General features: G+C 41.6%; 1 long non-coding RNA gene across 1 annotated transcript in view; it reads left to right on the plus strand.

Annotated features, from left to right (window-relative positions):
* LOC143418602 (uncharacterized) overlaps positions 1–1,062 on the plus strand; it is a 7,323-nt gene extending 6,261 nt beyond the window's left edge. Inside the window, exon 3 of the long non-coding RNA XR_013098609.1 lies at positions 899–1,062. This is a non-coding gene — a long non-coding RNA (uncharacterized LOC143418602). The remainder of the gene's footprint in view (positions 1–898) is intronic.
* The last annotated feature ends 71,027 nt before the right edge of the window (positions 1,063–72,089 follow it).

Genomic DNA, 72,089 nt, shown 5'->3' on the forward strand with positions numbered 1-72,089 from the left:
CAACCCGGTCCACAGCTGGCCAGCATTCAAACATCCATCATCTCCCAAGACCAACAGGGGAGGTGGCACAAGGGGCTGCTGATTCTATTTCTGAGCTTAGGGTACATGCTGTCTCTGCATTTTTTAGGCCTTGGGACTAATCTAGGTGTCTTTTCATCGTCGGGGCGACAATGCAAGAAGGAGGGGTAGAATGTGGCAGGATGAATGTTATCCTTCGGTCCAACCCACTTTCAGCCTGGCCCATTAGGGGGCGCTGGTATAAATAGTGGCCATTTGAGTGTCTCTGCGTCACTTGCCTGTGATCTCCTTTTTGGTCACCTGACTTCCCCTCGGTGTGGTGGAGATCATTTGCGGGTTATTCTTCTGAAGCCTCCATCGCGGCTGGTCGTAGCTATAGAAGCCTCCTCTGAGCTATTCTGCTTACGTTCTGTGACCCGGCTTATTTGGAAGTGTGGGCCTTAGTTTTGCGCCAAGCTACGCGAACTGAAGTGCTGCTGTTTTGCCTTGCTGTGCTTTTACCGTCTGTTCCCGTTGTGAGAATTCTTTCCCTGCTGCTGTCAGCTTTTACAGTGGACGTCGGCGTGGACAACGGCCATATGCATGCCGGTTATCGGAGTCAGCTGGCGTGCATATTGATTGACTGTTAACTTATCGTCGTGTGGACGGCAAGTTGGAGCAGTACGGTGATTCCGTTTGCTCCAGATTTTAGAGTTTTATTCAGATTGTATGTTGTTTTATTGCTTTTTGATTTGTAGTTTGGATTTTCTGTTACACCACTGGTGGGAGGCCCTTTTTCTAGCTGTAGATCACCAGTGTGGTCCTGCAGTTGGGTTATCCCCCGGTGCTACACATTAGTTTGTTGTAATATATTAACATTTTCTTTGTTTCTTTTATTCAGATGCGGAGTGCCGACGTGGAGGAGACTAGGGTGCCTTGGTGGTGGGATCCCTTGAGTGTACACACCTGCCTTGTCTAGTTTATTAGTGTGAGTGTGTGATAGTGTGTTGCACTTGTGTTTTGGTGTGTTTTCTTTCTTTAGTTGTGTGTGGCATCCCTGCCCCTCCACTGATAAGCCTCAGCTCTGAATACCTTTTTAAGCATATTTGTATTTGAATATTCATGATTATGTTTTTATTCGGTGTTTTAAATAATTACCAATAAATTGTCAATTTGTTTATTATTGAACCTCGTCTCTGGATTGAGTATAGCGAACCTAAGTGCCTTTTTGGTGATTTAGTGTCATTTCCAGTATTCTCTGGGTGAAATTCCCAGGGTGGCGTTGTCGTTCTTTAAAACTGAAGAGTATTTACTTTATATCCCAACCTCGTCTCGCCACACTAGCAAGGTGCATCTGACAATGTGGCTTGTGAGTGTAGCATTGGGGTACAATGTAATAGTACTATCAGTGTTGGGAAGGTTACTTTTAAAATGTATTCCGTTACAGAATACAGAATACATGCCCCAAAATGTATTCTGTAACGTATTCCGTTACGTTACTCAATGACAGTAACGTATTCTGAATACTTTGGATTACTTAATATATTATCATGCTTTTTACAACAACGTGAATGTACTATTGCCGTGTGATTTATTACTATTACTGAAGGTCCGCGACTCCGAACTGTAGTAAAGGGACCTCTGACTAATACGGCGGGGTCCCTGTCGGCTCGTAGCCGAAAACTAGCTTTACTTTGTTGTGTGGGTCAACTTTTCTTGCGAGAGACAGAGAGAGGCGTTGAAAGGCTGCTCCAACGGAACTTATTGTTTTCGGAGGAAAACACGAACACGGTGTACAGTCGAGTCTTAATAGCTTACTTACAACTAGGCTCGTCAGGCACTCTTCTTGGCTGCAGTGGTTATTATTATATTTACATGCTTCCAGCTCCCGTTTTTCCTCGATGACAACTCGTACCTTTCCACTCCCCTTTTTCTCCCTCCTCGCGCTCACAGACCCACAACGTGTATGACAGTCCATTCTCCCTGCAACACGGACTACACTGCCCATGATGCTACATTCTTTAGAGCTTGTAGCATTCTGCCTGTTAGCTTAGCACAACAACAACAACAGCGAAAAGGCGCTCTCTCACCCAGGAAACACGCAGTCGCAGAGAGAGAGAGAGAGCGTCGCCCTGTAACCTTGGCAACCGTAACGCTGCCGCCTGGAACAACAGAACGTAGCTGTCAAACAAAACCCAAACGTCCTGACCCGCGACAATATGAAACAGGAAAGTACCACAGTGTAATCCATTTATTTCAACAAAGTAACTGTATTCTGAATACCACCTTTTTAAACGGTAACTGTAACGGAATACAGTTACTCATATTTTGTATTTTAAATACGTAACGGCGGTACATGTATTCCGTTACTCCCCAACACTGAGTACTATTCATGTGTGCTGGAAAAAACATCATGCTTGTAGAAAATGAAAGGATTTTATGGCCTCTACATCTTTTATTTATGAATCTGTTGCATGTTTTCATTACCAGTGTTGGTCAAGTTACTTGAAAGAAGTAATCGGTAACTAATTACTGATTACTTCCCCAAAAAAGTAATCCCGTTACTTTACTGATTACTTATTTTCAAAAGTAATTAATTACTTAGTTACTTAGTTACTTTTTAAAAACACGATTTACAACCTGAAGAGGTGATAAAGCCATAGATCTTTCAGCCCAATTCTACTTTTTCTACATAATCCATCATACAAAATGTAATCAAATGGAAAAGTCTCTTTTTTTTAACTTGTTTTATCAGTTTTAATCTTTTAACTTTATGCATCAAGCAAAAATTTAATTATATGCAACATTCTCTGACTTGAATAAATTGGTTTAACATTTAAACCTATTTTCTGCACATTCCAGCACATAAAATAAAATATTTTTTGTGTTTACACTCACTCTTTCAAATAGATGCAAGTAAAACACAGCAGAAAATAAATAAAGTCAAAGACTCAGCAGTCCTGTTGCTCATTTTCACCTGTAAAGCAGGAGCAGGGCAGGCGGAGGTTTACCCTGGTGCAGGTGTGCCGCAGCGGTCAGTTGAAGAATCCGCAAGTTTCTCTGTGAATTTCCCATTACGTCGTTGCGCACTCTGTGCTTGCTTGGAAGTTTAGGGGGGTTTTTTTGCTGTAAAAAGAAGTTTTCTTCCCACGCACGATGGACGCTAATGTTTTTGTCACTTTTTATGGAATCAAACTCAAAGTAAGGTCAGTACTTCCACGCTTTAAACGCTGCACGCTCATACTCTCTCCCACAATCGATATGTGATCCATTGTTGATCTGCACACAGCTGTTGTCACTAACGGCGCACTCGCTTCCGTCACTGTCATGAGACATTCTCGGTTTTAGTAACGCAGTAACGCAGCGTTCCTACGGGAAAGTAACGGTAATCTAATTACCGTTTTTGCAATAGTAATCCCTTACTTTACTCGTTACTTGAAAAAAGTAATCAGATTACAGTAACGTGTTACTGCCCATCTCTGTTCATTACACAGAAGGCAGTCACACTTTAATAGTATACTGGGTTGACGTTTCAAAATCCCCAAGGAAACGTGATGGCCTTAATGACACAGCCACAGTATACAGAGCAGTTTATGTCCTGTAGCACATAAGCATCTTTTTTTCACTTTTTTTAACTTGGAATCACATATCAGGCTTCAAAATTTTCAAAATGAGGAAGTGTAGTTCAAGACATAATTCACATCAACTAAAAACTCATATAATTAATATCAAAATGCAAGTTAAATATATATTCAGTGATGCTTGGCTTAAATTTGGACCATCTTGGTGAGGTATTCCTTTAACAAGCACAAACAAGTCTGCCACAGACTTGCCAGAAGTGAAAATAAACACAAGGATGCCCTTTGTACAACTTCTTGGATGCCCTTTGTTCTTCTTATGAAACATGACATTTTACATGTATTTTTATCTTTTAAAATGCATCTAATCATCCAAAAGCATTTACCTATAGATATTCAATTTTCTTTGTTTTTCAAGCCTTAATACAGAGGATAATGGCATGAAATGCATGCTTATCTTCAGAGAAGAAAAGAAAAAGTGTCAAATAGGAACACTGAGATGAGTCAAACATTCCTATCATCAGTTGCCATGGTGAGCAGAGACAGGAGCTTTCTTTTGCCTCAAAAGCAGCCCATTAAATAGCAGAAGAGAGTGCCCCTTTGGTTTTGCCCACACTCAGTTTTCAACCCTTTACACCGACATTTGCATTGTTGTTGGTTTTTGTTTTTTTTATCATCTTTAGGTCAGGTTAATGTGCAATCATTCTTACTGACACACAAATGAACATATTACATTCCAACCAGTGACAGCAGTTAGTTTTAAAGGCAGCCTATAAAATATAACTTGTATAAGCTTTTTGAAAGCTGCATAATTAGACATCATACTTTCGGCCACCACAAGACGTAGGAGCTGCAGAGACAGTTTTAATTCTTCATCAGATCTTCTGTTTTTACATAAGATTTCTGTTGACATTATTTTACAGTCAAATGTAGTTGCTTTTTCCTTTGTCACCTGAATGGGTTAAAACAACAACAACAACAAAGAACTGATTGTGACTTTTTTGCTGATTCCCATTTTCTATGTTTACTAAGGACTATAACTGATAGCATGTAATAAAAAAATTTTTTCCTTCAATGCAAAATATTGTTTTCATAATAAGTTATTAAACTTAAACTTATTAAACACAATTTCCCTCAAACTGTAGGCAAAAATTTGTCACTTATTCCTACAACTTTGTCCTTTGCTCATACCAAGGCTGCTGGCTTCTTAACTGGATCTGAGCTCTGATTAGCTTTGCTTTTAACCACTTTCCTTCATTAGCTTTCCTTGCATAAGGGTGATGCAAGCATAATATTAGGTTTGATGTTAAGAACATTTTTCATGGTGGTCCTCAACTTCTTTTCTCACAGTGAGAATCATCCCAAGTCACATGTTATAGTCCAACACAGATCATGAGACAAGGGTTACTCAGAGAAAATGTGAGGTTAGGGAAAATGGCAGTAACATTTTCATTTACATCAGCAGTGTCCCAACCTTTTAAAAATGGTAAATTAATTTCTTGAAAAACAAATTCTAATATATCAGTTATCTGATGTGAGGAGTGTGTGACTTTGTGACCCTACTGGTCTGAGTACTTATTAAATAAAGCAGAAATTAATGTAGGGGTTACGGCTGTACAAAAGTGACCCAGTAAACAATAGATAAGCTGGCAAACAAGATAATGTGTGCAATCAGTGAACAGTTTTTCCAGACATGTTCAGCTCAGTTGAATCATTTATAGTGATTTAAGATAAGACAGTGACCCGCGGCAGTCTATGTCCTGTAAGAAGAATTTCTTCTCTTTCGTTCTTTTTTGTGGATTGCTTTTGTCGACTTCAACAGTCAATCCATCCATTCATTATCTAACCTACTTATCTTGTTCAGGGTCAATGGGGGATCAACCCTATCCTAATATGGTGTTTGTAAGTAGTGGACAGACAGGGTCAACAGCAATGTTGTGCCATACACAATCACATTCACATCTACAGGACTTTAATAGCAGTTTTCCTGTCCTAAGCAAAAGTTTGAGCTTTAAGACAAAAACCTGAGGCCATGCCCAAAATCTGCCCTTGGTGAATTTTTTTAGGTCAGAGAATCCATAATTGTTTACCCACTGTGGAAGGCTAGTGTGCTAGTGTTCCTGTTACTCTCAGGGATGCTGGAAATTATTGCCACTTCTTTGAGGCGCTCCCAGACAAACCCTAATAAACAGTGATAGTGCGTGACAATCAATGAACGCAATGGGAGAAATCATATCTGAAAGGAAGTGCAATATCAACAAAATCACCCTTTGAAATAATTTGCCTTGTGGCATGTATTGTGAAATTTCATTTCTTGTTCAAGACGACAACTGGGATAAAAGAAATTCGTGTAATCAGTGCATTTGTATGATTATGTTTGTAGTGTGAACACAACAGTGGCACCATACAGGAGAAATTGTGTAGGTAGAGCAGTTCAGTGGTTTACAGATTCCTTAAAGTCTTGTTTTCTAAGCTTGGCTAAACCTGCTTATGTCTAAACTGGAGAAGGAAATCCATGCAGACTCAAATAGAACAAACAAGGTCCACATTGAAAAACTCAAGGCAGAATTCAGCAAAGGACGTGAGCGACTGTGCCACAGCAGAACTCCAAGGTTCGGATTAAAGAAAAAACTTTATTGATCACCTAAGTAAACAGTTCTTCCCCATTCTTCAGACCAGACAATGAGACTAATCAGATCGACCGAATACATCTGTGGTACCTCGCTGCTGTTCTGTCACTGAAAGGCTACAAGAAAATGGGAAGAGCAGGCCTCAACAGCAAAGAAGAGACATCACCACACAGACATGGGAAAAAAGGAAAAGAAAACAAAAATGCTCAAAGAAACATGTTCCTGACTGTGGCCCTGAAGTGAAGTATGGCATTTAGCCATAGGGAACAATATCTTTCTTGGCCTTCGTACATTCTCCAGACAACTTTATTCTCTCTCAGTGTATTGTTTTTCCAAGATCCACGAGGAACATCTAGCAGACTTTGTGAGACAATTTCTTCTGTAACCAGCATTTAAGCAATTCAGTAGAACAACTATGTCACATTAGTATTTATTCTATTGGATTTATTCAAATATAATTAAACTTCATTCTATAGAAATAATACAAGGATCATCATGGCTTTAAATATAACAGCGGTGCATTAGCGTGGTCGCCCCATGATCGGAAGGTCGGGGGTTCGAATCCACTGAACGGCTACCCAGGGGTACCCCTGAGCAAGGTACCATCCCTACACACCGCTCCCCGGGCGCCTTATTTGCAGCTGCCCACTGCTTCACTGAGTGAATGGGTTAAATCCAGACAGAGTAATTTCCCCACGGGGATCAATAAAGTATACATTATTATTATTACTATTATAAAGAATCTCAAAATATATCTATTGTAAGGACAAACATTCAATGAAAATGCAGCTGACGCTGGTAACTGTGCAGGGGCGGATCTAGCAAAATTTAGCCAGGGGGGCCGATAGGGCATTAACAGGGAAAAGGGGGCACAAAGACATACTTTTCTTTCTTATTCTCATTTAAAATGTCTAGCTTTTAATAAATAATTATCTGACACCCAAAGTTTTAATTTGATGCAAAATGAATAGAAGTCAATTACTGTATATAGTAACTATTAAGTCTAATATATCTACCCTAGTAAGCTATAGTACTTTTTCCTTTGGGAAGGTACCATCTGCGCAGTCTGCAATTTTGTTGAAGAAAGATGTTGAATCTATTTAATATTTTAATATATTGAAAAATAATTGATTTCTGTGCATTTTTTTTTCACACTGCATCAAATTAAGGTTGATTACGTCGATTAAGCATCATGAGGTGGAGCGTGAGGGGTGGTTCCCTATTTTTTATTTATTTATTTTTGTTGTTGCTGGGAGTTGGAACCCTATTAGTTAGGTTGCTTAATATTTACGCTAAGTACTCTTTAAAATACCAGAATAGGGAGGATGGTGTAGGTTTAAGTTTATTAGATTGATTAGTATTGCTGAACTATGAAATTTTTTTTTTTGCATACAGGTATAACAGAATAGCTTTAGTGTAGTTGTTGTTTTAAACTTGAGTATGAACTTATACAAAATGCAGCAAGATATTTAAAAAAACAGTTTTGTTGATTAAAACACATTATATCGGATTCATATCGGTATCGGCAGATATCCAAATTTATGATATCGGTATCGGTATCGGACATAAAAAAGTGGTATCGTGCCATCTCTAGTAAATATTAGCTGTGTCTCTTGTAAGCGTCCGTTCATAAACAAGTTAGTACTTTATCAATAGATTGAATTATTCTGTTTTACAGAAACCTGGTTGCAGATTGCAAGTCATGCAGATAACCCAATAGCTCAAAAACTAATTTATCCTATGCATAATAACCTTAGGAAACTGTTTTTCTGTCTGTAAAAGCTAATTAGCCTCTAATGATGGTATATTGGTGGAAAAGCTAAAATCTGTAATAAAGATGAAAATCATTAAGCACAGCTTTATGCTCAGTCATGCATTTTGTTAAGAACTGCAACACATTTTACAATTTATTATTTTATTCACCAAAGAGCCCCAATAAATGAGACAAATGTGAAAGGTACACAGTAAGAAATGGAAAGAGTCGACAGTAAGGTACAGTTTGACTTCAGGAACGTGAGTTATTTATGAAGTTATGTAAAACCAAAGGTGCAACCAGAGTCCTGACACAGCACTGCACAGCACAATCTGGATAAAGGATGGAACAGGTTGAATGCAATGAGTAAGAAAAATACAGTATAAGCGGGCGGAGTCTGGATAGGCTTCTGCAATGGTCATTACTCAGTTTCAGGCGGTAATGATGTATGAAGACAGTACAAGCTGGCAGTAGTTCTGTCTAAGATACACAGACATACAGCAAAATAATACAACACCCAAAATATTAACATTTAACCCAAAATTGCACAAAATAACATACAGTGTTTTTCCCCCCTCGAAAAAACAAAATAAATTGCACAATACATTTTTAAGCAATAGTGTTAATCAATAAATTGCAAAAGAAATGCCAGATGTAGCAAATGTGACAGAAATTAATTATTACTGATTGTTTCTTAACTTGTCAGAAGGTAAAATAAACGCTCCATTTAAAAAATTGAATTTTCTGGCTATGATTTCATGGTTCAAACTTTAAAGGGTAAAATATTTCCCACTTTTCCTACACCGAGTCACGCATTTTAGTACAAAGACGAGGTTACCTCTTGGAAATGACCAAATATCTTTGTATTTAGTCCTTACCTACTGCTCTTCCATGTTGTTTCGCTTTGCTTAAATTATTACAGAGGATGCAGAGTAAACCACATCACAGACAAAGAGGTAAAAGTAAAAACACTGTATAAACATTATTTCTATTACTTTGGAGAAGGAGTTCAGCAAATAGAAAGGAACAAACAAACACTCCACCTTCACCACCACAGATCTGAATATAGCTGAATGATTTGGGATTGCAAATGACCAAACACTGCCTATATTTGGCATTTACCAAAATAAAATCTCATTTTGTTTGTTTTGGAGAAAATGCATCTACTCTGAAATAAGCTGCGATGCTATTTCTTTTTGCTTCCTGTAAACTTATTGGGCCAGAAAGCACTTCTGTAATATATATGCCATTTTCCACCACACCATTGAGGAGGCAACAATGTAGTTTTTTTGGGTGAGGGAGGAAAAAGTACCTGCTGCGGGGTTTTTGAAAAACCCAGCCACCTATCAGAATATTTCAAACGTCATCTCAGTTGTTTCGGTCTTGCAGATCCACAGTTGCAATGACTGTGTTGGATTGCAATCACGATAAAAGATTTGCACAATAATCACGTCACCTTGTGGTCCAGGTAAATGCTACATTTCAATAGAAACAGAAAGGCTGAACGGGCTGATTCAGGGATCCACTCCCATAATTATTCACACAATGTTATATCTGACCCAAGTTCACACAGTGGAAAGGTGGCTGTGACCTATCTTGTAGCCTGTGTGGAGGATGCGCTTTAGTGTTGTGTCTGTACAAGCTGTTTTTGCATCCTCACTGCCTTCATCCTGATTTGGACAGACACTTTTGACTCTGGCATTTTCATTGTTTTAATGACCACGGCAAGTAATTGAATCATTATTTTAGATTTTTTACAACAACTGGACATTTGTGAAGGCAGGGGATGAACAGTGACGTAAGGACAATTGGGATTGATGGCTGGAAGGAAAATGGACTGCAAGTTCAAACACCAAGAAATTCCAGACGAAGAAGTCAACAAACACACTATTTGCCGCTCCATCCTGCTCCTGCCCGCCTACAGGCAGAAGCTGAAACAGGAAGCTCCAACCCGGAGGGCGGTGCACTGTTGGACGGACCAATCGGAGTCTGCGCTGCGGGACTGTTTTGATCACGCGGACTGGGAAATGTTTCACGTGGCCGCCAGAGACATTGATGAATACACAGACTCAGTCTGTGGATTTATCAGGAAATGCGTGGAAGATGTCGTCCCATCCAGAACAGTCAAATCCTTCCCAAATCAAAAACCCTGGATTAACGGAGATGTTCGCGCGGCACGGAACACCGCCTTTGCCTCCGCGAACACATCGGACTACAAACACGCACATTACCAACTCCGGAAGACGATCAAAGCAGCCAAACGTGAGTACAGGGACAGGGTGGAACAACAGTTTGACAACCCTCGGAGTATGTGGCAGGGACTAAACACGATCACAGACTTTAGAGGGAAAACCAGCACACCGCAGACCACGGCCTCTCTGTGTGAGGATCTAAACGTATTCTACGCTAGATTCGACACAGCGAACACCATGAGACCGGACAGTGTGCGCACCGCGGATGACGTCAGTGCGCACACTGTGTCTGAGGAGGATGTGCGGAAGTGCTTCAGGAAGGTGAACGCACGCAAAGCTACTGGTCCGGACGGGATTCCCGGCCGCGTCCTCAGGTCATGCGCGGCTCAGCTGGCTGGAGTGTTCACGCACAGCTTCAACCTTTCCCTCTCTCTGTCTGTAGTCCCAGCCTGCTTCAAAATGGCCACCATCGTCCCTGTACCCAAATCCTCCACCATCTCCTCATTGAACGACTGGCGACCTGTAGCCCTGACCCCCATCGTAAGCAAATGCTTCGAGAAGCTGGTCAGGGACTTCATCTGCTCTGCACTACCCGACTCACTGGACCCTCTACAGTTTGCATACCGCCACAACAGGTCCACTGATGATGCCATAGCCCTGACACTACATACTGCCCTGTCACACCTGGAGAAGAGAGACACGTATGTGAGAATGCTGTTTGTAGATTACAGCTCAGCATTCAATACCATCGTTCCCTCGAAGCTGGACAGGAAACTGCAGGATCTAGGACTGAGCAGCTCCCTCTGCAGCTGGATCCTTAGCTTCCTGTCTGACAGACGCCAGGTGGTCAGACTGGGCAGCATCACCTCATCCCCCATCACACTGAACACTGGTGCTCCACAGGGGTGTGTACTGAGCCCTCTCCTGTACTCACTCTACACCTACGACTGCACAGCCACTAACAGCTCCAACATCATTGTGAAGTTTGCGGACGACACTACAGTGGTGGGTCTTATCACCAACGGTGATGAGACGGCTTACAGGGAGGAGGTCAGCGCCCTGACCCACTGGTGTCAAGACAACCATCTCACCCTCAACGTCGCAAAGACAAAGGAGTTGATAGTGGACTTCCGGAGGTGCAGAGAAGTACACACCCCCATCACCATCAACGGCGCTGCTGTGGAGAGAGTGAGCAGCTTCCGGTTCCTTGGCGTACACCTGGCTGAGGATCTTACGTGGTCAGTACACACAAACAAAACAGTGAAGAAGGCGCAGCAGCGCCTCTTCTTTCTCAGGAGACTGAAAAGATTCGGCATGAGCCCCCGCATCCTCAGGACCTTCTATCACTGTGCCATTGAGAGCATCCTCACTGGATGCATCACCACCTGGTATGGCAACAGCACCGCCTACAACTGCAAAGCTCTCCAGCGAGTAGTGCGGTGCTCTGAACGGATAATTGGAGGTGAGCTTCCCTCCCTCCAAGACATCTACAGGAAGCGGTGCCTGAGGAAAGCGGGGAGGATCATCAAGGACTCCAGTCACCCCAGCCATAAACTGTTCAGACTGCTTCCATCAGGAAGGAGGTTCTGCAGCATCCGGTCCCGTACCAGCAGACTGAGAGACAGCTTCTTCCACCAGGCCATCAGACTGCTGAACACGTCATAGACACCTCACCTCCACTACTGGAACTTCAACATTATGCACTCCACACTGTATATAAATGCCACTTGTTTTGCACATATTCAACTCTGTATATTTTATATATTTTATTATTATTATTATTATTATTATTATTTTATTTTATTTTTTTACTATTTAATTTGTAAAAATGTGTATACACACACACACACACACACACACACACACACACACACACACACACACGTAGGAAAATATTTAGTATACACATCCAGAAATGCATACACTATTATATATTGTACATATATTTATTAGTTTCAGGTTGGCCATTCTTGTATTTTGCTCGTTTGTGTTGTTGTGTTTGCACATCTCTGTTGCTTGTGGGGCTCGCACACAAGAATTTCACTCGCATGTGCTGTGCCAGTGTGCCTGCACATGTGATGTGACAATAAAAAGTGATTTGATTTGATTTTGATTTGAAGAAGCGAAGAATAATCGGCCCAGGCTACAGTCATTTTCATCCCATGCTGGGTGACCTTAAAACATCCATTTTAAAAAAAAATGTGTTGTGAAATAATGAGATGTGCTTTTGAGTACATAGGGAGATGGCACAACAGACAAGCCAGTGAAGCAGTTACAAGTAGTAAGAAGAAGGAGGGGGGTCACAACCAAACAACAAAACGCATCATTTGCTCTTCAACATGAAACATAAAAATCACATTTTCACAGAGGATTTCTGTTTTACTTGAAGGGATGCTGAAAAACTGCCCATAACCCAAAGACCATCTTATATGACAGCTTGCATTGAAGCTGGCTTGTCCTGTGCAAAGAGGAGAAAGCCATTAAATGATTTTACATGACAGTAACTGGAAAAATAATCAGCAACAACATAATGAATGGGTAATAGTACGTTTGCCACCATTTTTCGTTTTAGTGATTTGTACTAACATCGGTAGTTGTTTACATCACCACACATCAGAATTTAAGTAAGTAGGATGAGGGGATAAAATTCAGTTTTATGAAGCTTACTATCAAGGGACTGTTTCGATGCCTGTTTTAGTTTTGCATGATCCCCAGATCACTTTTCGCTCATTGATGGTCTGGAACCTACCTATTCCTCTGTTATCGCAGCCATCTTTTTTTACCTCCTGCCCAGAAAATGCCATGTTTATAGATGGAGGGCAATCCACAGTCAGGGCACGTTCAATGAGTCATTACTGAGGGAAGGAGGGAAGAAGTAGATAGATGAGGACCAAAGTGATTGAAAGGTAAGAAAGAAAAGAAGGATGGAAGCGAGGTAACGTGAGTCACAGAAAAAAGGAAGACAAAAGCGTGCTCTCTCCTCTCCCTTAGCCGAATGCTTGAAAGCAAGGAAAGAAAAGGTTAGTGTTTCTCAAATTGCATGAAAGTCTAGTTTTCTTCATCTTAAAGCAGCCTGTGGTTAGAATCCATCAGTCCAAATAATGAGCTCTTTAAAAAAATCCCAACAGTCTCAATCTGTCTCCATTTCTACTCCTTTCATTTGTCAATATTTTTTTCTATTAATCTTCTAAGACTTAAGTATGGCATCATTAACGTGAAAGTTAAACTGTAGGTACATGACATGTGGGACAAATTAATCCTTAGGTTTCAAAATATAATAATTCTATATTCAGAAAGACCAGTAAACAAGTATGCATCCACAGCCAGAGACAGAAAATCATTTAATATTGTGTTCATAATGTCAGCCTTAATAAACTCAGAATTAGGCTCCCTGAGCATCTGCTTAGACAAGTGGTATAGTTTCTGCATTCAGTTTCTAAACAATCACCAACCTAAAGGGAAATGTTTTCTAATGAAACTCTAACTCCAGGGTCCCAGTGAATCTTGCTGCTTTAAAAAAAAAAAACACTAATAATTTGCAAGGGAATACATTTTTGGTCCAGTAAGCCCACAGGTCTTCATACATAATTCTATTTTTTCTGACTCTACCTCGAATGTCTGAAGTGTAAACAGTGTTGGCTGTAGGTGCAGGCCTGTAAAGAAAGAGATGTAATTGTTTCTGCACAGGGATTATTGACATATGTGTGTTATTGTGTTATTATATGTGTGTTAGTTTTCACCTATGGTGAAAACATCTCATGAGTCTCTTCATTTTGCATATTGTGAATGGATGACATTATCATTTATATGCTGCAGAAAGGTTACTCTCATCTCATCTGAAGTTGCCAGCTTGTGGATACTGACTACCTGACAGCCAGGCCACAGTATGTGAAACTGGACATCTTCTGTGATGTGCGCTTTGGGAGCTGCTACACCTTAGACTTTCACTACAACTTCAGGTGTTGCCACCTAAAGAAGTACTCTGACGATGTGATGATTCTGCAGCAAATCTATAAGTGATATGCAGGACGAGGAGTAGAGAGAACTAGTAGATGACTTGGTGGAGTAGGCTGGAAGAAATCTTCCTTATGTAAATAAAACCAAAGGAAAGGTTCAGCTACATAGCCTGTGTCTAGCCTCGGATGGGATGTTGATGTGGTGGAGGAGTACAAGTCCCAGGGAGGACCAGCACAGAGGCTATATACAAGAGGGGATGAGCAGGCTCTATTTCCTAAGGAAGCTGAGATCCTTCAATGTGTGCAGCAGTCTGTTATGATGGGTGAAGTGTACTTTGCTCTGCTCTGCTGGGGGACTAGGATCCGAGCTGGTGACTGAATAAACTGACTAAGGAGACTGGCTCTGTGATTGGCTGCAAACTGGACACATTTGAAGCCGTGGTGAAGAGGAGGTCACTGAACAAACTGTTATCCATCACGGATAATCCTGACCACCCTCTGCACCACTTACTGGACAGGCAACAGAGTACTTTCTCTAACAGATTGATTCAGCTCTTCTGCCACAAGGACAAATATAGGCAATCTCTCATGCCACATGCGATAACTCTCTCTAATGCAACACATCTGAATAGCAGAGCATCATCTCTCCTTCCATTTTAACATTTTCACAACATTTTAAATTCTCCTTTGTTTTGTGTAGTTTGAAAAATGATGCTTGATTTGTTATTATTATTATTATTATTATTATTAAACTCGGAAGATGTAGACACTCAGTGCCGTTTTTTAACAAAGAACATCATCATGCAAAGATCTTGATCAAAACTAAAGATAACTAGGACAACTACTTACTGTTGAGCTCATGTTAATTTTGTGTTGGACAGTTTTGAATTTAAATTATTGAAATGAGTTAAAAGTGGGCAAGAATCCAAAGCTATCAAAACAACAAGTGGAGTAATGGTGAGCAAGTGTTCTCTGGGAAGTGTGGCTAGGTGTGTATCGACTATAAAGTAGGTAGGCCGACATTCCCCCACAGGCAACTGATTACAGGCACCAAACCTACAAAATCACATTCTGAGTCGTGACTATTCTTTCAGATCACATGACTTCTAACTCTCATTTTTGGTTATCCATTGCCCCTGCAGCTCATGTCACTTCAAACTACCAGAAAAACAGTGACTTTCTTGAAATGTAAACGAAATGAAGCAAACTGGTAATGGTGCACAAATAGTTTCTTTATAAGCCTAAGCCTTAAAAGTCTGAGGCTTAATGAGTTTATTAGTATCAGACCTAATTCCAACATGAATATAAAGCGTAGAGACCCTAAGATAATATAGTCAGTTAAAAAAAATACCACTACATGTCCAAATGATGATATATCTGTCTTTTATAAAAGGCACAAATTGCTATCTAATAGTTGATACAGTGCAAAGTTGCCATAAACAAAATGCCAAAGCTTTGCATTAAAATATGTGGCAATTTCTCTAGTTTGTGCTGCTTGTGGTATAATGCTGGGCAGTAATGAAATGAACTGGCTGTGCCTGTGTTAATACTGTAAATCATTTGACTGTTAGTAGATCACCATAGGTATGGTCACGTGTAGGTATGTCTGCAGGTCATCCACTAACTGATGGGTTGGTATTTCAATCACTAGCTGGTCCAGTCTGCATGCCAAAGTATCTTTGGGCAAGATACAGAAACTCAAGTGACCAGTGTTGGATTTAAGTAATGTGTTACAAAGCAATCACATCACAGTTTTCAGTAATGTGACATATTACTTTACTAAATTCTGTCATTATATTACAGTTACAACTATATCATCATTTGCGTTACAAAGGTTTTTTAGTTATCTGAACGCTGGTCGGATAAAAACATTTTCTTCCTGTGCACATGTGCTACATTCAGCTAAATCAAGTCATTTATTTTTATTGCACAGAAGGACAAGAGCATAATGCTAAAGTAAATTGCATCCAGGACAGAAACAACTACATTGTACTGTTAACACAACTTCACAGACAGCATGCTAGCCAAGAACCCAGAGTGATGCTAAAGCTTAGTGTTTTGTCGACCCCAGCCCAGCAGCCAGACCCAGAACTTCATCAGCTAACAAAAGCAGCGATGGATACTCAGGCTTGCAGCTTCCATTTCTAGCTGTTCATGTTTCTAAAGTACAATCACTACAGCAATGGTTTTAAAGTCTCTTTGTGCGAGGTTTCATCTTTGCTTTGTCTTGTCAGCTTTGTGTTCACACCTAATACTAACAGAAAAATTGTATGTCTGTCCTTATTAGGATAGGAATTTGTTTTGGTGTGTGGGACTGTAGCCTATAGGTTTATATTGTTAAACTGTAATTATGAGTCGGTGATTTCAGTCATTTTGCAGGGTAAAAAGATAGTAATGTAACAAGTAGCATAACTAATTACTTTCTTACGCAAGTAAGTAATGTACTGCATTACTTTCAAGAAAAGTATAAATAACAACACAAAACTCTTCTTGCATAACAACCCTAAATCTGCATATGACAGAGTAAGTAAATACATTGGAGGTTTACTGTACTTCGGCAGTTTGAACATCTGCTGGCAAGAAGTCATCAGCTACAAAACTATGTGTGTCTGTGTGTGCAGACTCCTTTAGTTAATAACTTTGCATTCTGCATTTTCATCCATACAAAGTGTATTCTGATTCAAAAAACCAACATGGCAGTGCCTGTATGGTTAGAAGTCATCAAAGATATCATTTTAGTGTTTTTGTATAAAGTATAATTCTGGCTGGATATTACACCTGATGCTCTTCATTCAATCCAAGCAGCAGCGTTGTGTTATTGAATATAAAGCAATCCTTTATTGGCTGAACTGTTATGGAACTGCTGACCAAAAAGTATTTTTGGAAAATGCAAAAAGAAAAAGGCATGATACATCTACAGTTTTTTCACCTACATATCCATAACAGTAAATCTCCTCTGCAAGCATCATCATTATTAAAATGTAAGGTTACAGGGTGACATCAGCCAATAGCAACCTAGAGTCCACAAACTGATCACTTGATTTGCAAAGCTTTATGTTTTATTGAGGAAATATGTAATATCATGTTTTAAATTTATTAACAAAAAATACTAAACTTCTGAACTTGAAACTGTAACAAAAGAGCGATTCAGCTATCTTCTACGGTTAATTTGCAAACACTTTTCCAGAACTTCTTCTAACGTTTAAAAGATCATTATGACTTCCTATATAAATTCTGACCTTGATGATTAATTTACAAACACATTTTGACGTATCGGTGAGGTGCATGTGTTATGCCACTTAATGCATTCATTGATCAAAAGGTAAACCGTCATTATAGGAATCATTTGCAACTACCCTGTCATGCTGTCAGGAAAGAACAATTACATTGCTGACATAGCAAATCTCTTTCTTTTTTTCACTTTTCATCATACGTCACCTTGGATTATTTAGTTTATATGAGTCATCAGCAAATATTGCAGACAGTTACCAATTCTAAAACCACAGGGGGAAGAAGCTTTCGAATCTTGTACTTCGGTTAAAATCCAACAATGCATGATTATTCTATTTCAACTAAAGGTGTTGCAAATCTTTCTTAATGTAAGTAAATACAGAGAAGTTAAATATAGTTAAAATGTTAGAATGAAAAGACTGACTTATTGCATTTGTAATGCTGAAGAATCAAGGAACAGGGTACTGCTGCTGAAGGTGAGGCTAGCATGAGCTATTTTATATGCAATTTAATATACAGGGACGCCAAAAACGTTTTCGTACGATGATTAATAGGGGAAGAAGACAAATCTGCTTCCAGTTTCCTTGCATCTGAATTTTGGTGAGATACAAGATGATCTGAAAAGTCAGAAAAGAGAAAATTACTTTTCATGGCGCTAACAACTCCCAGTCATCATTAAGACCTGACCCTGGGTATAAATAGCTTTTTGAATTCAACCACTAGTTACATTTTTTTTTTTTTTAATATATTTGCTTATTCTGTATCATTCACTGTTTAAAAGTTTTACATCAAACATAGTCATTAAAGCTGCTAAATGTATGCATTTCACTATATGTCTCTATATGTCTGTAAACAAATAAAAAGTAGCATCAAATGGAAATACTAAAACTTTTTGTATATATATATATATATATATATATATATATATATATATATATATATATATATATATATATATATATATAAGACAGTACTTAGGTACTGTCTTCCATTTGTTTTAACTGCATATTCAGTATCCAGTTCCCTCTCTCTGTGTTTCATTTACTTCAACTGAAGGGGGATATAAGACAGTAAAAGACCAGAAAACCTCTAAAATAATAGTTTTACTGATTAAATACGTCGAGGATTACCTTGCAGATGAAACCAAAGTATTACAAAGATTCTGGCTGAGTTTTAAAGTGTCTGAGATCCCCTCCCTGGTAGAAGTCGCAGAGAGGGTTGTTTCTGAATTTAGCACAGTTAAGACAAAGGACTAATGTAGTGGAACAATATAGCAACTGAGAAACCATGCTGCTTATGTCTGACTAAACTATAATGTGTTCACATACAGGAACTCAATGCTGTGAAAAGTATTTGCCCTCTTCCTGAAATCTTACTTATTTTTCCATATTTGTTGCACTTACATGTTTCAGATCATGAAACAAATTCTTATTTTAGACAAAGGTAAATTAATCAAATACAAAATTCTCCTAGGTGAGGTGTTCCGGGCATGTCCCACCGGGAGGAGGCCCCGGGGCAGACCCAGGACACGCTGGAGAGATTATATCTCTCGGCTGGCCTGGGAACGCCTTGGTGTTCCCCGGATAAGCTGGAGGAGGTGGCTGGGGAGAGGGAGGTCTGGGCCTCTCTGCTTAGGCTGCTGCCCCCGCGACCCGGCCTCGGATAAAGCGGATGAAGATGGATGGATGGACAAAATTCTGTTTTTAAATGATGATTTCCTTTATTAAGGGAAACAAAGCTATTCAACTCTACATGGCCCTATGTGAAAAAGGTAATCCATCCATTTTCTTAAATGCTTATGCATTTCAGGATCACGGGTGGGCTGGTGCCTAGCCCAACAAAAGGTGTGGTACACCCTGGAGAGGTGTGAATGTGAGCGTGAATGATTTTCTGTCTCTATCACTTGAGATAAGTTTTTACAAGTTAATTTTTAGCAGGAATGTGTTTATCTGATATTTGGATCAGATACTGGACCGATACCAACTCAAAACGCCGGTTCTAATATCAGTGGCAACGAGCCAAGCTCCAAACCTTTCAGTTCAGTTATGATAGCAGCACTTCATTGCACAGTTGTATGGCAAAATCTACCAGCTGAATGCGAGCAGTTTGGAGGCATTTTATGCTGTTATGTTAAACCAACAGCTTCAATTTTTTCTAACTGCAAACTGTGGTTACAGAGATCTGACAATAATGCTTTTTCCTCTATCGCTCATTCATTATCTTTCACTCGTTTTCTTCGGTCAGACACTTTATCTAAGAAGCTAGACTTTGGGTGTAACACTTGTTGGTAAGCTTTTATTAGACAGTGCTGTGAAAAAAAATCCGAAAACATTTTTAAGGATCTGGGACTCCAGAAAAGTACAGTGAGAATCATTATCTACAGAAAACTTGGAACAGTTGATTCATGCAAATATTGGAACCGTGAATTCATCTCTCTAAAATCCTGAAGAAATTTCTGTGCTGAAGCTCAAGCATACTTTGTTTATGCAGGATGAGAATAATCGGAAACCAACTATCTGACAAAAATTAACCTATTGGCGTGATCTAGCCAAAGTCCAGACTTAACCTCATTAAGATGCTTTGGCATGACCTTAAACTGGCTGTTCATGATGGAAAACCCTCCAATCCGGCTTTTATTAAATCATTTAATAACTGTGTCAACATTAAAATTTGCTTGATGATCTTATGACAAATACATACGTATATATCCTCCACTACATCTGGAGAAAGTCATATGCTAAATTTCTACCCACAGCTCATCCATCTTCAGTATGATTCCACAAATATCCTAAAAAGTTTCCCACTGCTTGTCCCTCACCAGATGACTTCCAGCACTGAGGCAAACCTCCTGTGGCTTCCTCCCAGGGGTTATCATCTCCCTATTCACTCTCCTTTTAAATTCATGAGATATTTTCTCAAACATTTTCCAACAAGAGCTGCCATGCCAGACCGCCTGACCATTTGGTTCAATATTTCCAACAGCCTAATTTTACCAGAAGCCGGAGAACTGAGGTTGCCATGAAACATGCCATTTTCTGCATTTTTTCCCTGCTGTTTTGCTATAAGTGTTGGAATAAGTCACCCTGTTGCAATTTATCTACTGTCCAGCCCTCTGTTACAGAGGTAGGTAGGAGTGGGAGGCCAATCAGACCTTTGCAATGCAAGAAAATATCAGGAATGTGTGACAGCACATCGACAACATTTAGATTGTTTTTTGTTTTGTTTTGTCTAATGCTGATGTTTCATTAAAGTAGTTGAGAAACCAGTGGGTGACATCATATTGCCTAGTGGCTACTAGTATCATATTTCCTCTCACAATTTTATTACTACTATTGTATTTGAACAAAAATAAGACATGCCATTAAGGCCCTGACTCTGAACATGCATAGGCCCTATTGAAATATTTAATGTAATATTATTAGAATATTGTGTTTTGTTTAGCATGTTAAGTTAAACTGTAGGAATCACATTTGCTGTTCAAGTTATTTAAGCGCAGAGTGTTTAAACTTGCATGAAAGATTGGCAACATTCTTGTTTGTAAAATTATGTCCCCTGAAGCGTTGCATGCTTAACTGCTAAGAACATTAAGTACGTGATGATTTTAGCATGTTAGCTTATTACTGTACATGTGTTTTATTAAGAGATGGAGGAGTAAGCAGCGTGAATCTGGTTTCTAGGGCAGTGGTGTTTTGGATTTATGACTGTTATCAGTAAAAGTGAGAATCTGAAACTGTATATTCTGAAGTTAGAGGATGTAGGTCATGCATTAAATAAAGGCAAATAGATTAAACAGGAACAGCTTAGAAAGTATTACAGTCCACACTGTAATAATAACTTAAGGAATAATCCAACAAATATGCATGATCCGATCCACCAGCTTTCAGTTCCGATCTGATACCAGTACTTTGGCTGTGGGTATCTGCCAATACTGAGTACTGATCTGATACCAGTGTTGAATTAATAATCTGTATCTTCAATATGAGGACAGACTGGGAATCATTCTTTATGCATAATTAAAAATAAGGCTCAGCTTGGAGCTTTCCTAAGTTTGTAAAATAAATTGCAATAAGTATAAATTGACTGAATATTTGGTATTTATTAATAAAATAATAGATTAAGGATAAATACAGTGAACAACTAAATAACATATTTGTATTATTCATATATTTACATGCATTGGTGCATCTTGAATCAAAGCGAGACTCGTTAGGCTGTAAACAGCTGTCATTTACAGTAGTTTCTCCCTTTTTCCTCCTTACACCATAGTATGGAGCTGACAATCAGCGGCTAAAGTGAAAAAAATATTTAATCACATTGACAAGAACATGTTATGTTGCCCTAAGTGTAATGAAAGCTTACCAACAAGTGTCATACCAAACAGCCTAGCGTCTTAAATAAAGTTGCTGACTGAACCTTAAAAAAGTGAAAATAAATGAGCAAATTGATTCAGTCGTTGTCACTGGGTCAGCGTACTTTAATAGAAACTATCTTGTCTCAACTGATAGAAACAGCCAAATATTAATATTCACATTCACTCCTGTCCAGGGTGTACCTCACCTTTCACTGGGTCAAGCTTTAGCCCAAATGTGACACTGAATTAAATTAGCGGTTAAGAAAATGAGTGAATGGATGGATGGGTGAGAATGTAATGTGTAATATCCAGTATTATTATCTAAATATTACAAGCACACAAAAGTATCATAAAGCATTTTTACCTTTTTTCCTCATGGTTAGGCACATTTACACAGTGCTATGAGCTACCACCGCTCTGCAGATGATGTGGTTCTCTTGGTGCTGTTCTCTTGCTTTACAGCCAAGTGCAAAGTGGACTCACCTCCAAATTGAAGGCAATGATTCTCTGCTGGAAAATTGTGCATTGTTTCCACACTGGGAAGGAATTAATGTATGTTTTATGGTCTTGTGGATGAGCCATAGAAAGGTCAACTGGTGAGGTCACGACAAGAGACACCTATACCCAAATGTGAACCCTTACCAATGTTCCTCCATAGCGTGGTCGTGCTTAAACTTAGAGCTTTGGCATCTGGGAGGACTTTGAGGTATACCTGTTGATTCTCCTTCCCGTTGACAGCTTCCAGGCCACCTTGCCTTGGAAGAAGACCTGGTCTGGGAGAGCACCAGACCCCCAAGTAGGAACTGGAAGACATTGATGTATAAAAGAGTGTGTGGAATACCCTGTTTGTACCTAATGTGTTTTCATATTAAAAGATGAGAATAGATGGAAGGATAAATGTATTTACATTTACACTGAAGGTATTACACTATATGTCCTCTAGATTCTTTAGATAAAATCAAATAACTGCCATTAATCTGTACTTCCACTTATAGTCATCAGCTTCATTAGATCAAAATGTCAGAGGGTGTTAATTAATGTATCATTGTCAATACATGTATAGTGACATACAGTGCTGCCAAACTAAGAACAGTGTTAAAACAGTAGATGTCAGAATGACCTCTCTTGTGATAGTGTGTGTGTGTGTGTGTGTGCGTGCGTGCGTGCGTGCGTGCGTGCGTGCGTGCGTGTGTGTGTGCGTGTGTGTGAGAAAAAGAGAGTGATAGGGGTGCTGCAGCTGTGGTAAAAATTGTTCCAGTTAGTTAATTGATGCTGAGACAGGGAACATGTCAGAATACAGTGTCATCTGTGGGAGACAGCTAATTAGATCACACTGTAGGCCTTTTTCTCTCTTATTTCCCTGCTCCTCTTCCTCTCTTTCTCACCCTGTATGTGGCTGCCCCACCAGCTGCCATGTGTTAGTATTTCTTTTGGAGTCACACTGCAGACAAGTGTGAGAACTATAAATCATGCTTTAATGTTAATTCCTTTACATCAGAAAACTGACTTTATTTTACATTAATTCATATGCTTGTGTTTTTGAAACACCAAGTAATTTGTTTTTTGTACATGAAACTCAGAAAATTGTTTGTTGCATAGGCCTAGTGGAAAACAAGAGTAAACTGCAAGTCTGGAAACTAAAAATAGTTCCCAGGCAAGACTCATTGTGGCACATTCCCTTGATGCAGACTTTGCTGGTCTTTAGAAGTGGAAACACTCATACATCATCTCAAAAATGCTTGAGGCGACTTTTGTTGTGATTTGGCGCTATATAAATAAAATTGAATTGAATTGAATTGAATTATTTGGGTGGTAAAAGGTGGTAGAAACAAAAACTGCTTAGGTGGAGGACTTGTTGCAGATTTCACTTAGCAAATATTATCTCTATACCTTATCTATTTCTCTCTTTCTTTCTCCCTCTCTATCTCCGTGGATGCTAGGTGGTGGAGGGCACGGTGAGTCTGGCTGAAAGCTTTTGTTTTATCTACAGTACATTATTGCATGCTTGTCTTGTAGTTGCCCGTGGCATTGGAAATGTAAGTTGGTGTGTGTTGCGTAGTAGTTTTGCAAACAGTAAGCTGTGTTTTTTGGCTGAGATGGCGTCCTCTGAGATGCTATCCCTGTCTGGAGTGTGAGTTCAGCTTGGCCAATCTGTTCTAGTAGAGATGGTTCTCCTAGCTGTGGGAGACTGTGTGGTGCATGCCAATCTGCCCTGTGCTTCCAGGATTAATAGTGGTGTGGTTGTTGTTCTAAAAGAGGAGCTTTTTATGGTTAATAGTGAGTGGTGTCTTTCTGAATGGCATTTATCTCCAGGTTTCCCTGCCTGCTCTGCCTTTTGCCCAGGTCTGATATTTCTATTTATTCCCAGTTGAAGCTTTTGGAGATTTTTGGTCTGTGAAATGGTGGAGCATGTTCAGCCTTTCAAAACTGAGGCACTCGTTTGTTTAAATGTCCAACACAGATGTTTCTGTGTAGAATTTGCATGTTCACCTTATGTTTGAGCTTCCAGTAACTCTCGTTTCTCTCACGATCAAAAAGCTTCCAAGGTTAAATCTGCCAATCTGAGACATGGAAACCACCACAGAAAAAGATTATTGATCTCAATACTTCCACTTCCTGGTAAGAAAAGAAGAGGTTGAGAGGCTGTTTTTTTTGTTTTGTTTTGGGGGTTTTTATGTTAAGAACATGTAAGAATCCAAATATCAATGTATTTATTTATATTTAATTATGGGGGGGGGGGGGGGAATCAGTGGGTCTATGTGAAGCTTTCTGCTCTCGAGCCTGTGGAGCCGTATACAGCTTTTACACTTAGTCCTTTACTCCAGTGCTCATTATAAACAAATAAAGTAATACAAAAAAATAAAATGTATCTATTTAATTTATTATCGAGCTTCATAGTTACTGTATTTCAAAGTGGGCCTGAACATGGTACAGTGTTAGCAGTTGTTCTCTTTTGTTGGTGATAATTTTTTCTTTTTTGAAAAGTAAGATATTGTAGTTAATTTAATTCTGCCAATTAATTAAAGAATAATATTATTCTAATAAATATTATTCTAATAAACATACAAATAATCGTAAATGGCTCATAAACGGTATCAAATAATCATAAATGCCTCACTGCATTTGGTAAAAGATTGTTTGTTTATATGTATGGCTATTCTGCCTTATAGTAATGTTAAGGCAGAATTCGCTGGTCAAATATTGCTGAAAAATGACTCTTTTGATAGCAGTTTGAAACCGATTGTGCATGCTTCTTCCAAGTAAACTCAAAGTGGGCTAGAAAGTGATATAACAAGAACAACTATACATCCACCGTGTCCATGGCCGTCCATGCCTCAGCCTGAGGCAGGAGGGAAAGATAACGGGCAGATGATTCAGAAAGAGAGCCAGTAATTGATGACAGCTTGGCTGTCCTTAGTGTCACAACAGAATAAAGACAAAGAGTGAAGAAAGTTAGTGGGCGGAGTGGGGAGAGCAGTGGGAAAAGGTTGGCAGCTGAATCGCACTAGAGTTGGGCTGCTGGTGTAGAGATGAGGGGTTACTAAGCGCATTTTTATGGAGAATGAAATAACAAGCAGTTAATTTTAACTTAAAATATTTTCCAGATGCTGAAAAATACATTAAAAGCATCTTTACCCTGCAGCAAGGCTGTGGTGTTGATTAAAAAAGCGCCTTCTGCCCAAAAAATCATATAAGTCTTATTTGCTTAAGAAAAATAAATAAAAAGATGCATGCAAAATCACCACCAAGCTTAACACACATGCACACTGGCTAATTTTGTTCTTACTGCTAATGTTACTCATTTTGCTCATTCTAAATGGACAAACTTGTCCTTGTTGCCTGCAATCTGCATGCTTCATGCAGCCACACCCCATTTATTCCATTATATAAGGAAACGTCTTTAGCGGGAGGTGAAGTGGAGAGAGAAATGAAGAAGGAGAAAGTCAGATTGAAAAAACCAAAACAATCAAATGCAAAGTCCGAGGAGGAAGCAGGAAAAGGGGTAGGTTTCCAACGTGTTTCAAGTGGAGTGACGGCTATTTAAATAAATAAATAAAAAATGATGCCCTGACACACTCACTGTGGCTCAGGGTAAAGTTTGGACATAAAGGTTGATATTTAAAAAAAAAAAGAAGACAAGTACTTATAGTACAAACAAATTCAGGTATGAAAATATTAACAAATCATTGATTTGTGCATGAAACATTCATACGTGTGATTTTCGCAGAGATTTTAGTCAATAAATGAGGCCCAGTATTGTCCATGACACAAAAAGCTTGCGTCACGAACCATGACGCAAAAAGCTTGAACACTGGCGCCATGGCAAGATGGCGCCAGTGTTCACGGCCAGCCGTCTGTCCCTTCCAGTGTTATTGTTTGCTTTTGTTTTACTCGCTTCAAAAGACGCTAACGCTCTGTGTGTTTACGATCGCCAAACGCTTTTAGATTTAAGATTACCTTGCTTGAGACGTGAATCTTACTGGAACCACGGAAAGCAGAAATTTCTCCCTCCACCGTTTCTGCCCGCCGTTCCTGTCCCAGCCTGCCTCTGCTTTGCCTCAAAGCTACCCCAATCAACCGGGCGCCGCTGGCGCCGGGGAAGACGAAGCGGTCAACTGGTGAGACTGAAGGCTTCCTTCTCACGTCCCGGGAATGATCAATACTTTGAGGCGGTCAGATTTGACTACGTTAAACACCGGACCTCCCTGACCATGATCTACCTCTGTTTGGTTCCTGTCGCTGGGATTACTACAATAAACCCACGCCTGCGACCTCCGCGACATCGTCGGAGAGGAGTAAACTTCCAGAACCTACGGACGCTTCAACGGGCTCCTATTTGCACTACTAAGCCTTCGACTTCACTAAGGATTAGCCTTGCTAATGTCCGCTTGTTAGCTATTAAACCTTTATTTTAAAGGACTTTTTTTACTTACCGCGATTTGGATCTCATGCTCCTAATGGAAACTTGGCTGAGACCAGGTGAGCTCAATTTCTTTACTGAACTCCTACCTTCTGACTTGTCCTCAGGAAGAGACTAACATATAAACAACTTTCAACAGACTTTTACTCAAGCTTCGAAATCCTACTTTTTGAATTGGGGAACCCACGCCCAACACTTGTTGGAGTAATATACAGACCTCCAAAATATAACAACGATTTTATTCGAGATTTTTCTACTTTTTTAGCAGGAATCATCCCGAGTTATGATCAAATTTTAATAGTAGGTGATTTTAATATCCATGTATGCTACCTCCACAACCAGCTGGCTAAAGACTTTTTAAATTTGATTGACTCTTTTAGCCTCATCCAGCTTGTATTGGATCCAACACACATACAGGGCCACACGTTGGACCTTGTGTTGTCTTTTGGATTACCAGTTGTTAATTTGGAAATAAGTGATGCAATCTTTTCTGACCACTGTCCATTAGTCTTTAATATACTTTTATCTCATTGCCATCTTAAACCTACATCCTCAACACGACGTTATCGTGTTTTTAAACCAACGGCCACAGAACAGTTTTCCACTGCCTTTGAAAGCCTGTCGAATTCTTCCCTTGGTGATGGTATTGACCAGATGGATTCGAATTTTAATAATAAATGCAAGACTATTCTTGATGTGATCGCTCCATTTAAATCGACAGCTTACTCAGACCTGTGGATAAACGACTCAACTCGATCAGCTAGGCGATAGTGCAGGAAGGCTGAACGAAAATGGAAAAAAGACAAATTACAAGTCTCTTTCCTGCTGCTGAGAGAGAGCCTATCTAGATATTAAGTCATTGTAAAAGCTGAAAATCTAAGTTTCTTGCAAGCATTATTGAGAACAACTCTAATAACCCCCGAACTCTTTTCTCAGTTATGGATTCGGTCTTGAATACCTCCCCCGCTTTCCATATAGATAGCTCCATTGAAACTTGCAATAGGTTCTTGCAGTTTTTTATTAATAAGACAGAAAGGCTTCGATCTACATCTACCCTATCTCTGTATAATGTTTAATTAACATATACCTCCTCAACTGCTTTTGACCAGTTTGAGGCTGTATGTCTTAACCAGGTGGAAGATCTTTGCAACACCAAAAAGACATCATCCTACCCTTCAGATGGACTCCCCACCCATTTTCTAAAAAAGATTATTAAGGTAGTCAGTCCCAACATTTTAACTATTTTTAATAGTATTCTCAGCTCTGGAGTAGTACCAACTGGATACAAGCACGCTGTAGTGCAGCCAGTGCTTAAAAAACCGAACCTTGATTCTTCTATTCTTGCTAACTTTAGACCTGTTTCCAAGCTTCCGTTTCTGTCAAAATTTTTAGAAAGGATTGTATTTGAGCAGCTACAAACCTTTCTAAATAGTCATAATATTTTTGAGAAGTTCCAGTCAGGCTTCAAAACCCACCACAGCACAGAAACTGCCCTCCTAAAAAATACTTAATGATATTTTATTAATCACTGACTCAGGAGACCCAGCTGTTCTCCTGCTCCTAGACTTAACTGCAGCCTTTGATACTGTTGACCACAGCATTCTGATCTCCCGTTTGGAGCAATGTGGTTTCAAAGGTATCCCCTTGGAATGGTTTAGGTCGTACCTCTCCGAGAGGACTTTTTCCGTGAGCCTTGATGATTTTATTTCTTCCCCAGCTCCTTTTACTTGTGGTGTCCCGCAGGGTTCTGTATTAGGCCCAATTCTTTTTTCAATCTACATGTTGCCCCTAGGCCTAATCTTTAGGAAGCATAACATCTGCTTTCACTCATATGCCGACGACACCCGGATTTATCTTCGGTTTAATAGAAACACCTCCACGCCCATGGAATCGCTAGTCAAATGTCTTAAGGAAGTTAAAACCTGGATGGCCTCAAACTGAGGTAATTATTTTTGGACCGAGCTGTAATTTCAATGCCCCAGATTTGGACTTATGCAACCTAACATGTGCTGTTAAAACGCATGTAAAAAACCTGGGGGTTTTCTTGGATAGCAAACTTACATTCGAGAAACAAATTAATTCAGTTGTCCAGCGGTCCTTTTTTAAATTCAGGCTCCTATCCAAAGTGAGATCTTTTTTATCTTTTAGAAATTTGGAACGACCAATTCATGCGTTTGTTTTATCTCAACTGGATTACTGCAATTCACTATATGTGGGTGTCAGTCAGTCCAGCTTGGCCCGGCTCCAACTTGTACAGAATGCTGCAGCTCGCCTTTTGACTCGTGTGAAGAAACACCAACATATTACTCCGGTGCTTGCTTCCCTTCATTGGCTTCCAGTGCGTTTTAGAATTAAATTCAAACTCTTACTTTTGACTTCTAAAGTGCTAATTGGCCAGGCACCGGACTATTTGTCTGACCTATTGCAGCTTTATACACCCTCTAGGGCCCTTCGATCAAGCGATCACCTGCTCCTTACCTTACATAAGTCTAGGATGGTTCATAGAGGAGATCGTGCATTTGCGGTTGTGGCACCGAAAATGTGGAATGATCTACCTCTCCACATTAGAAAGGCCCCAACTGTTACTCTTTTTAAATCGCATCTTAAAAAATATTTTTTTACTCTGGCTTTCGAAACTGTATGAGAGTTACCAATTCTTTTATCCTAATTTTCTTTTAATTTTCTTACCTGTCGTTGTTGTCAATGTCATTGTTTAACTGTTACTCTGTACAGCACTTTGGTCAGCTCCCTGTTGTTATTAAACGTGCTTTATAAATAAATAAATGAAATGAAACCGCTTCCTATAAAGAGTTTGCTGCTACTCTGGGCCAAATGGCTCCGCTTGGAGTTTGTGGTTTGCCTGCAGATATTTATAAGCCTTTTTGAAAGCATTTGGGAGCTGACCTGTGTGATGTATTGCTCTCTACTACTGTTTTCAGAAAGGCATGAACGTCTTGTCTGGCATTAATTCATTAGTCTCCACTAGTAGTGTGTAATAAAATGAAATGAAGTGAAAGATTTGTAAGAAGTTTCTCAAAATTCAAACTGACCCTTCAAAAAGCTTAAAAGCTCTTTCTGAAGGTATAAAATTTAGGTAGAAGGACCTTTGTGCATGAGTGAGTAAATGCTTTTTGGCATTTTTCAGAAAAAAACATTTTTTCACCAAGATACATTCAACATTAGAAATTAAGCTTACGCATAAGCTCAATCAGGAAAACCTGTAATCATCTACTTGCTTTCCTGGGTGTTCACCTGCCAGTCTTTACATAACTACTATTTTCCCACTGTGTCAATCTTACTCACATCCAATCATCTTCTTGTCTGCCTTCTGTGAGCCAATCAACTTCAACTCTGCATGGTTTCAATCTCTGCTCTCTATAGTGCTCCCTTTCAGATTTTCATTCATTCACCCACCTCCCCCCCATCTCTATCTCACCCAAGTCATTCAAAGTTCCTTCCAAGCAATGTTCCCTCTAAGCTGCGCGCGTGCACAATTGCACACTGCAGGCACGGTCTCTGCGCACAGAAAATCTGCATTGCGCACAAAAAAATCTAACCTGAATTGAAATTAAAATTAATACTTTAACAATTCTGTTTTGCAGTGTTAGTCAGTGAGTGACTGGCTGCTCCCGTAAGGGATTACAACGATGCCACCTTATCCCATAGTCCAGCCAATAATGCGATTCACATTCGTATATACGCAGCTAATCAAAGTCGTTGACAGGCAATGACAGCGTCTTTATGTGCCGACACCGGTGTTTTAGCACACCCATTGGAGATGTGAGCAGGACAGATGGAACAATTGACGAAAAAAGTGCGGACTTTATACCAGTTTTTAAATTGTGTTGATAGGCCACATAAAACCAGAGTTGTGATAAAAAATATATGCAATGTCTGTTTTTTTCCTAAATACTATCGTTGTGTATATTTAATTGTTGCAGCTTTTAGGCAGGGATGACTCCGAGAGTTGCTTTCTCACTGCATATGCTTTATTTCACAATCAGATCGATAACAAAAACATACAGCAGCTCCTCTCCAACTCCTAGCCCTTCGCTGCGGTGGAAAAAGAACGACTCCAATCCCCTTCAAGGAACATACGTACAAAAGAGTTTTCCTGACACACCAATGGGGCGTTCACTGCCATCTTGTAAATATGAGTACTCTGGCAGAATAACAGTTCAAATGAAAAATACACCAGAACAAACAAGCAAACAAAAAAAGAAGTGTGGGGTACCTTTGAACCAATGAACAAAGTATAACAATTTATACTTTTTAACATAACCCGGCCCCGTCAATATGTGTATCTCTCACATAATGCAGGAAGAAACGGTAAAAACGGCGTTTTATAAGGAAAACACTCTAAAGCACTCTCCGCCTGTGAGCAAAAATTTAAAAAAACCCACCCATTCCTATTCGTCGAAAAAAGTACCATGTGAAATCAAAAAACAATATGGCAACATGGCATTTAGATGTTTAGGGAGGGGGAAGTTTTAGGAGTGACGGCGGTGTTTTGAGATGTGAGAGATTTGCGACGTTTAGCGCAAATCTTGTGTAGTCAATAGTTTTCTTGTGTGTGTCAGAACAATGAATGACTACTGAATGTTACAGGTGTTACAGGAGTGATACATCTCCTGTTGTCAGGCCTGCAGGTATCAGGCTGTTGTTCTACTTTATCTCATAGTGGACAGAAATTATTTTTTGGAGTGGCACAAATAATTTCAAATTTGCGGCTTTTCTATGGATTGTCCATGATTTTTGTGATATCGTAAGACGATTTGTTTTGGAAGGCTGTTGTGCGGCACTACATTGCCTGGCGGAAGGGCATGTGATCAGACACACAGCATCGGGGTTCAAGAGTGGTATGTTGGTCACATGTCCGTCTGCCAGGCAACGTAGTGCCGTACGAAGTAGCGCGAAAAACAAACTTCAAAGTAGCGCTACGCGTTCAGTGGGAGGCGTGGATGATGAGCGGCAATAAACTTGCGAAAAGCAAGTTATGCCCAACTACACCAGTAGATTCTGACAGCGTGGAAAAGTGTGAAAACATCCATGATCACCGACGGATTTCGAAGGGCTGGACTGCTGCATGATGGAGAGGAGGACACCGCCACAGCCCTTCTGAGGGTGTTCGACTCTGACACTGACAATGAGGATTTCTTTGGTTTTGAAAGTGACAACAAAGGAGAGAAGCTGAGAGTGGATGACGAAGCCATCCTGAGCCTGTTTGTATCCGACACTGGAGAAGTGTCATGGTCCTGGGTCGTTGACCCAGCGTTTTGTGTTTTGTGATTATTTCCCTCTGTTCTAGTTATTCTGTGTCCTCCCCCCTTGTATCCGGTTCGGGTTCTAGATTTCCTGTTTTGTTCTGAAAGTCTGTGTCTGTTGTCATTGTGTTCAGCTTGTGTCCTCCAGTCATCATGTGTATTCAGATCAGCTGTTCTTCCCTCCTGTGTGCGATTACCCGATTACCTTGTGTGTGTGTGTGTATATATAGTGGGTGTCGGTCTGTGTTCGTTGTCGGCTCGTCTGTGTTTCTTGGTATCCTGGTCCTTGGTCTGCGTCTCTCTGCTCCGCTCTCCGTTTTGTAAGATTTCAGGTTTGCTCTTTAGTTTCTCCCAGTTTAGGTTTGTCATTACTCATGCTTCATTGCCTGTTTTTGCCACTGCCACCGTGTAAATAAACTTCACTCGTATCATCAGTTTGCTGCATTTTGGGTCCTCCTTTTCCTCCACTCCACACGGCTCACTCCGCCAGCCGTGACAGTACGAGCCGACCAAACATGGACCCAGCGGCATCCGCACCTCCCGAGGAGCTTCGGGAGGAACTAATTGACTCTGTTTCCAGGTTGGTTAACCTATGGCTCGAGCATGAGGGGGAAGAGTGTCTCCGCGCTGTAGAAGCCAGGCTACAGCAGCTCATCTCTGCTCACTCCTGGCTGCTGGACTCTCTTCACCCGCTCGCACAGGACTTCATACTCAACGAACTGCACCTTCACCCACCAGCCGCTACCGCTTCCCAACTCAGCCCGGCGGCGAAGATTTTGCCCGGCCCGCCGGAGGTTTTGCCCGGCCCGCCGGAGGTTTTGCCCGGGAGGAAGCGACGATCGCGCCGTCGGCGCATCACCCCACAGCCGAAGACTAGGACTTTGGAACTGCCAGCTGTGGTGAGTGAAAAGGACCCTTTTTCTGTTTTGGACTGTGTGTCTGTTTATTCCGGGGCTGTGTTTTTTGAGTCGGCTGCCCTGCCGGTAGCTCAGTTAGCTGCCCAGCAGCCACTAGCTCAGTTAGCCACTCAACCGTCACCCCCATTACAGTCACAGCCAGACCTATTAGACACTTGGTTACAATCCATAGCTCAGTCAATAGCTCAGTTGACAAGAGACTCATCCGCCTTATTATCACCTATTCAGCCATCGTTGTCACCAACTCCTCCTGCACAACAAGTTAAGTCCATCCAACCCGGAAAGAACTATTTTTCACCTGTTCATGTCAAGCAGAGAGACACACCACATAATATTGTAATCAGTCCTCAAAAGCTGGCCAGCCCAGAGACTGTGACACACTCCAGGGCCTCCCCAGAGGCTGGGTCCCAGCCCCCGGCCGGCTCTGGACCCCTGGAGATTAAGAAGCCAGCTGAGGACTGTATCCGGCTGTCGCTGCCCGAGCTGGGTCAATGCTCTGTGCAGCTGCAGTCTGCCTTGTGTTTGCCAGAGGCCCGTGTGCCTGCTGGTTCTGACCCGTACCTGCCAGAGGCCCGTGCACCTGCTGGTTCTGAACTGTGCCTGCCAGAGGCCCGTGCGCCTACTGGTTCTGAACTGTGCCTGCCAGAGGCCCGTGTGCCTGCTGGTTCTGACCCGTACCTGCCAGAGGCCCGTGCGCCTGCTGGTTCTGAACTGTGCCTGCCAGAGGCCCGTGCGCCTACTGGTTCTGACCTGTGTGTTCCAGGGGCCCCGGTGCCCACTGGTCCAGAGACTGTTTTCGCTGGGGGGCCCGAGGAGCCCGTCCAGCCTCCTGCTTCGCCTGCTGGGGGGCCCGAGGAGCCCGTCCAGCCTCCTGCCTCGTCAGCTGGGGGGCCCGAGGAGCCCGCCCAGCTTCCTGTCTCGCCAGCTGGGTGGCCCGAGGAGCCCGTCCAGCCTCAAGACTCATCGGCTGGAGGTTCAGGAGAACCTAGCCAGCCTCCTGTCTCGTCAGCTGGGGGGCCCGAGGAGCCCGTCCAGCCTCAAGACTCGTCAGCTGGGGGGCCCGAGGAGCCCGTCCAGCCTCAAGACTCGTCAGCTGGAGGTTCAGGAGAACCTAGCCAGCCTCCTGCCTCGTCAGCTGAAGGGCCCGAGGAGCCCGTCCAGCTGCCAACTGCAGCCTCATCATCCTCGCCAGCTGCAGCTTCATCCACGCCACGGGCAGCAGCAGCTTCTTCCACGCCTGCAGCGCTACAGTCTCCGGCTTCCACGCCGTCGCCTGCTGCAGCCTCATCATCCTCGCCAGCTGCAGCCTCCGAGCCTTCATCCTCGCCCGGCTGCAGCATCGTCATCTGCCTCGCCTGGCCCGGCTGCAGCATCGTCATCTGCCTCGCCTGGCCCGGCTGCAGCATCGTCATCTGCCTCGTCTGGTCCGGCCTCTGCTTCAGCCTCGTCTGGTCCGACCTCTGCTTCAGCCTCGTCTGGTCCGGCCTCCGCTTCAGCCTCGTCTGGTCCGGCCTCCGCTTCAGCTTCAGCCGCGCCTGGTCCGGCCTCCGCTTCAGCTTCGCCTGGTCCGGCCTCCGCTTCAGCTTCGCCTGGTCCGGCCTCCGCTTCAGCTTCGCCTGGTCCGGCCTCCGCTTCAGCTTCAGCTTCGCCTGGTCCGGCCTCTGCTTCAGCCTCGCCTGGTCCGGCCTCTGCTTCAGCCTCGCCTGGTCCGGCCTCTGCTTCAGCCTCGTCTGGTCCGGCCTCCGCTTCAGCCTCAGCCGCGCCTGGTCCGGCCTCCGCTTCAGCTTCAGCCGCGCCTGGTCCGGCCTCCGCTTCAGCTTCAGCCGCGCCTGGACCAGCCGCTGCTTCGGTCTCGTCTGGTGCTGCGACGGCCACGCCACCTTCGGGTCCCGAACTGCCGCCTCGACATCGGCGGTCATCTACCAGGCCGCTGGTGGAGCGTCATCGTCAATATGGACGACCTCCTAGACGCCGCCGCTGCCTTCCGCGCGGTCGGCCTCCAGACTTGTGTCATCGTCGCCATTGCTGTCCGCACGGTCGGCCGCCTGAACGGTTTCCTCGTCGCCGCCGTTGCTGTCCGCACGGTTGGCCGCCTGAACGGTTTCCCCGTCGCCGCCGCTGCCGTGTGCACGGTCGGCCCCCTGAACTGCCTCCACTCCGCCACCGCTGCCTTCCGCTCGGTCGGCTTATGGATCTACGTCGCCGACGTGGCCGGCCTCAGAAGATGAACTGTCCTGGACTTCTGAGTTGTCAGCCTCCGGGCCGGCCTCCTGAACTGTGTTTTGTTCTCGTGCTCCAGCATGTGTGTTTTTGTTTTGGACAATTCTCTCGGTTCGCTGGAGCTTGTGTTGGTCCCTCCGTCCTGGGCCCCCGCCGCCCGCCCTGGGTTGGTCGTCTGTTTTTGTTTTGGGCTGTCTGGAGCCAGCCCTTGGAGGGGGGGTACTGTCATGGTCCTGGGTCGTTGACCCAGCGTTTTGTGTTTTGTGATTATTTCCCTCTGTTCTAGTTATTCTGTGTCCTCCCCCCTTGTGTCCGGTTCGGGTTCTAGATTTCCTGTTTTGTTCTGAAAGTCTGTGTCTGTTGTCATTGTGTTCAGCTTGTGTCCTCCAGTCATCATGTGTATTCAGATCAGCTGTTCTTCCCTCCTGTGTGCGATTACCGTGTGTGTGTGTGTGTGTGTGTGTGTGTACATATAGTGGGTGTCGGTCTGTGTTCGTTGTCGGCTCGTCTGTGTTTCTTGGTATCCTGGTCCTTGGTCTGCGTCTCTCTGCTCCGCTCTCCGTTTTGTAAGATTTCAGGTTTGCTCTTTAGTTTCTCCCAGTTTAGGTTTGTCATTACTCATGCTTCATTGCCTGTTTTTGCCACTGCCACCGTGTAAATAAACTTCACTCGTATCATCAGTTTGCTGCATTTTGGGTCCTCCTTTTCCTCCACTCCACACGGCTCACTCCGCCAGCCGTGACAAGAAGAGGACTTTGGTGGTTTTAGTGCGCAGGGAGAAGAGAAAGATGGTGGTGAATGACTGACTTTTCTTCTTGTTAAAGCCGTGTCACTGCACCTGAGCCTAAAAGGTAGGCCGAATCTATTTTTCTGGTGTGCTGTAGGTTATTGTTATGTACCACATTTGTTACTCGTTTATGAAGCACAGTACATGTTTCGTACTTGTAATTACCGGTACTTGTACATATACCCTAAGAAGTTATGCAAATATGTACCCCTAACTTGTTTTTCAAAATATTAATAAAAGGGGTGTGTCTCCAAACAGCCATCTCTTTCCTGACAATTCCCTTTGTGCATATTCTCTTACATATGATAAGTCAACATTGAAACACCTGCGGCTTTTAGTCAGGTGCGGCTATAGTATGTACAAAACAGGATTTTCCCCTGATTTTAGCTTGTGCGGCTAATATTCAGGTGCGCTTTGTAGTCCGGAAAATACGGTAAATTGCCCAATATTGGTCATTATATACTGTATTTTGCAGACAGAGTTACAGGACTCTCTCCCAGACCACAGACTCATACTCATAATACAAGTCAGAGCTTTATTAAATAAATAAAAAATAAATAAAGTTGTGTTTTCAAAATTAGAGTTCAAGTTATTTTTACTTCCAATAGTGTTAACATACTACACAGGTCATGAACAAGATTTTTTTTAATTTTCATTGTAAGTGGGATAAAGCAGTTAAGTAAAAGTAGTCCGACATAAATGTAAATGGTGTAATTTGATTATTTTAATAAACCATGTAACTTGGATGGATTTGATGCCGGCGTGACCACAGTGCACACGTCTAATGTTGCTCACAGTGGTCCAAGGGACCGCTCAGGGAGTTTGTGTGTTCGCTCAGACACATGAAAAATTAGAGGGAACATTGCTTCCAAGCCTTCCAATTTGGGTTTCCGTTCTGCTATGATGAGTCATAAAGTACAAACAAACAAACAGAAACTTATTGTCAAATAAACGGATGTCTATATTCCAACAAATTAGGTTAACTTTTTTCAGATGATCTCTCCTTATTGAAATATGACTGGGATAGGTAGACAGAAAGCAGTCCCCTTTAAAAAAAAAAAAAAAAAAAAAAAAAAAAGCATTTACTGCCTTCCTCGTAATATTTTGTATTCTATTAAGTAGGGATGTGCTACTAGGCACTGCAGAGTGTGATTTTCCTAGCACTTATGCTGCAGCTTCACAGCAGCAGCTCTGATGGTCATCCGCCTCCTCCAAGTGGTAGGGGATCACACATCCAACCGTTCGCTATAACCCAAACTAGAGGATCACGGTCTAGTCTTGGAAGGCTTGGTGGGCAGAGAGGTAAGAGCAGAACACGTTCGCGGTCACCCCATAGGCCCCAGGAAGGTGACTCTTGATGAAGAGAGGTGAATACTCACCAAAAGATATTCCTGCTAGCAAGATACCCCTGGTCATATACTGGATCCCAGCAGTAGCTACAGCCCACTTGACCTGTTCAAACTGTTTTTCTTTTTTTTTTTTTTCACAGAAGCCATGGTAAGAACCCTGTGTACAGACACCAACCGACAGGCGTGGAAAAAAAAACTTTCAAAAAGACGAAAATATCCCTGGGCAAGACCTCACTGCCAGCAAGTTCTACAGATATTTGGAACTCGATTTATATGCTGCAATCCTGAAAGTGTGAGTGTGCTTGTGTGTGTGTGTGTGGAGGGGGGGGGGGGGGTTATCCGCTGGTATTGAAGGCAGACTCCTATTTCATATTTTACTGTTTATTTGGGATTTATTGGCACTGTAAGGACCTGTGACAGGTTGTGTGTAGCATCCTGAAATAATTACAGGGAGTGCAGAATTATTAGGCAAGTTGTATTTTTGAGGAATAATTTTATTATTGAACAACAACCATGTTCTCAATGAACCCAAAAAACTCATTAATATCAAAGCTGAATGTTTTTGGAAGTAGTTTTTAGTTTGTTTTTAGTTTTAGCTACTTTAGGGGGATATCTGTGTGTGCAGGTGACTATTACTGTGCATAATTATTAGGCAACTTAACAAAAAACAAATATATACCCATTTCAATTATTTATTTTTACCAGTGACACCAATATAACATCTCCACATTCACAAATATACATTTCTGACATTCAAAAACAAAACAAAAACAAATCAGAGACCAATATAGCCACCTTTCTTTGCAAGGACACTCAAAAGCCTGCCATCCATGGATTCTGTCAGTGTTTTGATCTGTTCACCATCAACATTGCGTGCAGCAGCAACCACAGCCTCCCAGACACTGTTCAGAGAGGTGTACTGTTTTCCCTCCTTGTATATCTCACATTTGATGATGGACCACAGGTTCTCAATGGGGTTCAGATCAGGTGAACAAGGAGGCCATGTCATTAGTTTTTCTTCTTTTATACCCTTTCTTGCCAGCCACGCTGTGGAGTACTTGGACGCTTGTGTTGGAGCATTGTCCTGCATGAAAATCATGTTTTTCTTGAAGGATGCAGACTTCTTCCTGTACCACTGCTTGAAGAAGGTGTCTTCCAGAAACTGGCAGTAGGACTGGGAGTTGAGCTTGACTCCATCCTCAACCCGAAAAGGCCCCACAAGCTCATCTTTGATGATACCAGCCCAAACCAGCCACCTTGCTGGCGTCTGAGTCAGACTGGAGCTCTCTGCTCTTTACCAATCCAGCCACGGGCCCATCCATCTGGCCCATCAAGACTCACTCTCATTTCATCAGTCCATAAAACCTTAGAAAATCAGTCTTGAGATATTTCTTGGCCCAGTCTTGACGTTTCAGCTTGTGTGTCTTGTTCAGTGGTGGTCGTCTTTCAGCCTTTCTTACCTTGGCCATGTCTCTGAGTATTGCACACCTTGTGCTTTTGGGCACTCCAGTGATGTTGCAGCTCTGAAATATGGCCAAACTGGTGGCAAGTGGCATCTTGGCAGCTGCACGCTTGACTTTTCTCAGTTCATGGGCAGTTATTTTGCGCCTTGGTTTTTCCACATGCTTCTTGCGACCCTGTTGACTATTTTGAATGAAACGCTTGATTGTTCGATGATCACGCTTCAGAAGCTTTGCAATTTTGAGACTGCTGCATCCCTCTGCAAGATATCTCACTATTTTTGACTTTTCTGAGCCTGTCAAGTCCTTCTTTTGACCCATTTTGCCAAAGGAAAGGACGTTGCCTAATAATTATGCACACCTGATATAGGGTGTTGATGTCATTAGACCACACCCCTTCTCATTACAGAGATGCACATCACCTAATATGCTTCATTGGTAGTAGGCTTTCGAGCCTATACAGCTTGGAGTAAGACAACATGCATGAAGAGGATGATGTGGACAAAATACTCATTTGCCTAATAATTCTGCACTCCCTGTATATGTGTGATCCCCAAAATAATTACAAATGATGGAAAAAGACATTTTGCACCATCATCACATCATCATTTGAATAAAACATATTTTTACTCAGGTCCAGGTTCATCACCAATAAAGTCGCTAAGACGATTTAAAAACAGTCTACTTGTCACTTGTTTACCCAGGTTAACCCTGTCGTATTTTCATAGAGTACAAAATACAAATGGAAGCTGTGGATTTATTAGGTGTCGATTGTCCAGTCCTATCTTATTCTGGACAGCCCGTTCCAAGACCCTGAAATGGGGCTGCATCCTTTAATGTAACCTTAGTGTGGTCCATGTGGGCCTGAGAAGATTTATTTCTGACAGGAGATTTCAGTTGCACAGGAAATCATCAGGTACATAGGAATCATGTTGAACCTCATGCTGCCTCAAGCCATGCAATCAAGCTCTCATTGAAACGCTTAGTTTGACTGATCTGGAGGGAAGTGCATGTGGAAGATACATAGCACACATTACTTCACAATGACAAATGTTTTTTGATTGATCTAAGCTGTGGGTTTTGCTGTCATCTGTACAATAGTGATCATGGCCTTTGACTCCTTCTGCAGTGAGTTACCCACAGTCATGGACTTAGGTGTAGACAGCACACCACAGCAGAGCGTGCAGTGATGGAAGGCCCATTTGATATATGTACTCTTAGTTTTATAAAGCTTTCTGGACTGAAGTAAGAGAAAATGACTTAGAAGTCTTTATTGAGAGCTTTAATAACTTTTTGCCTCGGGCTCCAAGAGAGTAGCTCTGACTTTGTTGTCAGAAAATAGCATCCTTTAGCAAAGAACTCACAACTCGTAGACAAACTTTTGTCTGAAGTCCCAGTTTGCTTTGTGGCCAGTAGCGGTTTTAGATATGGTCGACACGGGCAGTTGCCCTGGGCGGTTGCATCGTGGTGGGGGGCGGCATCACGGGCATCGGCAAAAAAAAATAAAAATGTTCGTACTCATGCTGCCCCGACGTCAGCCAGCGCATTTTGGGAATGGCATAGGCACCGATCGTTTTCTATCGCCCATTTGCTGGGAGTAAGGGCGCCCTTCGTTTGCGAGGTGCGCCTGCTGCTTGCAGTGCAAGGAGGAGAGGGCGGGGCAGCGGGGGCTTCTCTGGCTGGCTGGAGCGGCATCTAATAACCAACTCGCAAAATAAAACAAAATAAAAACAAACCAACAAACACGAAAACACCAGACATTATAATACAGACTTATAATTTGCACCGATGTTTTTTCAAAATTCTGTACGCGAAAAATGAGTGCGAGAGCCCTCGGTGCACCTGCTTGCTGCTGAAGTCAAAGTAAACTTTATTGTCATCTCCGCTACAGTCCAGTATATAGAGAGACAAGACGACGAGGCTCCAGTTACAGCAGTGCAAGTAAACAAACAATATATATAAGAAGAGTAAGAAAAAAAATATACACTTTAGGACTAGGGGTAAAGGGATCAATAACAATTTAAAATTTACAGTTTGATGATTCAAAGTCTCACACAACCCGTCGAAAGGGGAGGGGGGCCGGCTGCTTCCAAATAGAGCGCATTTCATTTATAATGATGTAAATCAGCTGCCTCCCTCTTCCCGCTCCTCCACAACCACCCACACATGCAGGGCCTTGGAGTGGGGGTATGTCACCAGGGTGCAGAGGAGGCTACCCCCCCCCCCCCTGTCCCCTTCTGGCTGCCTCTGCCTCAATTTTATCCCACAACTTAGACATTCACATTATTCACACTCTCATTACACATACATATAGGATCTTGGGGGTGGGCACAATCACGGAGTCCAAATCACCATCAGGGTGTATACCTCACCCCTGACGTCGTTGCCCACCTCTCAATTTTAAATACACTTAGTCATTGAGGGTTAGCAGGAGGGACTATGCGCTTACCTGCTGCTCCTTGGCAGGTAGCTCCATGCCCTCCTGGGTTTTAATTGCACCTTAGAACACATATGCATCAACACTACAATGAGCGGGTGGAGGGAGGTTTGGAGTCTTCTCCCACCCCCATTCTCTGCGGCCTGCTGGAGCGGGAGGGCTAGTAGGAGGAGTTGGCCGTCCGACTGCGGTCTGGGGTGTGGGGCCTCCCTGCTGCTGCGGAGTCGGGGTGGTCTGCCTCTCACCACCGCAGGGAAAAGGGTAACACCACCTGGGTCTGGGTGCAATTCCCCCCTCCAGGGGCAAGGGTACCTAGACCCGGTTTGTAGAGTACGCTTGGGGAGTGTGATTGTGTGTACAGCGTCTCTTTATGTCTGTCTCCACGTTGGTTGAGTGTGGAGTGAGTGCATATGAGAGCATGAGGGTGGGAATGGATGTTTGTGTCTGTGTGTGCCTGTATGTCTGTGTCTATATGTCAGGTTGGGTATCAGACGCCACCTCTCTGGGGACACCTCAGGCCCTCCAAGGTTTGGAGGCCTATCTCCACCCACCACCACTTCCCCTGCCGGTGGCGGACTCCCTCAGGTGTCGGTGTGTTGGTGGTTCTTTGTGTCTGGGGGTGGGCGTCCGGGTACACACCGGCTCACTCCTTGGCGGCCGCTTGTCGGGGCCTGGGGCCTGGGGCTCGCTCGGGCCCCCTTTGGAGGTGGGGTGCCCCCGGCCTCTCGGCCTAGGGCTCGGTCACTCAGGCGCAGCTGGGGGCCGGCGGAGCTCACGGGCGCGTCACTGCAACTCCCCCTGACTTCTGCTCCGCGGCTGCTGGGCGAGCCCTCATCTGGGACTCTCCTCAGCTCTTACTGGGACAGTGGCGCGGCTGCCCCTCTGTTGGTCTTCCTTGGTCTCTTGTGTTCTGGGGGCCTCTGGATGTCTGGAGTTTTGATCTCCTCCATACCCGCTTCACACCCTGGAGGACGGGGCTGTGGCCCCCCCACACTCCCTAGCAGATCATTACATGGAGAAACCTTTGGAATGCAAGCATGCTGATCCACACAGGTATGCACACATGGGTATTCACAGACGCGGACTAAAGCTTTCTTGGCTGCTGCCTCAAAGCACACTGTGCGCTGTCTATCTTGCGTGCTGCACAATATCGTTTATTACTTAGTAAATACTGATATCTATGACTAGCTAGTTTATTGTGATGGTATGGTGCTTTGTTTTCTCTATTATTATGTTGCTCTTTGTTGTTTGCTGTCTCCTCTGTTTGTTTTTGTTTGTTTGTTTGTTTGTTTTTTTTTCTCCATACAGGTGACCCAGGAGTTTTTTTTTTTTTTTGTTTTTTGTTTTTTTTTTGTTTTTGTTTTTTTGTCTCTCTTCCCCCCCCCTTCTCACCGTCTCTTCTCCCCTTTGGTTTTCTTTCTTTCTCTCCCCCTCTCTCTCTCATTCATTCCCCCTGTCCTATTTATTAAAAAAAAAAAAAAAAAAAAAATGACAAAGGATGAACTGAAGCTCTGCCATCACGTAATGTCGCATACTGCTGTTTCTGATGTCATTTAGAAAAAAAAAAAAAAAAAAAAAAAAAAAAAAAAAAATATAATGATGTAAATCCAAGCCCATTATGTATTCATGATTTGAATCCTGGGTTGTGTGAAATCTCAGAAATGCACCCTAGACAAAGTGAATCTGTGAACTAAGGAGTAGGTGTGTTAGATCATGCTGTGGCCTTGGGTTGAGGGATGTGTGTTTGTACTGCAGTGCAAAATTAAAACCAATGGAAGATGGACAAGAAAAGTTCAAAACCATCAGGTGCTCAGTTTAGAATAAAGAGAAAAGAAGAGGAGGAGAAACGAGCAAAAGATACAGGTAAGCAGATGTGTCATTGGATAATGGCAGGTCATCCTGAAACAATCAGAATACTTTATTAATCCCTAAGGAAATAATGTGGGTTACAGTTGCTCCAAGAAGAAAAGGTAAAAATAGCAACAGTAACAGACTAAACTCCAAACAATACATTATGTTACAGATTTTATTATCAATTGTTGATTTGTCCTGTTCTCATTGTATGACGAATTATGATGGCTGTTTGGTAGCCGTTTGCATACTATGCATACTCTCTCTTTCTTCATATGTGTGTGTGTGTACAACAGCTTTATGCTAATGTACAATCCTTAATATGTTTTGGGGGGGCGCCAGAGGGAGTGTTCGCCCAGGGCGCCAAACAGGCTAGGACCGCCACTGTGTGTGACCATCAGGTCCATTGTGATAAATGTGTCGCTGATTGAAGGATTTTTTTTCTAAGTCTCTTTCTTTTTGGAAGTAAACAAAACATAAAGTTGTAAAACAAAAAGGTAGATTAGTTCATTTTAAACCTCTGAAAAAGTCTCAACTAAAAAAGTGAACTATACCAAGAATGAAATCTTTGCAGTGGGAGGTTTATCTTCCTAAGTTACCAGGAGGACTGAACCGTGATTGATGACTTGTTGAGCATCCATTTGTGTCGCTCTCCAACTCTTCATGTTTATATGTTTAGGTTGGCAATAGACCTGGTGCTTTCAAGTTGGAAATGTGCCAATTGACTGCTCAGGGACCAGTGTTGGTTAATTTTCAACGTGCTCAGACTGGACTGGTGACCAGTCGGTGTGGCACAGGCAGATAGTCATGTACCACTGTCATGGTCCCCGTGCCTCTCCGGCTGGCTCATGATGGCCACAGGTTTTGTTTTGTTTTATCCCACTCCCTCTCTCCTGCTTGCCTGGGCGGAGCTCTTGGCCCACACACCTGCGGTGATTGCCACCGCCTGTTAGTGATCTGCTGGTGTTCTCTATGACTATTTAACGCTGCGGCACAGAGCAGTCGTCGCTGGAACGTTGAACCTCCCGTGTTCGTGCTCTAAGCTTTCTCTCAAAAAGACTCTCTGTGTATTTTTGCCTATTGGTTCTAGTCGAGCTCTCTGTGTATAGAGAGAACTGGTGGTGGACCCTTTGCTGTGATCCCTGAGCGTGTCGGCGTGAGTGGAAATCGGAGCGAGAGTGGATGAAGAGGAGTGAGTGTGTGTGGAAGAGGACCGGCGGAGATTGTACTGTGGAGAAGAGCGAATGTGGATTTTCTTCTCTCCACCCCCTGGACCCCTGCCCCACTCACTGTATATATACATATCATACTGTGGTTTCACTTTTTGTAAATAAATTGTCACCTGTTGCTTGCCAGAACGCTGTTTGCACTTGAGTCTATCCGTTAGCCATGACACCCACATGCTTACATGTCATAAATGCCAACTCAGCAAGAGCCTCGGTATGAGCAAAGGATACTGGAAAATTAGTGACATTTGTTTTGCCATGCAAATCTGTCGCACCTGTTTTTGTTTAGTAGGCTGGAAGGGGAGCACTTTATTTTCAGTTTAAGATAGAGAGTCGAAAAATGTCTTTCATTATAAAATTAATATTTTGCATTCAAGAAAAGTAGATTTTTGCTTATATATGGTGTCAGTTATGGAGTTAACAAAAAATCGGAATTGGTCAAAAAATAATTGCACTCACAACAAAATGCTTAACTGCATACCTGTAATAAGTGCTTGTGCTTATCATAGTAGTAATCATGCCTCACTGTTTGATAGGTCAATTCAGTTGATGACTGACCACTCACTCTCTCTGATTAATTCCACCTGTTGAGAATTTCTTTATTCCATTGCTCATCTCACAACTAGGAGTCAACATCTGGAAGCTCAGCCTTGATTGAATAATGCCACCAGAATACTCAGAACGGTGCACAGAAAAGCTGAACAAAAATGGATTTTTAAAAAAAGGATATACTTCTGGTGGCTTTTGATGTATTTAGAGAATTTCTATTAAATTATCAGAAGGTTGTAAGAGCAACGCAAAGAAATTAGATTTCTGTGATTGTGGCTAACAATTGTCACAGTCCCAGTGTTTCATTTGGTATTATTAACTCTTGTAGCATCTAAAGCAATGTGCCAGAACTTACTGAAATTCTTTGTTGATAGAATTGCTTATATTAGGTCTCATATTATCCCCCCTGTCACTGACCCATCAACCTACGTTGCTTTTGACCACTTCATGCGCATCTTTTTGACTGCTGAATAAAGCAGTCAGCCACTTGAAACCCACGAGATATCCTCTGGATATTGTTCCATCTCGCCAACTGAAGGATGTTTTGACACTGTGGAAGTACACACTGTGAGTGAGCTGTCGATTAACAAAAGCAGTCTTCAGTCTAGGTGTGTGCCTGCTTATTTTTTAAACATGCTGTTTCGGAGCCTATTCTTAAACAGCAAGCCTGGATCCAACAGTTTTACCCAACTTCAGACTGATTTTCCTTTTATTTACAAAGTCCTGAGAAAGTTGTCTTTCTTCAGCTCCAGACCTTTCAAATAGACTCCACTGGAATGGTTTAAATCTTATTTAACCAATAGACGTTTTACAGTTAGGCTGGGGAATACATGATCAATTCATATGCTCACTCTAGGCTCATTGGAAACAAAAACCATTCAGCAGTCCAAAAGATGTGCATGAACTTAAATGAACAGAAAAAAAGAGCTCGCTGCATTTAGTGCGCCTGAGATTTATTTTTAAAAACCAAACAAACCAAAAAAACAATTTTCTAGGAAACTGCACGTGATTTTTGACTTATCTAACTTAACAAACACATTCAATTCCTGTTAAACCTTGCTTCTTTTTTCTTCTTCTTCAGAGAGTTTGAGAGAGCTAGCCATATCTTCATTTTGTCTCAACTTGTCTACTGACATAGTCTTTATTCAGGTGTCAGTCTGTCACTGTCACGGTCTGCAGAGACAGGCCGTGCGGTGGTGTGTGTGATGGACCCAGGTGCATACACAAGTGAGTAGACGGGAGTGGACTTAACAGAAAGCGAGCCTTTATTATGGCTGAAGACAAAGTGCACAAACAAAGCAGGGATGGCGTGACTAGATTATAACTAAACTGGGAAAACTAATACTGCGACAAACTAAGAAAACTCAGACTATGATGATCACTGCAAGGACTGACCGTGAAAACATGGAGGTGAGAACACAGACGACGCGACACAGACTGTACGAAACACAGAGACTAAATACACATGAGGGATGATCAGGGGAAGTGGATGCACACGGGGAACACAGGTGACACTGATAATCATAACAAGACACGGCAGGAGTGAACGTAACACTGATGGGAGATGGGCAAAGTAAAGCAGGAAGTACACAGAGGTTCAAACAGGAGGAGAGAGAGCACGGGGAGAACGCAGACATAACGGGCTGGGGAAAACATAGAATAAAGCACAAAGAGAGACGAGGGCTCATAAATACACAGAGGGGCACACAGGGGGTAAGAGTCACGAAGGGAAAACACATAAGGAACAACGTAACAGATCAACCCAGGAAGCATGGCCTAAATAAAGAACAAAATACAAAAATACATGAAAACTAAGAATACTGGGCCCACATGGCCCAGGACCATGACAGTCACTACTTAGATGACTATAGCTGGTCCAAAATGCTGAGGTGCATTTAATAACTAACATGCAAAGGCAAGACCACATATTCTCCATATTGGCTTCTCTATACTGTCTGCTAATCAGTTTTAGAATAATTTTTAAGATTTAACTCATAAGGCATTGTATGGATTGTCCCTTTCTTACTTCTCTGATCTTTTAAGTTTGCACACATTAGATCACTGAGTTGTGTTGAGCAAATGCTCGTAGCTGTCGCGAGGTTCAGATTAAAGCATAGGAAAATCAGGCCTTTCCAGGAGTTGGTCCAAAACTGTGAATCAAACAGTTCTCTCACATCAGGATCTCCCCAACAATGACGCTCTCAAAACCAATTTTTATCCTGTCTCAGCTCTGAGTTCCAAGTACTTTCATTTGTGTTCTTTTACTGAGCTTTTTTCACTTTGCTGTCTAGAAATTTAGAATTTTATTGTATGCTTTATGGTTTTGGTGATTTATTATATATAGCACTTAGGTCAGCAGCTGTTGTTAAAACTAGCTTCTTGACTTGACTTGAATATTTTACTGGCATATTAAAATATTCTGATGAAGCAGATCCTTTCCCTCAACTTCACCTTAAAATACACCCAACTGAACTGACAGGACCATTGCTGGTCTCTAAACCTGCTGCATTAGCAGATTGAAAACAGTAATTTAGGCTGGGAATTTAACCCCATCCCAGGCCACCCTGTTCTCATAAACCACCAGACCCTTGCAAGCTAAACCTATGTGTTTCTAGGTAATGAGTACCCTAGTAGTTTTTGTTGTTGTTGTTGTTTAATATTTAGTCAGCATGTACATCTTGACATCTGGGAGTAGATTAATCTACATTAAACCATTTTTTTAATGGCATTGACCAATGAGCCTGTCATGAGCATCTATGGAAGAGCTGCTAAGTACAAAACCTTTATGAATACACAAAAAACCCAACAGATAAACAGACAAATATAGTAATAAAAGAAGACCTTTGTTCTGTTTTGTTTTGTTTTGATGTTTGTTTGTTTTGTTTTTTTAATTATGCTTCTCAAACTTCTGCATTTTCTTTTCTGTCTATTATAGACTCATACCTGGTACAGAGCATCCAGTCAAACTATTCTCATCCAGTATATGTTATTGCTGCTCCTGATGCTTTTTCATCACATACCTACAAGACTGTCAAGCCACCAGGGAGCATTCAAGTGAGCCCGATATGATACCCTCCTTTCCATGCTGAATAGAGAGGCTTTTTTTTTTTAATGTCTCGCTAAAAGAAAGTTGAAGAACTTTATTTTTAGACAATGTAAATTAAGTGCATTTAATTCCTGTTTTTGTACATTTCTGTACAAGAATCATGTTTTTTAATTTAAAAATTCTGGACAATTTGTAAAATTTAAATAAAAGCAGGCTGTAACAATTTACAGTTATACCTTATTCACAACATAGAAAACATCAAACTGAAACTGAAAAAATTATACAATGTTAAGAAACTCAGAAGCTCATTTTGAATTTGATCACAGCAACACATCTTAGCGAGTTAGGAGAAGCTAAGTTTACCACTTCAAAAAGAAAAGATCCATAAATGTCTGAGAACTGAGGAGACCAGTTGTTGGTTCTTTGGGAGAGTAATGTTGTTACTTCCTTCTCCGATGTAACATTATAACTCTCCTCTTTGATGTATTTTATATTTCATGATGCTCCAAATGTTTTCACTTGGTACAAAGTCTGGACTGTTGGCCCGTTCAACATCTGGACTCTTCTACTATGAAGCCACGTTGTTGTAATATATGCAGAATGTGGTTTAGCATTGTCATACATTACTCTAAAGTCTTCATATTCATATCTTTTACCAGTGATGGTGCCTTTCCAGATGTGCAAGCTGCCATTTGCACAGACACTTCTACAACCCAATGCATAAGAAGATGAAGGTTTTTGAACTAAGTGCTGATAACAAGTTGATAGCTGCTCTTCACTTTAGTGTGGCATCCATGTTTTGCAAAGACATTTTTAATTTTGACTCGACTGACCACAGAGGAATTTTCCACGTTACCTCAGTGCATTTTCACAGATGTTCAGATATGTCGCCTTCTTTGCATGACAGAGCTTTAGCCTGCATTTGTGGATGGCACAATGGACTTTATTCATTTATGATTTTTGGAACCACATAATGTAGTTATAACAGGGTCTGTTGATCGAGAGCATCTAATACTGTATTTATTGAATCGGCCTTCTCCCTTGCATACAGAGATTTTTACAGATTCTCTGAGTCCTTTCATCATATTATGTTCTGAATATGATAAGGTATCTTTCCTTTGCCATTTTATTTGATTTATTTTACATGCTTTTTTCAGATTTGTGAACCTCTACCATTTTTCTTCAAATGGTGAATTTTCTCCCCTTATATTCTGTGTTCTGTTGTAAATAAAATATGGGTTAACATGATTTGCAAATCACTGCATTCTGTTTTGGGGGGTTTTAAATTTACCTTTTACACAGCAGCACATGTTTTTTTGGATTTGAGGTTGTGAATCTAGACATTCAGTCTGGTATAAATAACTCTGATTACACTATGCATCTTCAGACAAGATTAAATGTACTGGGTGTGCAGTGAAGGAGCATCTCATCCATCCTTGTCAAGTGAAACCTGAGGCCAATGACAGGTGAACCTGTGGCACAGAAACCACAAGTAACTGAGGCTGCAATGCGTAGTAAAGAATGAAACACTAAGAGCACAGCAGAATAAAAAACAGAAAACAAAAACAACACAAAAAGCATAAAACATTGAGATCAAAGGGGGCAAAACAGAAATGAGAACAGAATACAAGTCTAGGGCAAGGTTATACAACAATCACACATTGATCCTGAAGCTGCACAAATACTCGTCTTTTTGTTGGCAAGGAAAGTGAAATAGTAACAGCTAACTTTTGTAAAGACAATAGGAAAAGAAAAGTTGTATCTGTGGCAGTCCACTTGAAAAGTGAATGAAGCTGGATTCTTCAGCTTCCTCTCAGTTATGGGCTGTCAGAAATAGCAGCTGTTTTAGTATTAAAAAAAAATCTTTAGTCACACAGAATAAGCACTGAATGTTATAACTGAAGACCTAATTCTTGATTTTAAGCTTTTCATCAGTTCAGTTTCTGTCAGTGGTTTTCAGAAATATCCAGTGTGCTTAATGGAGAAAGCTTTCACTGATCCAGACGACCTTGATCCCAAAATAGTCCTAAAGCCTAAAAATCAGTTAACAGTTGCTAAATAAGTCTAGTAGTTATTTTACTTTGTTTTTCTTTAGTTTCATTCCTTTTTTCGTTCCGTTTCACCACCCCCTCTTTTGTGCTATGGGTGATATAAGAATAGGCAGCCCTGAACTTAAAGTGAGCCAGCGATGAAAGACTGTGCTCTTATAAAAAGCTAGATGTTATTTTTGTACAGGAGAAGCATAGTTCTGTTGATAATGATGCTGACTGAAGGAGAGGTTGTCTAGTGAAACTTTTTAAATGCACAAAAGAAAAAATCAGTCTGTCAAATGTGAAGAGGTCATTGGGGGCCATCACTATAAAATAGTGTGTGTTATAATGTGTTACTATTTATGCTGTAGTTGTGGGAATGGGGAGATGACCCTTTTTGATGTTTTAAATGACGTTATTAGGAATTGTAAGAGGATAGGATGGATGAATGACAGATGCTTCACTATTCCATAAGCTGATCGCTCCTTCAGCTGGATAAGCTAAGAAGGGCCAGAGATTTCAGACTTCAGAGCCTAAAGCTTGACAGGGGGCAGGTGCTGACTGTATATACTGCAACCACTGAGCATGCTGTCAGATTCAGGAGTAATCTGTTTACCTGTGCACACTAAGGCATGGTCAGTGATTCAGAGGTTTTGTAACAGGACAGTTGGACGCTCTCATGAACTTCATGCCAAGAACAATCCCTCTCTTTTCCAGTCTTGAGTTGGATTTGCACGTACACCATTCCTTCTTCTAAATGGGGATTGTGTCACTTTTTATACAGCCATGATCAGTGTTGGTCAAGTTACTTGAAAAAAGTAATCAGTAACTAATTACTGATTACTTCCCCAAAAAAGTAATCCCGTTACTTTACTGATTGCTTATTTTCAAAAGTAATTAATTACTTAGTTACTTAGTTACTTTTTAAAAACACGATTTACAACCTGAAGAGGTGATAAAGCGATAGATCTTTCAGCCCAATTCTACTTTTTCTACATAATCCATCATACAAAATGTAATCAAATGGAAAAGTCTCTTTTTAAAACTTGTTTCATTAGTTTTAATCTTTTAACTTTATGCATCAAGCAAACATTTAATTATATGCAACATTCTCTGACTTGAATAAATTAGTTTAAATTTAAATCTATTTTCTGCACATTCCAGCACATAATATAAAATATTTTTTGTGTTTACACTCACTCTTTTAAATAGATGCAAGTAAAACACAGCAGAAAATAAATAAAGTCAAAGACTCAGCGGTCCTGTTGCTCTATTTTCACCTGTAAAGCAGGAGTGGCGTAGGCAGAGGGTTACCCTGGTGCAGGTGTGCCGCAGCGGTCAGTTGAAGAATCCGCGAGTTTCTCTGTGAGTTTCCCATTACGTCGTTGCGCACTCGGTGCTTGCTTGGAAGTTTAGGGTTTTTTTTCGCTGTAAAAAGAAGTTTTCTTCCCACGCACGATGGACGCTAATGTTTTTGTCACTTTTTATGGAATCAAACTCAAAGTAAGGTCAGTACTTCCACGCTTTAAACTCTGCACGCTCATACTCTCTCCCACAATCGATATGTGATCCATTGTTGATCTGCACACAGCTGTTGTCACTAGCGGCGCACTCGCTTACGTCACTGTCATGAGACATTCTTGCAAAAAATCACGGTTTTAGTAACGCAGTAACGCAGCGTTCCTACGGGAAAGTAACAGTAATCTAATTACCGTTTTTGCAATAGTAATCCCTTATTTACTCGTTACTTGAAAAAAGTAATCAGATTACAGTAACGCATTACAAGTAACGCGTTACTGCCCATCTCTGGCCATGATATAAAAATCTAAAAAAATTTGGGTGTGAGCAGGGCTGGAATTTACATCGACTGAAACAGCTGGTAATGGTGTTAAACACAGAGTTGCTATGATTGTGCCTCGTTTTTTGTTGTTGTTGTTTTGTAAATGAAAAGGCTGAGTCCTATCTAGGAGTGGGTGGCAAGCAGAACATTGATATATCAATGTTCTGATTTAGCCAGACTATAGTCTGGCTAAATCAGCCAGTAAAGTAAGTAAACTGAGACCAAAGTGAACAGTAACTCCAGTTTTGAACATATAATACTGTGCAAAAGTCTTGATCTAACGCTTCAGTGCCTAATGCAGAGGTTCCCAAAGTGTGGGGCCCACCCCCTAGGGGGGCCGCAGAGCCATTGCAGGGGGGGGGGGGGTGAAAAGAAAAAAAAAGAACGCTTGGACACTGCTAGCATAATTGACAGGTTTTTGACAGAGCTCCCACACAAACGCAAAGCAGGAGATGAATTATCGCCAAATATGTTTCCAAACCAACCTTTCAAGCCAAAGACTAGAAAATATGGTGAAGCATATCTTCCCTTTGGCTTCATTTACACAAGTGTCAAGGTAGGTCTCTGCGACAGAATTAGTTTTCCCTGCATCGGGTGCATGCGCTGGGCTCTCCAAATCACGGACAAACTGAATCCCACATTCTTGATTTTTAGTTCACAAACACTTCGTATAATGACTAACCACTCCTGACATTTTGGAGATGTTAGCTCTTCATACAGTAAAGTTACAGCGGGATACAAATAATATCAGGTTGATGCTGCCACAATTTGTTCCCCCTGTCTAAATCACAGACAAACATTGTCCCACAGCTGTTTGTGTTTTTGAACCCATTTTGCACAGAGAAGCATTTTTTGAAAAATGTATTGATAGCAATGTTGAATACAGGGAGTGCAGAATTATTAGGCAAATGAGTATTTTGTCCACATCATCCTCTTCATGCATGTTGTCTTACCCCAAGCTTTATAGGCTCGAAAGCCTACTACCAATTAAGCATATTAGGTGATGTGCATCTCTGTACTGAGAAGGGGGTGTGGTCTAATGACATCCATCCATCCATCCATCCATCCATTCGCGTCCACTTATCCTTTTCAGGGTCGCGGCGGCGCTGGAGCCTATCCCAGCTGTCATAGGGCGAGAGGCGGGGTACACCCTGGACAGGTCGCCAGTCTGTCGCAGGGCCAACACACACAGACAGACAACCATTTGCACTCACATTCACTCGCACATTCACACCTATGGGCAATTTGGATTAACCAATTAACCTATCCCCACTAAGTGCATGTCTTTGGACAGTGGGAGAAAGCCGGAGTACCCGGAGATGGGCAGCACGGTGGCACGGTGGTTAGCACTGTTGCCACACAGCAAGAAGGTCCTGAGTTCAATTCCACCATCAGGCCAGGGTCTTTCTGTGTTGAGTTTGCATGTTCTCCCCGTGTCTGCGTGGGTTCCCTCCGGGTACTCCGGCTTCCTCCCACCGTCCAAAGACATGCAGTTTGTGGGGATAGGTTAATTGGATAATCCAAATTGCCACTAGGTGTGAATGTGTGAGTGAATGTGAGTATGAATGGTTGTCTGTCCTTGTGTGTTAGCCTTGCGACAGACTGGCGACCTGTCCAGGGTGTACCCCGCCTCTCGCCCTATGACAGCTGGGATTGGCTCCAGCACCCCCCGCGACCCTGAAAAGGATAAGCGGTAGCGAATGGATGGATGGAACTGAGAAAAGTCAAGCGTGCAGCTGCCAAGATGCCACTTGCCACCAGTTTGGCCATATTTCAGAGCTGCAACATTACTGGAGTGCCCAAAAGCACAAGGTGTGCAGTACTCAGAGACATGGCCAAGGTAAGAAAGGCTGAAAGACGACCACCACTGAACAAGACACACAAGCTGAAACGTCAAGACTGGGCCAAGAAATATCTCAAGACTGGTTTTTCTAAGGTTTTATGGACTGATGAAATGAGAGTGAGTCTTGATGGGCCCGTGGCTGGATTGGTAAAGGGCAGAGAGCTCCAGTCCGACTCAGACACCAGCAAGGTGGAGGTGGAGCACTGGTTTGGGCTGGTATCATCAAAGATGAGCTTGTGGGGCCTTTTCGGGTTGAGGATGGAGTCAAGCTCAACTCCCAGTCCTACTGCCAGTTTCTGGAAGACACCTTCTTCAAGCAGTGGTACAGGAAGAAGTCTGCATCCTTCAAGAAAAACATGATTTTCATGCAGGACAATGCTCCATCACACGTGTCCAAGTACTCCACAGCGTGGCTGGCAAGAAAGGGTATAAAAGAAGAAAAACTAATGACATGGCCACCTTGTTCACCTGATCTGAACCCCATTGAGAACCTGTGGTCCATCATCAAATATGAGATTTACAAGGAGGGAAAACAGTACACCTCTCTGAACAGTGTCTGGGAGGCTGTGGTTGCTGCTGCACGCAATGTTGATGGTGAACAGATCAAAACACTGACAGAATCCATGGATGGCAGGCTTTTGAGTGTCCTTGCAAAGAAAGGTGGCTATATTGGTCGCTGATTTGTTTTTGTTTTGTTTTTGAATGTCAGAAATGTATATTTGTGAATGTGGAGATGTTATATTGGTTTCACTGGTAAAAATAAATAATTGAAATGGGTATATATTTGTTTTTTGTTAAGTTGCCTAATAATTATGCACAGTAATAGTCACCTGCACACACAGATATCCCCCTAAAATAGCTAAAACTAAAAACAAACTAAAAACTACTTCCACAAACATTCAGCTTTGATATTAATGAGTTTTTTGGGTTCATTGAGAACATGGTTGTTGTTCAATAATAAAATTATTCCTCAAAAATACAACTTGCCTAATAATTCTGCACTCCCTGTATTATTACACAGGGGGGAAAAAACAATGACACATAAAATAATTACACCGTGATACCTCTGCCTTTGTAAATGGAGGGACAGTAACTGCGTGTGTATGTAAGCGTGTAAAAACTGCAGACAGTCAGGTTAACAGTATTTTGTCTCTATCTGCCATTCTGCAATTCGGACTGGGGGACCAAGCCAGAGTACCTGGAGAGCACCCACACAGAAAGGCCCCAGGTGACCACAGGATTCAAACCCAGGACTTCTCCCTGTGAGATTATGATGCTAATCATCACAACACCATGCTAACCTCAGTTTAACAAAACAGCACAATTTAGCCAGCTGTGTATCCGCTCCGAGCTCCCTGACCTGCACTCAATCTACAGCAGGCGGTGCTGGACCAAGGCCAGGAAGATCGTGAAGGACCTCAGCCATCCCAACAACAGACTGTTCTCTCTGCTGAGGTCAGGAAAGCGATTCCGCTCCCTGAAGACCAACACAGAGAGACTGAGGAGGAGCTTCTTCCCGCAGGCGATACGGTCTCTCAATCACACCACCACACAGTACTGACCCACACATATGGTTCTTACACACACACTGGACTTTCTGGACTTTGTTTTTGCACAACACTGGTCACTATATTCTTCATTTCTGGTTAATACTTGTACAGCTGCTGTTATTGTGTATATATTTATTAGGGCCCGAGCACTGACAGTGCGAAGGCCCTATTGTAATTGCTCTGTTTATTATTATTATTATTATTATTATTATTATTATTATTCCGGCAAATGAATTGGCCGTTTGAGGGCCTAAACATGCTCGAAAACTCATGAAATTTTGCACACGCGTCAGGTCTGGTGAAAATTTACGTATTTTAATGTTCCCAGACATGGCCAGGGAAAATTAGCTCAGTAGCGCCACCTAGAAAAATGAAAAACGCGAGCCCCCGGTATGGGTATGACCTACACGTTTGAAAGTCGGTACACCTATATAACGTTCAGAGTCGAACAAAAAAGTCTATTATGGCAATGTCCTAAACCCAACAGGAAGTCCGCCATTTTGGATTGAAGGTGACATTTTGGGTCTGATTTTACCGTTTCCATGCCTTGTACTTTAACGAACTCCTCCTTGGGATTTGGTCCTATAAACTTCAAATTTGGACAGTGTCAACTACACCCTTGTGCCATGTTAAATTGCGGAGCTTTTGAGTTTTCACAATAGTATGAGGCCGTGGCGCCATGGCGAATTTTGATGACTCGCCATGAAAATCTTATTGCCTCTCATTCTGTCATACATGTTCCGATCTGGACCAAAGAGCACACATATGATAAGGCTCCACCCCTGAACATATTTCAACTGCCATATTTGACATCAAGGACAGCGCCACCTAGTGGGAACAGGAAATGTCATGTTTTACACTTTGGGGTACAGTATAGTGATGGGTGAGATCTGCAGCCTCAAATTTCTCCAGGAAAGCCTTAAGGAGTTGGTCTTGGGTTACAGTGAAAACTGTGAGTTTTCGTGAAAGGGTGTGACCCCAGCAGCATGGCGAACTTTGATGTCACGCCATGAAGAAACAAATTAGTATAACTCAATGAAATCCAGTCTGATCAGTACCAGACTTTACAGGCATGATGTCAGACCCGCCCTGAACAGATTGATGTGCCCATTGTCGGAAATACGGACAGCGCCACCTAGTGGCAACAGGAAATGTCATGGCTTTAATTTTGTTGTACTGATTTTCACAGGTTCATCTTGGCCACCTCAAAAGCGGTGAATATCACCATCAGTCCCTCGTGATGCTTCAGTGCAAAAATTGTGACTTTAAACTGAACGGCGCACCCTGGTGGCAACGCGGTCCACCATGAAAGATGAAGTGGCTTTTGAGGGGCTTGGAAAGTTTATAGAGGCTTGAAATTTGGCACACACCTCCAAATGGATGAAGGCATTGTTGTTATGTAACCATTTTCCTTGAATAGCGCAAAATGGCTCCACAGCGCCCCCTACAATATTTCAAAACATCAGCCCCTGCTCTGTGTTTCATCTATGAGTCTGACACTTGGTAAGCTTGTGTAAGATATCAAGATGTACAAAAAAGTCTCTTGGAGCAATATCCCAAATCCAACAGGAAGTCAGCCATTTTAAAATTAATGTGTAATTTTGATGACATTTTCCCCCCTTTTCAGGCCTCATACTTTGACGAACTCCTCCAAGGGATTTCATCATATTGAAGCATTCTTCAGTGTGTAGAATCTAAAGACCTTTGTGATGTTAAATTGCGAAGCTTTTTCCGTTCAGGGAAACGGGGTGGTCATGGCGGCACGTAGAGTTTCAATCACTCGCAAAAAGCAGTAATCTGCTGTCACTAAAAAACACAATGTCCAATCTCTCCCAAAGGTCGCAGGTGTGATGAGACTCGAGCTTGGAAATGTTTGTTATGCTATTTGTCAATAATAGTTAGAGCGCCACCTAGTGGCATGACTATAATCCTGGTTGAATAAGATGAAATGTTAGCTGGTGATTAAAAGCATGAAATCCATCAATGTGACATCACATCGGACGTGCCGGTTTGAGGTGTTGGCAGTGGCTCGACGTGCCGGGGGTGCGAGGGCCCTCATAACGCTGCTTGCAGCTTTAATTTATATTTAGATTTCTTCATACATTCTTATATAGTTCTATATTGTGTATTTTGTTGTACAGTTATTTTATTTTCAACTTTAATTTATATATTTTATCTTATTCTTCCCAGTTAAATTTACCCTTCATTCTAATTTGTGTTGTACAGTTATTTCATTTTTAACCTTAATTTATATTTTATTCCTTCTTAGTTAAATTTACCCTTTTTAATTTTTCATATTTATTTCCTTTCTTATTCATAGCCTTTTCCTTTTTTGTTTTCTTTAGGTCACGAGCAGTTGTCCAAGCATTTCTGTCAAGGCTCGGCTGTGTGGCATGCAGGAGGAGGACCCAAACGCAAAACTCACAGACACGGGGATGAACTCAAAATCACAGCTTTAATGCTGGAATGGCAGAACATAGGAAATACAAAACTAAACTGGGAAAAGTAAACTAACACTCGGAGAGAGAGACACAGGGAAATCCACGCAGCATGAGGGACGACGTCACGCTGAACAGAGGGAGACGCAGACAGAAATACACAGAGGGTTAACGGGGAAAGTGGGAACACACGGGGAACACAGGTGACACTGATAATCATAACGAGACAGGGCGGGGTGAACTGAACATGACATGTACGGGCGTGAGAGTCACAAAGTAACCAGGAAGTGCACAGAGGTTCAGACAGGAGGAGAGAGAGCACGGGGAAAACACAGACATAACGGGCAGGGGAAACATGGAATAAAACATAAGGAGAGACGAGGGCTCACAGATACACAGAGGGGCACACAGGGGGAAGAGAGAGCACGGGGAGAACTTAGACATAATGGGCAGGGGAAACATGGAATAAAACATAAGGAGAGACGAGGGCTCACAGATACACAGAGGGGCACACAGGGGGTAAAAGCCATGAAGGGAAAACACTTAGGGAACAACACAACAGGGCAACTCAGAAAACATGGCCTAAGCAAGGAACAAAATACAAACATACAAGAAAACTAAGAACACTGGGCCAACATGGCCCAGGACCATGACAATTTCACTACATATCGTACTGTGTATGACTGTGTACGTGACAAATAAAAATTTGAATTTGAAATATTTAATATGAAATAATGTCAAATTTCCACATAACAAAATACTGCTATTTTAAATTCTGATTTATTGAGGAGTATCATCTGCACCAGGTCATTGCTCTTTTACCCTTATCTGCAAAAGAGCAATAAGCAACTCTGTTGCTTGGAAGTTAATACATATGTGAGAATAACTGTGTTCAGTAGCATTTTTTAAAGCATTATGGACTGCAAGTAAATGATGATCAGATTGATCTTTTTGCTCAGGAGCGCATCTGCTTTTTTCTCTTAGCCCATCACAGCAGCTGCACCAATATTTGTACACCCCACAAAGCCTGTGCTTAATTGTTCCAGAGACGTGTTTCATAGCAAGAGTTTCTAACTGCAGGATGCCGCACACAGCAGTCCTTATGTATACCTCAAATTTGAGGTATACATAAGAAAAAGCTGCAGATCTCAGGGGGAGGGGGGCACAAAGGTGAGATTAAAAAAAGTAATTTTTATCTCCACCGGGATAAAAATTATTTCATGTTTTACAAATGGATGGAGTCTATAAAAACATTTGGTTTGCATGAATGTGCTTAACTTGGACTCTGTGACTCTGGATTTAATGGCTGTTTTTTTATCATGTTCATTATTGCATAGTTTAAGATTTGAAACAACTTTGTGGAAAATCCCTCTTTCTCCCCCCTTTCTCTCTCTCTCTCTACCTCGCGACCTCTCTCTCACAGGTTAATTTTCTCCCCGCCTGCTTTAAAGTAACACCAGCCATGAAACAGATAAGACAGCAACACAATTATGAATATATTTGCATTCTGCTTTTAATTAGAACTTTTGTAATTGCAGTAGCTAACCTATTTTGTACTGACAATTTTAAAAGTTAAATCAATTTGAACAAGCATGAAAGTGGAAGGGAAGAAACAGCCGTGCCTGAATAAATAAATGAAAGAGAGCCACTTGAGTTTTAATTATAAAAGGCATCACCATGTGTCATCTTTTGAAATAAAGGCTGTTGAGAGATTGTTGCGATAACAAGCCAGTGCCACATTCATGCAGGCTTGCTCTCCCTTGACAGTTTAAGACCAGAAAGTCTTGATAGACCAGCGAGCTATGCATGCGTGTCAGCGCAAGTATGTGTTTAAGTGTGTGGGCAGTTGTCTGCTGGTCCATGTTTGTTCTACATCCTCCTCTTCCTTAGAGTGGGAGGTCACATGTCATGAGGCGTAGTAACACACAAAGCACTAGAGAATCAAAGAAAAAGAAATAACACTATGTCCGTGATCAGTGAAATATACTAAAATACACACACATTTGTGCGCATATAAATTAAATGTCACATCAAGACAGGCATCAAAGGCACAAGTGGCTTTGCGGAGTTGTACGGCACCATGATACCATGCATAATTCACTAACCTATCGATTGAAGGCATTTGGTTCAGCAAGCTGTTTGGTGTTGCATGCCTCTTGGCTATTCTCACCATAGAGAATGTTCCCAAAATAACTGCATCGATTTTTGATTTGGGTAGCAGTCTAACTCCAATGAATCTTCCAGGAAAGGGAATTCAGTACATTTTGGGCTGTAAAGCATGGACAAGATTCCAGACTATCCACTTATGATCTTGGTATTTGTACTTTTGAGCTACCGTTCAGCTTGACTGATGCGAATTAAAGCATTTCTCAAGTTTGCTGGTGTACATTTGCTATATAAATGCATAATAAGATAGGGGAGGCTTGACAAACAGTTGAATAACCATTTTTGCATTTTCTAATTCTGAGATGAATAATGAAATATAATCACATTTCAGCAAATGGCTACATACTTTATATTCAAGTTCTTGTACGCGCAATGTACCTAATTTTATCTAACAAAAGAAAAAGAATCTGTGCATTTTTTGTGTCATGTTGTGTCATTTAAGCATAGTCGTCATTGGGCACTGGTAGCACCTAAGATCCCAATCTTATTTAAAACAAAAAAAGCCCACAGCAGATTCTTTACATAACTATACCTGAAGTTCTTTTCTATGATTGAAAATATAGTTTCTTCAGCTTTTATATTAATAGTGTTCACAACAGTCATGTAGCCTCTGAGTTGCTCAAATAAAAGCATCTAATTCGAGAGTGTCTACAATAGACAACTTAGCAATTTTAACCAATCTTTCGTCACGCAAGCAGTCTGTTGAAAAAATACATCTGTGATTTGGGTTCATTTTGGCCAGTTGTGTTAGGAAATCTTGTGAAAGTTGATGAAATCATAAATGCAGAAAGTACCATCAGACTATGACTCAGCTTGCAATATCATCTGGAAAGCATCTGAGCAAAGCAGCAGCTTCATTTTTCAGCATGACAACAATCCCCAAAACACAATGTAACACTATCAGTCAAGGTTTGCCCTCCCCAGAGTCCAGAACTCAACATCAGTGAATCAGTGTGGGATCATCTTGAAAGAGAACAGAAGAAAAGGCCAACATCCAAAGAAGAGCTTTGAATGTCCTTCATGAAGCCTAAACATAAAGAAATGACAAGAAAGCTTAACTAAAAGAGTTCAGGTCATATTGAAAGGGTGATCACACCAGATATTATCCAAAAATGTCAAGCTCATAGAACTTACCAAACTCTTTTTGGTCAGTTCTCTCAACTTTTGCCTTATATACTGCATTTCCATTTATGTTAACATTTGCTTCAGTAAAGTGCTGCATTTATTTCCCTTTTTTAGCAAAAAGACATGACGGTGGAATAAAAAAAGACTTTTGCACTGCCGCTGCCAATTTTCCAAATTAGCCTGAAGAGAACTGATCGACTGGAAGATAGAAACTCCACTGCCAACTATTGTACATATATAGAGGTACATGACACACAGCTATAAATGCTGGTTAAGTAGCCTCCGCATAGATGCAGAAGTCTAAATTAAGCTTAATTCATATGTGTTGAGCTGAACTATACAGACTCACTTCTTTAAGCTGTAGATATTTACTGTCACCAGGGGGTGAAAATGTCCAAAAAAAAATATTGATCATATATTAATGTGGGTTACTCTTGGTTGTGCTGTTGTTGGTCCTTAGTCCTGGTGTCATTCTCTTTTCCTGTTCGAGTCAACTTTCCTACCAGTAAGCATTCTTCCCACTCATTGTTGTCTGGAGAGCACCGAGGAGGGAACTGGCCTGTGTATTGGGAGCAGTTGTTTAGGTTAGAGAGACTCTTGAGGGGAGGCATGTGTAGACATCAATATTTGGGGGCGGTGGGGGGGGAGACAACGAAGGGAGGTGATTATGTTGAGTGACTAATGGATCTTAACGGGATTGTAATCAAAGGCTGAACCCTGTTCATCAAAGTTACTCCTCTCTCTCAGGAGCAATTTGGAAAAGGAATCTTCATTGCACTTTCATGCAAATAAGGGACTGAAATGTTCTGTATTCTTCTTTTTGTTTAATCATTTCAGTTCATGTTGCTAGATGAATGATACGTGTAAAAGAAGTGGCTGAGCTTGCTTAAGCAATTCGAGCTAAAGGACAGCACGACTGTACGCTGCTGTTTCGATCTTGCGCTGATTAAAAGCTACAATAAATGGCGTGGTTTCTAACCTCAACAGCATCTCAATAGTTCTTAAAGCAGATGGTTGTTAAGTGGTAGTGGCAGTTTTAAAATGAGAGGGTTATTTGCAAAGCACTTTTGCAATAGAAAGTACAAACATAAAATCAGTATGAATTATGCTAGAGATATAAAGTTCCCATCTTAGACAGCGTGAGATAACAGGAAATAACATATTAGTGAGATAACACATTTGTTCCAAAAGAGCTGAGTGATAATGATGTACTGTATTGTGTACTGCGCACGTGGGAGTAAGTCACACAAGTCACAAACACCTTTCAACTCTTAACCTGCATGTCTCATGCAAACCACATTTTACTTTGGTAAGAAGTGATGTTGAGCTATAAGTAAAATCAGGTTGTTGCTTATGTCAAGCTTTTACAAGTTTAAACCAATTACAAGACAGTGGTTCTGAAAATCTGTATTTTTAAAAAGTAATTAAAGCTGATGATGAGGTCATAAATTTTGACATTGTGTCTTAATCAAGAACAACCCTCCAAGATGAAAAACTAGATTTTGGTATGAAATTATGATAAACAATAGCACAACACAGTGTGAAGCTCAGTGTCCTTCAGGACAGTCACATCATTTCTCATTGGACAGCTATTAACTGCCCGTGGTCCTTCTTATATGTCACTGTGTCATTGTTTTACTTTGTTTTCAAGATAATAATCAGCATGCCTTACATCAGCGGTCCCCAACCCCCGGGCCTCGGACCGGTACCGGTCCGTGAGTCGTTTGGTACCGGGCCGCGAGAGTTGAGGCTCAGGTGTGAAATGTATAGTTTTCAGGGTTTTTATCGGTTTTCAGCGTTATTTTGTTATCGCTTTTATCGTTTATTCGGTTTTCCTGGGTCTTTTCACATGTGTTATGAATAAATTTTCTTTTTTTCGGTACCAGTACTGGTTTTATTTTGTTGTATTTATCCGCGACACCTTAAAGGCCGGTCCGTGAAAATATTGTCGAGCATAAACCGGTCCGTGGCGCAAAAAAGGTTGGGGAGCGCTGCCTTACATGACTCATGGTAAGGCAAATTAAAATTCTAATCATGATCAGTGCTAATAATAGCCAATGTCATAACAATATCACATATTCTGATTAAATACTAAGGTATGAAACAACCAATATATGTTTCCTGACTATCTGAAACGTTTAGAGATGATAACTTACTTAATACCAGAAAATAATATGTTGTAGTTAAGACTGCAAGAATCTAAGGTATTATATTAAGACAAAAAAAAGTCAAACACCTAAGCTTAATGCCGTTTTTCAAATGCCCCGCTGTGACTAATCCACCTAACACCTGGTCACCATAAAAACTGTAGATTACATCAAATAATGTTACATAACAGGCCAGATTTAATTTAGCCAGTGTTACGACATTTTACTTTATTAATTCATTACATCTCAACTTGCACAACAGTGATCATTCAATGCATTTACTAGGTCGTTTGCTAGAGTGGATAGGTTGTTTGCACAGCAATAACAATGGCACCAAAGTGATTGTAACAGAGTAGGCACACAATTCAAATTAATGTTGCAATAAAGAAGTGCTTAAAACAAAATAGACGAACAGTGGACTAGCTTTACATCTGTAACTTAACCGTTTAGTCAGGAGAACGCAGCTTTTACATTCACCCTAACTGTGTGATAGTGCTTTCCATCATTAAAACACATTATATTCCTCCAGAACTACTTTTTACATTTATTTTAATCTAAAATACCAAATAGAGCAAAACCAGAGAACAATATTTTATTTATATATTTTTTTTCATCAATTGTTGGGTTGATTTTTAACATTTTTCCAAGCAATCAGACAAAATTAAAGATGGACACTGAGAGGAATCAATACTCGACAAACAGATTCATTGTTGATTCAAATCTTTTTTCAAGTAATGAATGAAGATCATTTTTTCCCGGAGCATAAAAATACCACTTTAAAAATCTAATAATATTGTGTCACTGTAAGTGAATTGTAATATAAGGCCAAACATGTCTTACTATTTCTCCTTGCAAGATACATTAATAAACAGGATGTGTCGTTAAATGTATTGTACCTGATGCATTTATCCACATCTTTTACTTCCACATACATTATTGGAAACACTGAAAGTACCAGGTCTGATAATGAGTGGACAACTGCTTGCTGTTTCAGCTGTTTGGTACATGTTGTTTTGCCTTGAAGTTTGTTTATAATGCAATTATACCGATACCGATATCAGTCCGATACTGACCTAAATTACTGGATCGGATATCGGAGAAAAATAAAAAATGTAATCCGATCCATTAAATATCACGAAAGCACCTCACAAAACTTGCAACACGCCGTAACTCGCCTCAGAACGTTAGCAGTTGGAGCAGTATGCATCACGTGATAGAGCGGCTGTGGCATGCGGGACCTGTCGGTGGTCTGGATAGCATGTGGAGCTTCGCTAGCAACCCGGCATTTCATCTCCGACAAAGTTATCCCCGAGAGAAGTAAAGCAAGTGTGTAAGTCCATCTCTGAATGTTTGTAAAGCATTCCTGCGTTAAGCTTAACAAGTGACTGCCTCTTCTTGCTGCTACTTCAATCATGAAACTGCTTAATAATCAGCTGATTGGCTTTTCTGTCGCCTCTCTTGTTTGTTTTTGGCCCACTTTGCACCAGAAAGAGGAAACCAGCGGATAAACAACAGCAGCACGTTTAAGCTTGATAAGCTGTTGTTAGAATTTATTTACTTTCTACTCGAGGATCTTTTTCTACGTAGCTGACGCTGGTAACTGTGCAGGGGCGGATCTAGCAAAGTTTAGCCAGGGGGGCCGATAGGGCATTAACAGGGAAAAGGGGGCACAAAGACATACTTTTCTTTCTTATTCTCATTTAAAATGTCTAGCTTTTAATAAATAATTATCTGACACCCAAAGTTTTAATTTGATGCAAAATGAATAGAAGTCCATTACTGTATATAGTGACTATTAAGTCTAATATATATATACTGTATATACCCTAGTAAGCTATAGTACTTTTTCCTTTGGGAAGGTACCATCTGTGCAGTCTGCAATTTTGTTGAAGAAAGCTGTTGAATCTATTTAATATTTCTTGAAAAATAATTGATTTCTGTGCATTTTTTTTCACACTGCATCAAATTAAGGTTGATTACGTCGATTAAGCATCATGAGGTGGAGCGTGAGGGGTGGTTCCCCATTTTTTATTTATTTATTTTTGTTGCTGGGAGTTGGAACCCTATTAGTTAGGTTGCTTAATATTTACGCTAAGTACTCTTTAAAATACCAGAATAGGGAGGATGGTGTAGGTTTAAGTTTATTAGATTGATTAGTATTGCTGAACTATGAAATTTTTTTTTTTTGCATACAGGTATAACAGAATAGCTTTAGTGTAGTTGTTGTTTTAAACTTGAGTATGAACTTATACAAAATGCAGCAAGATATTTAAAAAAACAGTTTTGTTGATTAAAAAACACTATATCGGATTCATATCGGTATCGGCAGATATCCAAATTTATGATATCGGTATCGGACATAAAAAAGTGGTATCGTGCCATCTCTAGTATGGAAGAATACTTATCCAGTGTATTCACTTTATTTATAATTCTAATGAGTAAAAGTGTTTTTTACTTTTACAAAAGCATTCTTGAACAAGACACTTATAATAAACCTGCATTTCGGTAAAATTAAACTCTGTTAATTTATGTGTTTTGCATACCCAAGCAGTTCAACAATGCTCTTGTACACCATTCACCAAATGTTCATCAATGAACTTGTCCAATGGCCATGTTGTATTGACATTTCAGAACAATAGCTTTTGTTCATAGAGCTCAATATTACAGGATGAGCTGATAATATAATTACTTAAAAGTAATAAAAAACGTGTATTGAACTTAAAATAACCTCAGCCCACACCCTTGTCTAAACAGCTACATGAATATCATGTTAAAATACTATAGGGTCATAAAAGTACTCTTGATAAATCTGAAAGTAATATTTCTATACCGTATATTGTTTGTGAGGTCTTAATAATATTGTAAATTTAAGCTTTGTAAAGCTTTTTCATAGAGAGACAGAAAAGAAATGAAAAAGATTGTCTACTTATGTTTCAAAAAGGGAAGAACAATTATTTGGCAGCAGGGGGATTCAGGCCAGAGGTGTGAGGTAGCCTGAGACAGCCTTTCATCGTTTCAGCATGGAGGACTGAAAAAAGTCAGATTTACTGATGAATTCAAGCACCAGATATATGGCAGTGACAGAACAGTGTATGTAATGAGAGACACATTAGAGACTGACCAAGGAGAAGTATCACTCCATTTCTAATAGACATGCTACACCCACTGGCCTGCAGTCAGTTTGCATGGAGAAGGGGTTATAACTGCATTAAGATAAAGTAAGTAAGAATGCAAGCAAAGTTTAATTACACAGTGCTTTTCAAAGACATGTAGCCACAAAGTGCTGTACAACAAAACCGAGTAAAATAAAGGTTAGGGTTACACCCAAAGCACACCACTAATTTGTCTAAAAACTACTTAAAAACCAAGAAGTACTGCCTGTCCTATCACGTTCAGTGGGGTATTTTCTACATCTAATAGGTTTAACTTGAAAGATGCCTTTGTTTTCTTTCTAACCTGTATGTTAAACAGTGATGTCATGGCTTTAGTGCAGTCTGCAATATCAGACCACTCAGTCCACTCATTAGCACATTTCCAATGAAGGTATGTTTCCACCTGAATTACCTAAACGGATTCATTTTCAGTCCTCAAGTGTCTGTGCTCTTGCTCCTCTGTGCAGAATTAAGTGTATTGAGATGTCATTTACGATGCTGGACCCAAGCAACCAGCACAGGTCACAGAAGGACAGTGGACTTAAAATGAGATGTACTTGTAGTAAGTAGTACCTACGATATGTGTTCCAGAAGCATGCGCCCACAGGATAATAGCCACCATATAGCTGTGATTTTATGAAATATAAACAACACAGTCAAGGTGCTAATCATGCTGGTAGAAAACAGCTCAAAACTTGAGGCTCAGAGAGCATGCCACTGGTGTACACAATCACCAGGAGAGAGACTCTAGCCTCACTGCAGGAGAGATAAATAGACAAGATTACTAATTACCAATTTACCTGCAGCTGTGACTGCAGCACTGTGCCGCCGCTGATGTCTCTTACCCAGACAGATACAAAAAACACACCCCACTTCCACAGCATTATCTGTAAATGAGCGAAAACCATCAGTGGCAAACAACCTATTTTGTGCCTATGCGTTAGAGAAAGGAATAGAAAGAGCCATCCAAATTTCCAGAGTGTACATATGGTGAGTAGGATACTTGTTGACTGTACTATGAGTAGAGAGTGGGACTTAAATTATAATATCGCATTGCTGTATAAAATTACTACAGATGGTCACGCTGACTTTGGAGATTCCTTCAAGTGCAGACTGAAGTGCTGTTGGGATAAATGAGGAGAATCAATACTGAGGCAAACTCTCTCAGCTACCTGTTTCATAAACCATATCACATATCAAAATGTCCAATCTGATGTTGAACCTAAATTTGCAAAAGGACATACAAGAAAACCTTTGAGAAATTTAAGTGGTAGCTCAGTAGTACACTAGGAGACAGTATAGGCTATTATGCTCAAACTGCGCCCTTGAACTGCATATTTGATTGCCTATTACAGCATTAGATCGCAATATATGAACCACTCAATTTAACTTTTTATGTAGGCTCTTGCCAGTTATTGCAAACTGCTTTATAAGGCTTTAGAGCATCAACATATACAACAAAAATCAGAGAAACAATACATTCACAATAAACCACATACATATGTATACACATGTGCAAACAAGGTAGGGCGCAAAGCAGGGACGGAGCACTTTCTTTAGATGAAGGGTTCAGGTTTAAGCCTCAGTGATGACAAGTATTCATCTCACTGAAGTGTCCTTGAGCAAAGCAATGAATCTATACCAGGCTCAAGAGTGCACTTCTCAAGCTTACCCAGCAGTCTGATTTGCCTTTGCACAAGGGTAAGCAAAAAGAGAATTTCCATAAGGGGATCAATAGAGTAACACATAATAATTACACACAGAGACCTTTGCCCTGCTTCTTGTTACCATAGGGACAAGCAAAAGATCTAGTCAGACAATTTTCTGTTTAAACCACTGCTCTGTAGCAAAGGGAAAGCCTGGTTGCATTTTACTCTCTACATCTTAACTTTACCACAATCAACCTGTGGTCAAAAGGAAGAGTAATATTTTATTATTTTGGTACCGGGTACAAGCACGTAACAAAGCATGGAACACAATAAAAGTGATAGTTTAAAGCTGTTCTTTTAGCTGAACATGAAATCATGTGATGTCCGATGACGAGGACAGCACCTTTGAGAAGGTGCCTGGGTGCCACCCCATTTGTTCACAGAGAGAAGATCGCCGACCTTTCTGCCATACTTCAGGCAAGACTGGAAGCGGATCCAAAGTACAAGGCTACACATCACACACATCTGTGCACTGGACTTTATTCAGACCAAATGCCACCAACCCATATGACTTAGAGGTGGGGAAAAAAGCATTTCAAAGCTCTTCTAATGCCCCAGGCCCAGCTGCAGGCTTTCTTCTGTTTGTTCTAGACAGTGGCTGGACACTTTAAAACCTACTTACTAGGCCGCTAGTTAAAGCATAAAGCATAGCAACATGAACATATTCGACATCTAGTGTAACAGCAGTATTTTAATATGCAAAAGTAACTAAATAAATAACTTATTATTAATATTAGTATTTTCATTACCTCGGCCTGTATTTTTCTGGCTCAGGTTGATGAAAAACAACAGATCCACCAGTCAAACAAGTGTTTTTTTTCTTGCTTTATTTTTTCCAGGGCAGTAATGAGCCAAGTTTTAGCCAGGCAGTTTCACTGTTATTCGCCAATAGACAGTAATCAGAGTCATTCACACCCACGCCATGTTGCCTGCAGGCTGCAAACTGGGGTCAGGCCTGATATACAAAAAGCGTCCTGTCAGAGTTGCCTCAGCAGTACTGAGTAGCTCAGCATTACCAACTTGCAGAAAAGCTTTTGGTTTCCTGCAGTCATCTTGCATTTGGGAATATCATTGTGTTTCACAAAAAAAGTTACCTTTCACTTCCTGTGCTCACTAGGTGATATTAAAAACACCTGCTAATCTGTGGAACCCACATTCAAAATTTCATATGACGAAAAAAAACCACCCAAATTTTATCTTAATTCAAAATCGATGACTTCCCAGTGGGCTTGGGTAAAAGGTCCCCTGAACTTTTTTGGACATATTACTATTTACAAGTGGAGCAAAATTCACTAACTCAAACAATATCTCAGGTGTACCTGACTAAAAATTTCTAGGTGGCACTGAGGAGTCATTGTGCACCTCCCATGTGTGAAATGTATCAACTGTGTAAATGTTCACTACACTTGATGGGTGTAGTAAATTTAATAATAATTTAAAAGCAATAATAATAACGTGCCGGTCTGGTATATTGCATTATTGTTTGTTGGGACTTTTCAGTCATTTAAATATTCCACATTTATATTTTGAGGGTTATATGTGAAAATGTTGTTGCATATTTGTTTGTTGTTGTTGTGTTCTTTTTCTTCTATTGGAAAGATTGAGTAGCTTTAATGGTAACATATACAAGGCATATATAAAGAATGTTGAGAATGTTATTGAAGAAAAGTAATGTATTACACATTACTTGTAATTTTCCTTAAAAATAATGTAGTGCATGACTTAATTGCTCACCAGAAAAAGTACATCTTTAAACTACTTATTACTCGTTGCCCTTTGAAATTACCTGAAATGCATGGTGTTATAATTACCAGTTAACAACATAAAGGCTACAGTCCTACATGCCAACACAAATACCTATCCTAATAAGGAGCTTTAATTTAGGTCTGAACATAAAGCTGACAACATAAAGCAAAAACAAAAACAAGCTCAAACAGACTTCAAAGTGATCGCCATGATGACTCTATTTTAGACACATGTTACCTGTTGAAGTTCAGGGTCTGCCTGCTGGGCAGCGGTCAGCATTCACTCAGCTTGAATGTGACTCTGGGTTCTCTTTTTTTTTTTTTTTTTTTCTAAATGACATCAGAAACAGCAGTATGCGACATTACGTGATGGCAGAGCTTCAGTTCATCCTTTGTCATTTTTTTTTTTTTTTTTTTTTAATAAATAGGACAGGGGGAATGAATGAGAGAGAGAGGGGGAGAGAAAGAAAGAAAACCAAAGGGGAGAAGAGACGGTGAGAAGGGGGGGGAAGAGAGAGAAAAAAAAAAAAAGAACTCCTGGGTCACCTGTATGGAGAAAAAAAACAAACAAACAAAAAAAAACAAACAGAGGAGACAGCAAACAACAAAGAGCAACATAATAATAGAGAAAACAAAGCACCATCACAATAAACTAGCTAGTCATAGATATCAATATTTACTAAATAATAAACGATATTGTGCAGCACGCAAGATAGACAGCGCACAGTGTGCTTTGAGGCAGCAGCCAAGAAAGCTTTAGTCCGCGTCTGTGAATACCCATGTGTGCATACCTGTGTGGATCAGCATGCTTGCATTCCAAAGGTTTCTCCATGTAATGATCTGCTAGGGAGTGTGGGGGGGCCACAGCCCCGTCCTCCAGGGTGTGAAGTGGGTATGGAGGAGATCAAAACTCCAGACATCCAGAGGCCCCCAGAACACAAGAGACCATGGAAGACCAACAGAGGGGCAGCCGCGCCACTGTTCCAGTAAGAGCTGAGGAGAGTCCCAGATGAGGGCTCGCCCAGCAGCCGCGGAGCAGAAGTCAGGGGGAGTTGCAGTGACGCGCCCGTGAGCTCCGCCGGCCCCCAGCTGCGCCTGAGTGACCGAGCCCCAGGCCGAGAGGCCGGGGGCACCCCACCTCCAAAGGGGCCCGAGCGAGCCCCAGGCCCCAGGCCCCGACAAGCGGCCGCCAAGGAGTGAGCCGGTGTGTACCCGGACGCCCACCCCCAGACACAAAGAACCACCAACACACCGACACCTGAGGGAGTCCGCCACCGGCAGGGGAAGTGGTGGTGGGTGGAGATAGGCCTCCAAACCTTGGAGGGCCTGAGGTGTCCCCAGAGAGGTGGCGTCTGATACCCAACCTGACATATAGACACAGACATACAGGCACACACAGACACAAACATCCATTCCCACCCTCATGCTCTCATATGCACTCACTCCACACTCAACCAACGTGGAGACAGACATAAAGAGACGCTGTACACACAATCACACTCCCCAAGCGTACTCTACAAACCGGGTCTAGGTACCCTTGCCCCTGGAGGGGGGAATTGCACCCAGACCCAGGTGGTGTTACCCTTTTCCCTGCGGTGGGGAGAGGCAGACCACCCCGACTCCGCAGCAGCAGGGAGGCCCCACACCCCAGACCGCAGTCGGACGGCCAACTCCTCCTACTAGCCCTCCCGCTCCAGCAGGCCGCAGAGAATGGGGGTGGGAGAAGACTCCAAACCTCCCTCCACCCGCTCATTGTAGTGTTGATGCATATGTGTTCTAAGGTGCAATTAAAACCCAGGAGGGCATGGAGCTACCTGCCAGAGAGCAGCAGGTAAGCGCATAGTCCCTCCTGCTAGCCCTCAATGACTAAGTGTATTTAAAATTGAGAGGTGGGCAACGACGTCAGGGGTGAGGTATACACCCTGATGGTGATTTGGACTCCGTGATTGTGCCCACCCCCAAGATCCTATATGTATGTGTAATGAGAGTGTGAATAATGTGAATGTCTAAGTTGTGGGATAAAATTGAGGCAGAGGCAGCCAGAAGGGGACGGGGGACGGGGGGGGGGGGGGGACGGGGGGGGGTAGCCTCCTCTGCACCCTGGTGACATACCCCCACTCCAAGGCCCTGCATGTGTGGGTGGTTGTGGAGGAGCGGGAAGAGGGAGACTCTGGGTTCTCAGCTAGCTTAACGTTAGCATGCTGTCTGTGCAGGTGCTTGCAAACAGTCAAATTTCTGCCAGCAGCATAAAGCGATGGTTTCAGTCCTGGATGCAATTTCCACTTTACCATCACACTCTTATATTAGTACAAATAAAAGCTGTATCCCTGTTGTGAAGAGAAAATTATTAGGAGGCAAAGAAACACAGACTCAAAGATTTTACATGTACATGGACGATGCCCCGTCACGGTCCGATCTGTTCTGCACCGTGTGCACAACAGATGTGACACAGAGGAATCGCGCGGGGCTGTCCGTACATCCTTTATTTATACTCAAACACTTTCACAACTGGTAGGTGTGGCATGTACAGAACTCAACAACAACTCCTTAAAAGGAGAGACCGTTAGCTTATCTGTTGAAACAGGAGCTTATCTGTTGAAACAGTAAAAAGGCGTTTAACGGTCATATT

Source organism: Maylandia zebra, linkage group LG1 (assembly GCF_041146795.1).
Source record: "Maylandia zebra isolate NMK-2024a linkage group LG1, Mzebra_GT3a, whole genome shotgun sequence".
Lineage (NCBI taxonomy): Eukaryota > Metazoa > Chordata > Actinopteri > Cichliformes > Cichlidae > Maylandia > Maylandia zebra.